At 38.1% G+C, this 65,433-nt stretch overlaps 2 protein-coding genes across 2 annotated transcripts; one reads left to right on the forward strand and one right to left on the reverse strand.

Moving 5' to 3' along the window:
- Positions 1–27,017: 27,017 nt before the first annotated feature.
- METTL4 (methyltransferase 4, N6-adenosine) lies at positions 27,018–43,095 on the reverse strand. The gene is made up of 9 exons (XM_074146729.1): positions 43,028–43,095; positions 42,456–42,894; positions 41,207–41,269; positions 38,414–38,780; positions 37,005–37,074; positions 34,944–35,118; positions 34,673–34,779; positions 33,968–34,056; positions 27,018–27,163 (listed from the first exon to the last, which is right to left on the reverse strand). Exons 2-9 carry the CDS (start codon positions 42,885–42,887, stop codon positions 27,018–27,020), a joined length of 1,449 nt encoding a protein of 482 aa, XP_074002830.1. The 5' UTR covers positions 42,888–42,894; positions 43,028–43,095.
- A 2,596-nt stretch (positions 43,096–45,691) lies between these two features.
- On the forward strand, positions 45,692–60,697 carry NDC80 (NDC80 kinetochore complex component). Its single transcript, XM_074146672.1, has 16 exons — positions 45,692–45,792; positions 46,241–46,327; positions 47,054–47,177; positions 47,309–47,481; positions 49,878–49,980; positions 50,833–50,922; positions 52,184–52,277; positions 53,438–53,544; positions 54,403–54,547; positions 54,830–55,035; positions 56,247–56,399; positions 56,682–56,771; positions 57,890–57,982; positions 59,435–59,565; positions 60,101–60,203; positions 60,575–60,697. The coding sequence occupies exons 1-16, from the start codon at positions 45,692–45,694 to the stop codon at positions 60,695–60,697; spliced, it is 1,923 nt and encodes a 640-aa protein (XP_074002773.1).
- Positions 60,698–65,433: the final 4,736 nt, after the last annotated feature.

Below are 65,433 nucleotides of genomic sequence, written 5' to 3' on the forward strand. Positions count from 1 at the left end.
TGGAATAAAAAACAAATCAGTTGTAACTTTAAATCCTGATAATTTAAATGATGTTGCTCTGTCATTATTACAACTTATAAAAAGGTATTGTTACCATAACAACTGCCTCATCACATGTAAGACTGCCTGAAAAACTCAAGCTTTCTTTAATCAGTGAGATACACAGGCCCAAACCTGAAAATAATCACCAATACATACATGATACTTTCTCTCTTTCTTATAAAATTAACTTTAATGCAAACAATTCCTTTTTAACAGTCATTATTTTTAAAAATCTATAATCAAAAGAATCTAATGTATTCTCTTTTTCCTCCTAGGCAACAGAAAAAGTGTCTGGAAATGACTGCATTTCTTCGGATGGAATAGGGTCGATGGATGCATTCAATGTAGATTCTCTTCACTGCCATTACTTTCCTGAGGCTTTGCCATGTATCATTTGAATAACACTCAACATAAATCCCAGATGGTGGCAGGACTTGCAAATGATCTAGTGTGGCAGCCCCTGCATGCATGCAAGGACTCATTGAAGAGAATTGTGTTTTAATGGCAGGAGAAGGTATGCCACGTGGCTCCATGTGATAAAAAGCTGACAGTAATGCAACCACATTTCCCAGCCCTGAGGGCCTGAGACAGATGGCTGAGTACAGGACCTGCTGCTGAAGTTGTACAGTCCACACAGAAACATATAGCACAGCTGGTCACAGGGAAGGATGGGCATCATGTCCCCATACCCTTTGGCAGGCCACCCCGCACCCTGCTGCAGGGCACAGGGGTCTGGTGAGACAGGGAGCCAGTGCAATCACAGTGCTCTTGGCTGCCCAGAAGTCATCTCTGCAACAGTGACCACTTCATTCCTGTCCCAGACCTCCACAGAAGACTGCTTCCTTGGGCTGCGACACACTTGGGCAGAAGTCCCCAGCCCAGAGAAGGTAGCAGAAGGGAAGGATTTGTACCTGAAGTCCTGTTCCCAGGTAGCCTAGTTGCCAAGTTAGTAGGTATCTGGGGACATCGAGTTTAGCACAAAAATTTCAGCTTTGATGAAGCATGGGTTTAAGTTAACCCCTCCAAATTTTAGTTTTCACAAATGGGCATTTTCCAGCAAACTGTTATTTTCTTGGATTTCAGTCTGCCAGCTCTTCTCTGCAACACAAATGATGTATAATGTGCTCCATTTGATAATAAATGTAATATATCCTTTCTTTCCATATGGATATTTTCTTCAAATTTTGCTCATTTTCAGTCTTAAGTCCTTTGAAGTGACACTCAACAAGTAATTAAATTTTTCTCTATCATATTTTTATTTTATTTAAATATGGTTAAATCTTATTTTCAACAAACATGCTTTGAGTTTTACAGGTTTACCTCAAATCCCATAGTAATGTTACTTTCTCTGCTTCTTTCGCTTTGTATTTCTGAATGACCTTGTGCTCATACACTCACTGGTAGTAAGTGCCCAAACCAGCTTTATAAGTGGAAGGAGTGTTGTGCACTACTCATTATACAATTCAGGCTTCAACAGATATCTCATTTCATGCATTTATTTATGAAGATGGAACAGCCCAGAAATATGTTTCTCCTTCAGCTGAAATCCTGTTGTATTCTGCTACCATATCTTTGTTTGCATACTTTGACAGACTATGCAAAATCAACCTCAAAAAAGGAGGAAAAAACAGGAAACTAGTAAAGAGAATTTATATGGTTCAGATGAATATATATCTGAGGTCGGAGGATGGTGGACTAGAGAAATCACGGGTCTGATTCATTCTGGCAATTCCTCTATTTCCTTTATTATTCTACAGAAATGCACAAGCAATTGGTAAAAAAATGGTCCTTGGCACACAACTGCCTCACTGATAGCTTCCACCCACAGGGGAGGTGGGGGTTAGAAACTACTTTGGGAAAGTTTAATGAAAAAGAGGAATAGGCAAAAAAGGTGAGAGGACAAAACCATGAGTGAATGCAACCCACAGGTTCAGGGAATGGCTAAGGACAGAGTAAGGAAGAAGAATGCTAGTCTAAGCCACCATTGGATCATTTCTGTCACAACTCACTGCTAGAAAACACATGCTGAGTCACGGGCACTATAAGCAGTAATTTTAGGAGAGATGATTGTTTGCTGGTTGAACTGATATGTGAAAGGTTCCTCAAAACGTTAATTTGCTTTTGGAAATGTTTTAGGTCATTCAAGAAATACACAGAAAAGTCTTACCTAAACCTCATCTCCCTGTCCAGTCAGTTCTGGATCACAAAGAGTTAATTGCTTGTTTTCCTCATATTCCTTTTAAAAGATTATATGTTAAACTCAGTATTAATAAGAGGGAAAAAAAATTATGTTCAACCCCCACCCCCAAATGAATCCATCCTAGAAATTTTTCATGTTAAATGTCGAGATCTTTAAACAACTGTATTTCAAATTCACACACAGGCATACAGTGTTTGCATATTTAACTATGTTTTCCTATATAAAACCTGCTTTCTGCCTTACAGTCTGAATCACTAGCTGCTGTCCCTTCTGGCTACATTTAAAATCTTGATTATAATCCTTGATGAAACAGGGAAGTGAACAATTCTTGTATGTAATCAGAATAAATTAAACTAATGAGCTTTCCTGGTAGATTTATTACTTTTCCTATGGATGAAGTTCCAGTGCCCGATCATATGCCAAAAAAGAAAAGTCTTATATAAAGAGTGAGGGCCATAATGTTTTAATTGAAAATAGCATGTTCCTGATATGTTCCTAAGAAAAACCGTGTATGTACTTTTTCTTCACTCTTGTATGAGGACCAGATAAAAAGGGTCAAAGACGAAGTTCAGAGCTGAGACTCAGCAATGAGGTAGAGAGACGCAGGATAGTGCCAAGGGTAATTTTAGCTCATAGCAGTCCTGCCCAGCACTAGGACACAGGCTTTACTTCTTTGCCATTGCATTCACATAGTGCCAGAGGCTGAGTCTTTTGTCATCACTGTAAAATATATATCCCAAAAAAGTTTAATTATGTGTACATATTTAGGACTGTACATGTAAAAAGGTAATATGCTCCACTTAAATCCAAGCAGCTGTTTCCTTTCCTTTTTCACCAGGAGACTAAGCTTAGGACAGAGTTTGGTCTCACTGATGCAGAGCTGTTTCTCTGTGAGAGGGAGGCAAAGCTTGGCTCCCGAGCTGCAAGAAGAATCAGACAGGAGAGGTTTTCTCCTCAAGCTCCCAGCCTCTCTCAAACTGTGTCTGAATAAAAAGCATACCCTCTCTTCATGTTTGCCTCAGGGCTGTGCCAATGTTTGTGAAGGATCTAACTGGAGTGTCCTGTGCTGCTTCTCTTTTTTCCCTGCCTCTACAACCCCAGCAATGTCACTTTCACAATGCTAATGCCCAAGCAGATTCACAAATGCCTGCAGTTTGGGCAATGTTTTCAGTTTAGTTTAATATTCTCTGTAATAATATCAGGAGGATCTTCACGGTTGGGGCAAAGACTCTTTTCCACTGCACACTTGCCACGCTACCTGAGACACTTTTCAATAGCTGTCTGTGTCCTTGATTCCTGAGCTGCAGGTACCACGACATAAAACTGTGGTTTTCTGTGCAAATTGCAAACTGTTCAGAAAGAAACCAATGCTTTCTTCTGAACTTTTGGAAAAGGCACAAAGATGCTGAAGAATGATTTTCAATAACAGTTCAGAGTTGCCTGATAGCAGAACAGGAGAAGGCATTTCCCAGTGTGAGGTGACAGACAGTCCAAGAGAGCTGTGACCATACATGAACTTTGATGGGCAGTAGTCATCAACAGGACTGCAGACACTGTAGCAATAAAGATAAAGAAAGCTAAGGGCATGAAAGGACATGGAAATCTCTATATCTGAGAAATATTAGTTTCCCCTTGCAATTCTTACTCCTTTAGTTTTTCTCCTGACAATCAGATAAAGGGTGGGAGGCCAGTTGTCTGCAATGGGAAGGCAATCACCACACTGCAGTCCCCAGAAGGGGGGACTCATTCACTACTTCAAGAGAATCACAAGTCTGAGCCAATTATTGCAGACTTCGTACACACTACATGCTTCTTTATCCTACTTAGATAGGAATTTTTTTTGAAATCAAATTCTTCAGCTTTGTTTTCAGACTTCTTTCTGGTGTGCTTTTAACAAAGCAGAAGAAGAGATGTGCTTCGTATTTCTACTTCTGAAATTTTGGTCATTCATACTCAGTCACTTTAGACCAAATAATGCAGGTCCAAGGACATGGATAAAGTCTGTAGACATGCCTTTCACTTTCAGTTGTAGGCATCTTGTTAAAAGAAGTGAGTAATTTTGTCATCTTTTGCAAATAGATAGTTCCAGACGCCGTCTGACAGCAAACCCGGGCATCAAAGGGCTTCTGGTCCAGTGGAGCCCTCGCAAGCCTGATGAATAAATGAACTGGATATTGACCAGCAGGGCACTATCTCTGTAATTATTTTCTTCTGACTTTTTTCTCACCTCATGAAATAACAAGTGAGAAAAAACTTCCATCCAAGCAAAGCAAGAGATACATAGCAAAGGAGATGGTAAGAAAGTCGGGCACCTTCTTCATTACAGAGTAACAGGCTACCAACATTTGACTGACATTCCCACAGCAAAGACCAAACAAACTCTGGCTACTAGTATTCATTTTTTCTTCTTCCTGCATACGTCTTTCAGAAATGATAATCCTCTGGTAACTGCTGTTGGATTCTCCCTAGGAAACAGGTAAGATGGGGCTCCAGGCATGATGTGCAAAGGAAAGACCAATAGAAATAGGAGTGATATTAAATTCCATGGAGTTCTTGCTTTCCTTTTGTCTAGGTTTGCTCCTTCTGGGTGACTACAGTTTCAGAGTAGCATACACAGAGAATTTAATTAAGGAGGACCAATGGAAAAAACCTTCCTCTGCCCAGCACACGTACTCTGATTTCAGTTTTAGAAGCTTGCGTGATTACTGCAGGAAGCAGTTATACAGAAAAGCAAATCTTAGTTGTTCTTCATTCTTAAACTCTGTTTGATTCCATCTGGTAAATAGTGTGCCCTTAAGGCATTTAATAACTCAGCTTTTCCACTTTGAAATAATATTACTACTGTATGGAAGGTTACCTGGAGGACCAATTTTAATTACTGAATACATCCTGCATAAAAATATACAAAATTATTTCCAAATATTTACCAACCATATCTTCAATAATATTATTTTACAAGGATAGTTTAATTGCAGTGTACCCATCTAGCTTCATTTATTTTTCTGATTTAAATGCTAGGCTATTCCAGCCGTAGATTTCTGGATTTTTTGGAAACAGGTGGCTATTAAACTAAGTTCTGGTTGAGAGGGTAGTATTAATCAATATACTGCAATTTGCAAGACACTTAAGACTTGAATCTCCCATTAAATCCAAATCTATCCTCACAAGACACTAATTATGGAAATGCATTCATATATTTCAATGATATTAGTTACACGTCCACATCTGCCTCATACAGACAAATGAAAAAATACTGCTGTAAGTTAAACATGGAGCTGTTAGGCACATGAGAAGGTAGATGCAGCATTGCAAACTACCACATATTACAACAGAATTTCATGACTATATAGTTATAATTGTTCCATAGCTGATAAATAATTTTCAAATACAATAATGGAACAGAAACAGATAAAAATCAGAAGTTAGGTCTAACTTTTCAGGATTAAAAACTCTGAATTTTACATTGATTACAGTCCCTGACTGAGCAAGTATTCATTTGGAGTCACTAGACTATACCCTCCATCATTTTACATGCTGTTAATTTGTGTAATAAAAAGTATAACAAGCACAGAAATATCTGTCAATATCTGTCAATAAGACACTCAATTTCAACAATTTTGTTAGTTAAAGTGTAAAAAGTTGTCCTATTGCCATACCTATAATAAATAATAAACTTTGCAAGAATTTAGAAAAAATAACATGACAGTCGTGGATTAATAATTCTTGAGGTATCTAACGGGGGAATAATATCTAAGGCAAGCAAAGCCTTCTGGAGCCTTCCTTTGCAAACTGCAGTCATACACTGAAGACAGTGCAAAGTTCAGCAAAGGCAGCTAGAAGGCTCCTGTGAGCTCCAGGAAGGATTGATCAGACCATGACAAAAGCACTTCAGTCAAACATAAATAGAGCTTACACTCGTTCAATATTGGTACATCACCAGTTTAAAAGATAAAGAGGTTTTCTGTCTTCTAAAAAAGAACATCTGCGTTGAAAGTGTGATGTAAAAACCCTTACAAGTAGACAAATCAAAATGGATTTTCACTAGGCTGTTGGGTCACACACCTCTGACCCAAGCCCCTCGGTTCCCATCAGATTTACAGTGTCTGTTCCAAATCATGAGGCACTTTCCTGTTCAAATTGCTAAGGCTTTACTTTTAGCACTGCAATAATATGGGTGGTTTAGGAGGACGTCATTTCCTTCACACGAAAGATCTGCTGCAGCTCAAACCTCCTGACAAAAACAAAGTGACTTTGACTGACAACGGGCATGCGCTATTTCAAAGTGAAAGACAAATATTTGACAAGGTTATAATAGACTCAAATAGACCTCTCCAAATGAGTACCGTGTCCAGCCTTAACAGCAGCGGGACTCTGCTGTAATGAATGTATCTATCCATTTTCAGGCCCCACGAGCATGGTGGGCCTGGGGCAGGGGGGGCTGGTCTCAAGCTGAGGTCTCACCTGAGGCTGAGGTTTGATTTACAAACAAGGGTGAGCATTTGCACACCCAATGACTGTCCGTGACAAAGATACAGGGTGCTCTAACGCAGACACAAGTATAGAATCTGACAGTTCAACCTTACTTTTGCTTTGGTTACAATTTCTTAACAAAAGAGATTATATGTGAGGACACTGTTGCTTTTTGCTGACCTCAACTGCACCAGTGCAATGAAAGAATCAGTCTCTCTCTGTTAACACATTTTAGACTGCAGAGCCCTTGGTCTTTCAGTCCACTGCGACCAGCAGTTGCAGGTCTTAAAATGTGCTATTAGAAAATACTTAATTTGTTTCCCAAGGCTCACTCTATGATCACCTCACCAGCTGAGGCACATTTAAGCTTTCATCGAAAAGAAATAAAGAGAAACAAATAATAAAAAAAAGAAACCCCACAGAAAAAGGAAATGTCTATATGTTCTGTCCCTGAAGTGAAATTCTCTTAAGTCATTTGGTACTGTTGAGCCTCCTGGTCAAAGAATGGACTTTCCCTGAGGTATCCCTAGTGCCCATTCTGAGCACAAGAGATGCTATGGGGGAGACGGAAGTTCTCTAAATAAATCTTTGCAGAAGCCCCAGGGGACCAGAAAATAATGTCTTCTTCTTGCACATACCTTTTCATACAGTCCCGCTCCAAAGCAGGAGGAGAATCCTCAGCCACCAGGAACTTGTTGGTGGAAAGACCTTCTGATTCTGCAGGCATAAGAGAAGCCAAAATTTGGGCCTTCTGAGGCCAATCATCATTTGAAAACTGCACCCCCAAGTCCTTACTGCTTGAAGACTTCACCCAGGGAAATCAAAAGTAAATACGGAATGAGGGTGAATGGTGCACTTCACTGACTAGGCAGTTTTGGAAGAGATTCCAAGTACTCCTTCATATACTTGAGGGTGCTGCTGGCACCAAAATCTTCTTGTTTTATTCTGATGCTGCTTTGCACATAGGAGGGTGAACATTCAGCTTCAGGACAAATATCATCTGACTTGTGAGGTTCTTTCTCTTCCAAACAAAGCTTTAGCTTTTTGTTCCTGAAGAATTTCAGCCTGATGGATATTGGCAGTGGAAGGCATGTTAAATAATGCATGAAGAGAGGGATGGACACAAGAATTGTCAGTTTTCCTCTTTATACCCTTTTCCCCTGCAGCTTTTGAAACATATTTTATGCAGTTGCTTTATAATTCATACAAATATATAAAGGCTAACCCGGCACATTAGGGCCTGATAAATATACTGTTCAAATTCATATGCAAAACAGATATAACCCTCAGGTCACTGGCACATGCCCAGCTCCAAAAGAGGTACCAACGTGTCATGCAGCATTTTGTTGTTTCTGGCAATCCCCCTGAATTTAAGTCAGGAATGAAACTAAACAGAATAAACTAAGGCCATATATTTTACACTCCTTTACACCAAAAGTACAAGCACAGATCAGCATCCTCTCTCAGCCTTGTGGGATTTTTAGCTGTCTCCAGAGTAAATAAAGCTGCTGTTGCTATTGTTCCTTCTCTCAAAAAAGTGTCCATAGTTCTGTCAATGATCTGAAAGTAATGCTGTAGTAATACATTGTCTCAAAACACTGATTACACATGTACAACACCCTGTATTTCAAAGACATATACATTTGTATTGCTTTCTCAGAGCTATACTGTGACTAAAACAAATGGATGATCACACTGAGGAAATCTTCTTTCTAGTCATACATCTTGGTATCGTATACTTTGACAAAGAAAGTACCTTAGCTCACTAAGAACCTGCCATAACACTAGTGTCAATATGGAACTGAAGAGAAGTATCTTAAAATATTTGCTCTAGCATGATCCAAAGTCAACTGAAATAATTGGGAAGATTTTCACAGTCTTTCCTGAACTTAGTCCTTTAATCCGCTCCAGCCATCACAGTCTGTTGTGTATTGATACACCCACCTAAATAAAGTTGAAATACTTGTGCATTGGAGAACAATTATTCTGAGAAAAGCAAGAACAAAAAAATACTTTCAAAGAACAGATTCTACTAAAAATTTAATATTAATATTTTACCACTAGGCTTAAAACACCAGAGAAAACAGCATATTATAACCCTGAATGGTTATATATATATATATATATTTTCATAAGAAATCCATTAAAATCCTAATTAAAGTGCATTCCACATAACAGGAAGACTTGGCAGTGCGAGTCATCTACCAAGCACTACGAAGTGTATTTGAGATTTGGAAAGGCTATGTGCAATTCTTTTTTTTAAAAAAAGATCAAATTCAGCTCAAGAGACAAGGAAGTTTAATAGTATTCAACTTGCCCAGCATTTTACATTTGCCTGAAAATACACATTCATCATATAACCTGGTCCTTACAAATGTTATTATTTATCACACCCAAAGCTATTAGGCTATTGAGCTTGGGGTCCCAGTAAACTGGTGGTGTACAGACATAGAGAAGCCACAGCTTTTTCCAGAAGGGCTTAACACTTGTAGCTCTGATCCAACAAATGCTGTCTACCATAATCTATTTGGCATTAATAATTTATTATACTTAATGAGACTTCTAACATGCAGAAAATTAGACAAGCCGTTATGTCTTCAAAGGACCTTTTCCTGCCAGGCAAAAGTAAGAAAGCAACAGACACAAGGTAGAGGAACAATTGTTCTGGCTTAGACAAACAGCTTAGTAATTTTTTTTTTGAAGGGTATAAATTAATCACCTCCAGTTATCTCTTACAAAGCCATTGTTACTTATTTTTTACATATAACTGTATGTCTCAAATCTTTTTTTCAAGTGTTGCACATCTGTCAATTAGCATTAATGTGATTCAGGGCTCTGTTAAGGTCTGTTTGTTCGATAGGCTTTTTAAAAGCTTAAAGTAGTTAATTTCCTCTGAAGTTGCTCCTCAGCACCAAGCCTAACTTCAAATCAGTAAAATCACTCTTCCCTCTTAAAACATCCTTCATTCAGCTCTTTTTCAGCTCGTCAGCAGCAATTCAATTTCCTTTACACAAATACTTGTATTTCTTGACACCGTGACAACCAGTTCCCACAGTAGTAAAAATATGGTCCGTCTACTCTTCCATTGCTTCTTTCCTCCCTTCTGATCTCATACGCACTAGACTGGACCTAGACTTAAAGGATCTTCACCAAAAGAGACTACCCCAAACATCTTTCCCGGGTAAGGCTGACTGGTTCAGATTAAAACCTCAGCCAGACATGCTCAGAAAATTGCTCTGGCTTGAGCCAGCTCATCTCAGTCATACGTCATCAGAAAAGGAAATGGTTCTTGCAATGTAAGAAGGGTTATTTCACCCTTGTGAAGAAATTTTAAGAAAAAGGAGACTGAAGCATCCTACCAGAGTTAACACCTGTTCCTAAACCTTGAGCCTCTGTGGATATAAACATGAATATAAATTTTCTGCTGGCTCCAAAAGCAGATGCTGCTAAAGGCTGGCAAAGCAGCAAGCAAGCGCTCTCTTGACTTCAGATCTCTCTTCCTCTGAAAAATAGAAAAGCGGAGACATTCAAACTATTTACAAAGCTGAAACACAAAACCTTCCAGAACATCACTGAAAGGAGCAAATTACCCTTGCAGGAGAGATCTGAAAAAGATGTCAACAAAGGACACTGCGGGTGCTAACTTTAACGGTTTTGTAAATATATTCCCATATTCATCTACACAAAAGCTAAATCAGTCCCTGTGCTCACTGTGTTGTCTGGGTTTGGTTTTATTTTTATTTTAGAATGAAGCATAGTCAATAAACGAGACAATAGGAAGCCATGAGAAAAATGGAAGATGCTAAACCAGAGCTGAGGTCAGCAAAGTACAGATGCCAATGTAAGAGGAGAGGCCAGTCTTGGAAATAACAGGGTAGAGATTTACACTGGGAAAACTGAGTATGGTAGGATTAAATAAAGCAGACGGCTAGAAGACTCAAGAGCATGGATCTTGGATTTTTAGCCCTTTCTTATCTCCAAAAGAGATTAATTTTCAGGGTCTGATCTGCTTTCTACTTTTCCATTCAAATATCACAGATCTAGTTCCCTCCTCTTTATGATGTGGAACCGGTCTATGCAAAAGGAGAAAAATGGGAGAAGAAAATGGTCTCTACCCACAGTGAAGACTAAATACTGGCTCATAACCAGCCACTGTTTCCTTAAGGGACCTTGGAGGAAGAGGCTGAAACCAAGATACAAGATTCAGCTGGTTTGGTTTGGCATCTTACACTGCTCCAAGACAGCACAATTCAGAGCAGAATTAGGGTAGACCTAATCGGTCACCCACTTCTGCCATATTTAGGTTTTTGTGTTGAGTTTTGGGGTTTTTTGGGGGGGGGGTAGGGAGGAAGGAGGGAGGAGGGGGACTAGAATCTGGGATGTTTTTCCTGTATTTTGATTTTTTTTCTTTACTGCATCTGCAATGTACCAGAAAGAATGCAAGTTTCAGTGCTTCCTGTGGTGTCTTCTGCATTCACCTTTTCTCATTAGAATTTGTCTTAATAACCATACATTACTCTGGAGCAGCAAAAAACGTGTCCTTGTTTCTGTCAGAAATATTGCATTTAGTATGCAAAGTTGTTTTTAATCTTCAGATTGGTCTGCATATGTATAGATAGTGCCTTACAGCATTGTTTTTGCAGCCTTAATGGGGAAAATGTACGCACTGGGGCAAAGTAATTGGATTTCGGCTGAGAAGGAGCATTTGAATGAAATCAATAAAGATTCTGTCATCTAATATTTTAAGTTTGGTACAATGTGTATACTGCAGGTCAGTGTAAATTCATTAAAAAGATCAATGCGATGGAATTTGTCTTGGGTGCCTTGAAATATCCTAAGGTGACTTGAGAGGAAGTTGCCAAGGAAACAAGAGATGCAACTCAGAGAAACGTTTAGGTGTTTTAAGTTGATGGCTGAATTCTACTGAGTTTATAAGATACTATAATATAGGAAGTTGTCATGGAAACAAAATTCAGTAAGTGGTTAATGAATAGCCAAGCTGGGCAATTACTGCAGGTGGCTGTGTCAAAATAGTTTGGGCTAGAACATCCTTAAAAAATGTGAACTCTCCACAGGTTCTTGGTTGTTTTTTTACCCCAGATAAAAAAGTATGATGGTGCTTAGGTACCAAAATGGCAGATGCATTAGCAAAATTATTAACAGATAGTCATCTTTATAGGTGAGTTAATTTTGGATATTATAAATCATAACTCCTTAACTAGCATCTACAAGCTCTGCTATAGGTAATAAACCTGCTTCGAATTTCAAATATACTTCTTCTGTATTATTGTTCATATTAAAGGAGACATTTTAATTAGAAATACTTTAAAAACTCAATTTGTGTCTTGATCGGTGCCTTCTCTCTGCCAAAGGCTTTTTGTTTGCAGTGTTTCAGTTTTGCTTTTTTTCTGGGTTTTAGTCCCACATCTACTTTTCTTCAATAATAAATCCCATCTGAAGTTATTTTAATTTCTGTAATGGAACATAACGGTCATAACATCATGCAGGCATCAATGTTTTTCTTCCTTTATCATTCTGTTTCAAGTCCTCAATTTCCTCTCTTATTAGGTATGATGCATTTCTTAGCTTCTGTGCAGTGCTTTAGGGTCTCAACAATAATGTGAAAACTCTTAGAACTTTTTGTCAAATCCCAAGAAAAAATCCAAGAACATATACAATAATATGCAATCCATTTTCTTTTTCAATATATTAGAGGAAACAATGACATTGGCATTCTTGGGGGATTAGCTGATACAGACACTGTAACCAAAGATGTAGAGGGTGTGCTTTCATTCTCTTAGTTACAGACAAACTACATCTGATGCATAGACAAGATAGATAAGGTAACACTTCTGCATGGAAATTGCTTTCCCAAAGCCACTCATAATTTATAATAATTTTACTTCCCCAATGAAATCCCATTTTTAGCCCGCAAATACTCATTCCAGGGAAGTCTTTCCTATCTAACACTCATCCTAAGAATATCGTGCTATTTCATTTGCTTAAGAGCTCATGGCCATTATGTTCTAGGATCGGCCTGTCGTTTGTTAAAAATAACAGCTTTTTGAGATGTTTTACAAACATATTTGTCTTACTGAAATAGAAGGAATTAAGGTGCCAAATACTGTATAACAGCATTTGTAGCTACCTCATCATTTTAAGTTATAGCTACAGTTATAAATTTTACATTATGTCATTTCCCCCAGCTACACACACACACAAATTGTACTTTTCCAAGCGTAGTGTGCTTGCACATTAGAAAGGGGTAAAGAAATGCTGTACGCTTTTAATGAGGTTTAGCTTTTTCCTGAAAGTACAACAACCTTCCCTTTGACCCTTTCACCCCCTCCTCACCCTTGCACCCCAAGAGCACTGGCTGCAGTGTTACAGGAGCATCTCTGAGCAGATGGGCTTTGCTCAGCACTGGATGGGAGGGACTGGATACAGCCACTCACCTGCATTTGTGGCTCTCAAGGCCAGCAGACACAGCTTGGTGGAGCATCCACACACCCTGCGGTCCTGTCTGCCCTCTGCCCAGTTCCCCAGGTTGGTCCTCATCCAGTGCCATGTTGGCTGCCACTGCACTGATGGCTGACAGAAAAAAAAATTGGAAACCCAGTCCAAAAATGCAAAATCTTCTAGCTCTGCAAGACCTATGCAGTGTCGTGTATTTCGACCTTAAAAAGGAAGTGTAAGATGGAGTATTACTTTCACATTCATCTTCACATCAGCCTTGAACAGTCCAGATGGACACTTGGGTAGAAGAAGAAGGAGAATCTCACTCTCATGATTTCATTAAACATCTTGAAATTTCAGCACTTCCCCAGACCTTTGAGTAACGTTTTCCAGGAGAATCTCAGCTTTTATATAAGTTTCTAGACTTCATGGTCACGAAGAAAAGGTGTTTAAAAGGTTTAGAAAGGGAGGAGAAAGAAACTAACTCCTGTACAGGATTTTTTGTGTGCTTTTTTTGACATCTCTGTATTAATCTGGCTTAAATCATAATACATGAATGGTTGGGACTGGTCAAGAATCAGGACTCTAAATGTGAACTATTTTTAGCATGAATGCATGCCCTTGGAAACTACACACAATTTCATTTACTGTCATTCCTCCTAGTAGAAAAACTAAATAGAACGAGGATTTCACTGAGCACCAGATGCTGTCCCTGAGCTATGAAGGGCACAATAAGATGAAACATGCAAAAAAATTCATTGTCATTTGCAACATTGTAGTTAAAACTACCTTGCCCATAAATGTATTTTGCAACCTGTATGATTTTGTAGTTGTACAGCTTTGTGCTAAAGACAATAAAATAACCTTGAATTGTGCTTCATAGCAACACAGTCAATTAACTACTTACATATGGACAAATACTTGAATATATTGTATTGCGTCTGGATGCTACATTATACTTGTCTTGTGTACTGCATTCAATTAACTCAAGGCTGTTGCTAGTTCCTGAGCATGCTGCAGAATAAAGTCCTTTAGAGAAAGGGCATTTGCCTCTTGTGCGTCAACATATTCAAACTTTCAACTTGAATGAATCCTCTGAAAGTTTAATTTCAACACTATTAGTGCTAGAAAGTCTCTTTTTAAGGCCTGCTGCAGTTTGAGGCAGCTGAGGAAACAGATCAGACCCTGGCTCATTGCTCATTGCTCATTGCCCAAGGATGGTGCAGTCAGCTGGATAAAGGCAAAAGTGCTTCTTTTTGTTTTCCATGTTTGCTAAGAAGTCAAATGCCAGATGTTCTCTGTTTTTTTAGAGAATTTATTAGATGTTATTAACTTCTTGTGATCATAATAAAAGGGGCATGGGAATAAGAAACATTAAATTTATTTTTTCTTTGTTTTCTCAACTATTTGTATTAACTAAGTAACAAAAAAAAAAGATTTAAAAAAAAAAGATTAAAAAAAAAAGATAGAAAAGATAAAAAAGCTCTGCTGTAACAGCAGTATTTGCCCAGCAACTGATTTTACTTGATGCTATGCAAATACAAGCTGACGAGATATTGAAGCCCTGGAAATCATAGAATCATAAAGCCATTTTGGTTGGAAAATTAAGATCAATTAATATCATCCAGTCCAACCATTAACCTAGCACGGCCAAGTCCACCACTGAACCACGTCCCTAAGCACCACATCCATATGTCTCTTTAATACCTCCAGGGATGGTGACTCAACCACTTCTCTGAGCAGCCTGTGCCAATGCTTGACAACACTTTTGGTGAAGAAATTTTTCCTGATATCCAATCTAAATGTCCCCTGGCACAACTTGAGGCCATTTCCTCTTGTCCTTTCACTTGTTACTTGGGAGAAGGGACTGACCCCCACCTCGTTACAACCTCCCTTTGGGTAGCTGTAGAGAGCAATAACATCTCCCCTATCCTCCTTATCTCCTGCTTAAACAACCCCAGTTCCCAAATGCTGGGATCCACAAAGTTATGTTTCTTTAATAATTGTCCTTCTTAAATGCTCATATGGGTTAGCACTTATTCATGCAAGAATTACTGGTATCACTGGGGCTTCTTGCATACTTTGTAATCACCAGTGCTACTAGATTCACTCAGGGATAACAAATTGTGCTTTATCTAAGTAATACAACAAGCATTTTAGATTTTGACTACTCACAAAAGGCTATTTACATCCCTCTAAAAATACTCATGCTGAAGTATGCACAAATATTTAATGTATGTACCTGTGAAATTTGCAGCAGGTCTATAAAGGAAAAGGTGAAACTCCTCACATGATTCCTTATGAGTGATCTTTCCAAATGTAAATGTGAAAACCGAACCTTAAAAAAATCAACAGTCCTTTTTTGATTAACGTAACTTTCAAAATGAACAGGTTTGTGAGCTTTTTGTTCTTGAAAAACGCAGCTGAATCAACTAAAGAGTCAAGAGCTGTCTTCCCAGGAGAAGTCTGTTAAATAATAAATATAAAAACCAATAACTTCCAGGCACTTCAAACTAGGCACAAAATACAGAAAACTCACAGTAGTTAGTCAGTATATCAGAACCAGAGATTCAGGCCATTTTTATTCACTGGCGCAACATGAAGCAGTTTGTGTCTCACTGAAGTGCTGTTCACACAAAGCATCCACAGCAGAGAAACACTTTAAATATCTTGTGTATGTAACTTCCCATTAGGAAACACAGTTTGTGACATGGCAATTAAACAAAAAAAAAAAAAAAAAGAAAAAAAGAAAGAAAGAAAAAAAGAAAAAAAAAGAAATTAAAGCTATACATGACCCTCTCAAAGGAAGAGCAAAGACAGGTTTTGTCTTCTAGAGCTTTGGACAAAATCCTGCCATTGCTTCCAGGCTCCTTCAGAAGTTTTCAACTCTCTTCTAATCTGCAGACCTCCCTGCATCTTCCCAGTATGGACTTATGGGCAAATATAAGCCCATGGCCAAAAGACCTAGCAGGGATTGAGCAAGAAAAAGCCCCTAAAAGGGTGCAGGTTGGGACAGAGAATGAAATCAGTCCCTTGGTTAGCATCAAGATGATAGTCTTGCACTGCAGGACGCGAGCACGCACACCCATGAGCTAGATCTGAAGCAAGGTGGGATGGTCTGAACTCGGTGAAGAGCAGTGTGGGGGAATGCAGAGGAAACGCTTTTAAATCCCTATTGACACTTGCTAGGGGGGGCTGCAGTTTCTGGGGTCAACACCTCCAGCAGAGGCACTGGCTTCTCCTCTGGTTGAAAGAACAGAGCACCTGGTCTCAAACCAATCTGATGCAGGGCCTGCCGACCCCCCTGGAGGCATCCTTCTCTCCCAGCACTTTGCAGCCATTCCCTGAGCTGGACTGGGCACGGCATGGCTACATTGCCAAGTCGTATATTCAGAGACCGCCTTTCAGCAGCACCTTGGCTTTGGCCTGTGCCCCTCAAAGGGCCGGCATACATCTGTTCAGAGCTCAGATAAGTCCAGGTGAAAAGTTTAAGTGTGCTGCTGACAGAGAGATTTGTACTAAAATGTGAGTGGCAGCCTGAGTTAAGCCTGCAGTGAAGACATGCTCTCAGTCTAGATGATCCATCACAAGAGTGGCAGATCCAACAAGCATCAATGCGCATTTACTGTCCTAAATCCTGCTACTGTTAGGAAAGAAAAACAAATAAAACAGAGAGGAAATACCAGATAAAGACAGCAGGTGACGAGTGAAAATACATATATACATCCATAAGCACATATGCACACCCCAGACATACACTGTGTAATGTAATTGCATTTCCCCTCATAACACTTTCGGTGAGATGGTTCCATTTCAGTCATAAAATACAGCTCCAGTTTCTTGGGTATGTCAAAGACTTTGAGGGCTGTAGTTTCTAACTACCAGTTGATACTTTGGGGTTGAAAGACTCACCTTTCACTGAGAGTAACCATGGTGTGCGAAGCCGATGATTTAAATGATAACGTAAACCAGGGCCAGAAGTGAGAGAGAACCTCTCCAATCCATCCTGCCTCTAGTTGCTTCCCACTCCCCAGCGCTGGATTCCTTAGCCTTTGCCACAACTTGCTGGTAAATAGTCTGGGCTAAAATTAGTTATATAACAAAGGGTAGGTGTTACCATCTGCTGCATGTTGTTAATTCTTGATGGCCTGATAACATCTATTTTTGATGTTCTTTATTAGCTTTCTGGGGAGGAGAATAGAGGGATAGGCCTCTAGTGCCACCATCAGTGGTTTTCAGTATTTACTTCTTTTCTTCAATTGACAGCCAGCTTTGCCACAACAGAGGGTTTTTAGAAGAACATGCTAGGTAAGACGGGAGCCCATGGATACTCATTTCAAGCACACAGTAGAAGAACTGGCAGTGGCACCTGAATCTTCTTTCACCTCATTTGGTAACCAGTATGTCTTCTTTCATGCAACTGTGGACCATTTTCTCTGCTGTGATCTTTTTGTCATTGTTGTAAGCAATAGTCAGATTAGAACTGAACAGTAATAGACTGTCCATCCCTCTTGGTTGTCTCGCAAAACAAAACCTCTCCCGCATACTGAGCACATTCAAAAACCTATACACACTGCAAATATAAGCTTAGACTGGCTATATTACCTCTTAAGCAAAATAAAGTTGTCAAGCAAAATAATTATTATTCTGTTCTATTAATTGGCTGAGAAAGTACCAACTGTACCTGCTAAGCATTTTTATTGTTTAGACCTAAAGAAATACAACACTCTTGTCTCAGATGGATTTTCAAGGGTCAGATGACCATGTTTTGTGAAATTCAAAATCACATGAAAGCATAAATAAATCTCAAGCAAATCTAGGTCTAGCATGACATGAGACCAATTGCTGTGACTGCTACAATGTACCACAACCTTGTATAATAGAATGCCGTCCCTTTAAATTACATTATTTTAGACATTATCCTTCATTGCAGTGTTTTGAAACCATCACTTCTGCCTTTTCTCATCTTGTTCCGGACCCTTCATTTTCATTCTTCACCTACAATCATGCTCCCAAAGATGAAGTAAACCAGAAAAGTGGCTTAGCGTACATGATTCTGAGCCTCTGACTCAGTAATGAGCGTGTAAAAGGTGGTTCTTTAAGAACAACAGCTGAAGGCCAGAGTTGCCTTTCCCATCTTTTCCATTGTACATGGCTAAGCATTTTGCATCATGCAGGGCTGAGCATACTGCCAACATAAACTGGGAGGAGAAAATAATTCAGAAATGAGCTCAGACCACACAGGCTAAGCAAAATCTTTATCACAGGTAAAATTTTCAAGAAACAAGTGAAAGGTTCATTAAATATTTTAAAGGTTATACTGGAGACTTCTTTTTTTAACACAAGCTTGGCGTGCATTATCATTTTTCTCTGGGAATCCTATCCTTTATACCGACCCTTTATTTTGGAATTCAGACTTTGAGTAGATCTCTTATTTTTCTCTTGGAGGTCCTTATTAAAGCAGCTTCATTGCATGCAACCAGTCATCTCTTCCTAGACTCCTTGTTGGTCATACGCAACAATTCTCTTTCTTCTCCTAGGTGCTAAAGATTCAGTCTGACACCACCCGTGACAGTTAAGTGCTTCCTCCTCTAATGAACCAGATGATGCAGAAGTCCAGCTCTTGCTCCTGTTGAGCTGCTGTCCTGGCTGAGTGCCTCTGACATCCTGACCCATCTGTCCGAAGCCCTTCCTTGAGCAGGCTTCCTTTTGTCCTTCCAACTGCATGAAATAGCCAACCAGCCAAGCCCTGCTATTGGGACTGGCAAGTATATTTGTTTTCAGCATCTCCGCGGTGAGTCAGTCAGACAGATGTACTCTTCAGGGCTAGCAAAGTTGCACTGCCTTTTTATGAATAGCTGAGGTATTCAAAACTGAAAACAGCTTCCCAGAGGAGACAAGTGAGCCTCAGCCTGAGACGGCTCAGGCCCTCCTGGAAGACTCACTGCCTAGAAATGTTAGAAGGTAAGAAATGGCAACAGCAACTGCAAATGTCAAAGAAGAGACTTACTACTCACAAAGGATATACTGAAGATCCCCATCCAGTGGGAGAGTTGTATATGATATTAAGCTCTCCCCAGACATAGAGCTCTGTTGGATAGAGCTGGAATATTTGTAACCAAAGTAGATAAATGCTTTGGCTGCTTTTAGAAAGCCTCCTGAAATATTTAGACTTTTTCAATCTAAACAGATTTATGTCTCAATATGAAGAAGCTATACTAGGACAAGCAGATAAAAGGCAATGTCTGCAGGTGAAAGTGCTACCATAAAAGAGAGCATAGCTCCAGCACACCGAGTGACCTAGAAGTGAGAATTGCTAGATACTTAGCTCAGTATTTCTAAAACTGTGGTCTGTGATGTTTCTAAGGCTCATTAAAAGATATAAAAGATATTAAAAACGTAAGATAGCAGAGGCAGCTGTAGTTCATTTCTACAAGAGGTGGGATACAAATGCAGATTATAAGGTGAACTGCAAATACCCTTAACTGCTAGCAGTAGCTCAGTTCCTTCAAGGCAAAGGATTAAGTACAAACACATGCAGCCCACAATTATGATTTGGTTTGATTTCCCTGCAAGACATGGAAGGAGCTACCGCAGTGAGTAAAAAGGCTGGGGTCACATGGAAAAACATGAGTCAAAAAATAGTCACAGATGGTTTAGAAAATACTATGCCTGCCTTATAGGGAGCTGACTGTTGTTTTCTATGGTCTGAATAAGCTGAGAAATTCGCAGAAGGGATCATCAGTGATGGGAAAAGTGGACAGCAGGAGCTGTCAGGCAAAGGGCTATGGCTTTGCTCGTGTAAACTAGTGCAATTTCATCAACGTCAGTAAAACTTCCCAACTTCATACCATCTGAGGACCATCACTCCAAGAACTGCTATGCAGAAAGGTGAGGAAGAATAAACGTCTTGCAAAAATGAACTCTTCACCTACAGCACCCACTGGGAGAAAGAAAACTAAATACTTGTATCTGTAAATCTTACTCACATACTCCTTTCTCTCACAAACACAAAAATGCATAGAGTGTGCAAAAGGGTAGGGACTACTTGCTAATCCCTGGCTATTGCAAAGGAAGATAAGTAATCCTCTTTAATCAGATCTGTAAGAAGCTTCCATTTTTCCATAATAAAACATTCATGTTACAGATGCCCTGACAGATTTCACCGTCTTGCCATTTTATTGATTCTTAAATAGGAAAGCTATCATACTTCTGACTGCTTCTCATGAGGAGACTAATTAGATTATTTCATCATCTGGTTCATCAAAGCAGGAAATACTTAAGTGTTGCAGCTGGTCTCAGACTAAATATCTACTACCAAGATTTTAAATGAAAACTATTACATCTTCACTGGGCAAGCATTTCATAAATGGCTAGACAGTAAAAAATTATGAAGACAACACATATCATCTCACATCTCCGGGCTGCGAAGGGAGTCTTAACTCTACCAATTTGGACTTATTTTCACTTACTTTTGCTAGTACTGTCATGCAAAGAGGCTTTGCATTATATCAGATCTAGAAAACTCAAAGAGCTATTTAGATTTCCAGCAATGATTTATGACTGAGAATTAAAAACTCAGAGGCAACATCTTTATTTTAAGTGAATCCCCTGTTATTGATGCAACCTTTCCAAGCAGAGTGCTGACCACTACAGAGGGACCAACTGCAAGGAAGCGCATCCCCCATGGAAAGGACCAATCCCACTGTCTGATCACTATTCACTGCCCACCATTCCTCTCCAAATTTGTGGGATACCTTCTTCTTTTGCACACACTGTTTTGTTCAATAATCAAATCCTCCTGTAAAAAAAACATGTGTGACAAAGCCAGATATTAAATTTTATTGGGCTTCACCTTCTCATATGTGTATGCAGAGGGCAAGAATAGACAAGCTGCTCATTTGAAAAAAGAGTTTGTTCATCAGAGTGATTTGGAGTGAAATTGCCCACTATCACCAGCAGACAGCAAAAGGGCTAGGCTTTGGAGGTCTACTTAAGACCTCAAAAAGAGCAGCATGATAATGGTAAATCATTTCCTTTAAATAGTATTCTCATGAAAATCATATGTAACAACAGAGTCTTAGTATAATACCAAAACCTCAGTAACTTTGTTATAGAATAATATAATCCTGTTTCTCTTACAGACCTATAATGTTATTATGTAAATGGTTATACAAAGTCATGATTATATCAACAAAATGAAATTGTTGTGTAAGACAGTTCCCAGTCTCTGTAAATGAGGCTTTTCAGCACTACAAAAACAGAAAGTTTCCTCCTATAATGTTAGGAGGAATATTAACATTGTTGATTCCTGTGGCATTTTTTACTTTGAGGGTTACCACAACTAACCTTGAAGATCACAGGACTGAAGAAATAATATATATGTGTGAGTTGCATCATGCAGTGCAAATTGTAATAATATTTAGATTCGTCTTATGTTCCGCACTTCCTTGACCTTATTAGAAATTTAGAAATCCTTGTAACTTTGCCTGCCTGTTAGTTGGTCAGAAATAGCTCTTTGTAATCTAAACCCTCTTGTTTTTTTTTTTTTTTAATGAGTTAGGCTGTAGGCCTCATAAAATTTTAGATGGAAGTTTTGACTGGGTCACTTTGATGTGGGAAAACATAATTTTTATGTCAGAACTGTCTCTTTGAAGTTATACGAAGCAATAGATGAACCATGAACCTCAGAAAAGGACACATACTTCCTTTCTGAACTCAGCCTAACTTTTGCAGTGCACAGAGTAATGAAAGATACAAAGGTCACAGTTAAAACAACACATTGAACAGTTTGAGGGCAGTAACAGTGTCATAAAAATATCTTCAATAAGCTGTCTCCTGAATTAATAACGTATAACTGTTATGAGACAATACTATTAAATAAAATGGTAAAATTTAGCTACAAACTTCAGTTAATGATCTTGTAAAATCATGACCCGTGTTGCTGATATTTTTAGCCTATCACATTATTAGCTATTCCCTCCATTTCTAACTTATATATAACAATTTCTGCCTCCTTTAGGGAGAGGAGGAAACTATAACATTTTTCTGTTTTCGACCTTCATCTTATAATTTGCATGAATAACACAATTGTTTACCTGGATTTTCCTTTAAGCAAAATATTTTCTAAAAAGAAAAATACGATAGGCCAAAAAAGGTCAGAAATTAAAATCAGATTTTAGTACTTTCTGCAATTGACCTGTAACCAGCAGTGTGCAATGTCTGCTGTGCTAACGATGCTGGTCAGAGGATCTGCACTCACTCTTCCATGTTGAAAAATGTTACCCTCTCCAAAAAGGCTGAGAGATGTATCTTTACAGATTGTAAATTCTCAAACGTCTGTATGAGCTAGTCCACAACGGTGGCTTAGAGAGCCATGAACACTGCAGTGGCACTAGCTGTGGACTAGACTATGAAAGCGTATGATTCTCTTCTCATTATTCCACTGCATTTTGGGCATCAGTTTCCACTTTGTCTGTCATTTCCTCTTTACAGTCCCTTATTGTCTTACACATTAACTGTTAAAGAAATGCTGTTTAAGGGAGGAAACAGAACGGAAAAAAAAGGAGGTCTAAGAGAGGCCAAGGTGAGAAATATCCCACCAGTTCCGGGTGCTTAGGGGACTGTCAACTCCCCAACGTTTAATCTGGGGCAAATAGAGGCAATGGAAGAGACAAAAAACAACAAGATGTTGTTTGGTTTTTACAAAAGAAAAGGAAAACTGAATAAGGGTGCCCAGTATTCCAACTAGCAAAAAGCATTACTGCTATTTTGTTTTAAGACAATTTACTTACTGACAGAGGAAAAAAGAAGACATGCAACTGCATATTGAATGTCAGGGGGAAAATATCTTACTCAAATATTTGCCTTCGTAGCATTTTATTAGTAGTACCTTAACCATGAATACTATCTCCCTAGCTGCTCTGAAAAAAGTCACCTTTATTCAGAGGCAGGGCTACCATTTCCATTTGGGTCATCCAATGAGGCCCCACTTTGTTCTTTTGTTATCAAACATGTAGCATGAGGAACCTGATAAATAAAATTCCAGCTGTGGAAAACAATCTTGCTACTATATTGTTGTTCTGTTTATCTTATCTACTGCTGATTCTTTTCTATCCTTACTCCTACAAATTAGGCAACACAAGGATTAATGGAGAAATCACAGCTTTCTCTCACGTGGCTTGCACATTTTTATGTCCTTGTGACAGCAGCCAGTTTTTCTATTGCCACAGTTCCAAATCCTCGGCTCCAAGAGTGTGGCAATGTGGTACTTCAGCCGCCTCCGTTGCCATGCCCTCCCACATCTGACCACCAGGCCACAAACAGGATTGTACCTCTTCTCAGGTGATCACCATTTAGCTTGGAGTACCCAAGATGCCACAGTGGTATGTTGAGGTTAATGAACACGGTTCTCGGGGCATAGTAGCATTTTCCTCCTGTTATTTTATCATTGTCCATAGAGTTTAGAAATCGATTTTCAAAGCCAACTCTAATGCTGCTGACACCTACCTGAGCTGAATCCTATAAAGAGGTAAGAGCTGCTCACTTACTTCACTTTTTAAATAATGTTTAATCTTGCAAAAGAAACTCCCCTGTTTCCACAGGAGTTCACACCTAGCAATCGCTATTCCAAAAACATATCTTACTGGTATAATTCTTTTTTCTTTATAAAAGTTTAAAAATACAAGTAAAGGTCATATGCTAATTTGACATTTCAAAATCATACTCAAACCTGAAGCTTCATAAAACTAAGTTTGATTATGACACTTGATGTACTCTACATATAGGAATAGCTTAACGTCACTTCTTATTGCTTTATGAACTGAGATCTTTTTGCAATAAAACATAATTTTAAAAGGCCTTAAGTAGTGGAGAACACGTAGTGAAAGAATGTTTTTATCATTGTCCTGCTAAAATGACAGCACATGTACCAAATAAAGTACTTTCTGAAAATTATTGAGCACAGTTCTCACTTCACCAAACCATCAGAGAAAGAATTTAGAACTGAAAAAAACTTTTGTCAATGTTGGTAGTAAAATACACACTTCACTTATTTTTCCTTGGAATGTGTGAAGTTTAACAAACCAAAATAGAAAAGCAGAAAATCTCTTTAAAAATTGGGGAAAAGAACCTATCATTTCTTAGAAGCATCGAAGATGTGCATAATACCGAGGCTGCTACTTACCACATTTGCCTCAACGTCTCATTACTATCCTGCATTCCTCCATCCTTAACTCCTCCCTTGTTCTGTCACTTCTCACCAAGTTTGTAAACTTTTCAGAGCAGGTTTCCTTTTTTATATAGTGTTTGACACAACAGAGGGCATCTTTCCACTGCCATATTACCAAAAGTAACATAGAGCAATTGATACAGATAATATTATTCTTTTATAAAAAGAAATTGGATCTTAAATTGTCCTTTTTATATTAGCTGGCTTCACTCTCCACTGATTTTTCAGTACGCTTTGGATTCTGCCTCAGAGGAATCATCTGACTGACACTGAAAGGTCTGATGGCTGGTGGGGGACAGCTAGAAGAGTGTAAGAGGCGATTTAAACTATGAATTAAGCATAACAGGTGAATAATTAAATTTTAAAAACGACCCTGAAACTATCAATCGCTAATAACACCCTGAGATTTCTGAGTTAGCAACAAACTGAGATATATTGAACCTCCTCCTGAGAAAACTCAATAGTTTCAGGTTGGCTGCAGGTGGAGAACACCACTTCTGTCATATTCACGAGGTTTTCTTCACAGCCAGAGGGCTGGAAAAGCAGCAGAGGAAGCAGCTGTAGCAGGTACAATTTTATAACTATTTATGACAGGATCAGGTATTATTTAGACTCCAATCTCCAATTTTTGATTTCCAGCCTGAGGAGCTTACAGCCTGCCTGCACATGCCATCTACATACAAACCACAATCAGGAGGCTGGATCCCCAGCTGCTGAAATCAGCTGGTCAGGTTCTGAGCACGGCAGCTCAGAAAACAAAGGGCTAGAAGGCTGCAACTTGCAAAGGGACTCCACAGAAAAGATAAATTAAATAGGCCATCAATTCTTAAACAGCTTGAATGTAGTCACTCCCTTAGAAGGGTTCTGCTGCTTAGCTCAAAGGAGGAGAAAGGTGGTTTCCTGCTCTCCAAGACTGTTTGTCCCTTTCCTTTATTTGCAATTAAAAGATAATCTAGAGCCATTCATAGCAGCGGATGTAGAACAGACAGTATCATCATTTCTTGTGCTGTTACAGAGTACAAAGGGAAAACAAGGTATGTACAGCAGTTATAATTTATTCCGTACTTAAATCTCATACACTTATTTAGTACTGGACGAGACCATCTTGGGAGGGGAATTCTGCCTAGGAACTCAGAAGCTTGAGGTAGAGAATATCTTGTAAAACTGGAAGCAAATAAAGAACCTTCTTATCCCCTGTAGTTAAAGTAAGTTATCTTACCCCTTGTAGGTAAAGTTGCTTGTGTACTGACAGTTTAAAATGCAGGCTAAATGAAATCATGCAGCAAGAAGTGTTTTGCCTGGTAACTACTTTCACTGTTACATTATTTCCTTATTTTGAGTATATGTTTAACTGTTAGTAGGGAAGAAAAAGAAAAGAAAAAAAAAAAAAAAGACAAAAAGCATTTTCCTGGTTTTGTTAACTCTACTGCTCCAATAGGCAAAGTGTGAAATTGAATGATGATACAGAAACTGGGTCTGCAAATTAGACACTGACGAGTTTTTCTTTTAATTTTCATTACAAAAGTATTAAAAAGTAATCTGCTAATGTTTAAAGCTTAATGTAAAAACCTTCACAGCTCATCAGACTACCACAAAGGAAATGAATGTAAAGAAGGTATGCAATGCATTTTGTACCCCATTATCAGTCAGTCAGAACTCAGGAGCTTGCCATTGGGAAAATCAGCTTGTCCAGCAGCTCTGCTTCTGCTGCTGCAAGTGAGTAAGTGGCAGGGGTTCATTAAGTCTCCTCCTTTTATTTTTCAAAGCAAATCTAAGGGCAGCAAAAGACAAACAAAGTGTACCATTCTTAAAAAAAATAAAATATTATTTTTATGCTAGCTGAAAAATACAGCTCACTGGCACAGCTTTTTAATGTTCCATGAACGTAAGGAAAGAGAATTTTTAAAATATTTACATTCTGTTACAATTTCAGTTAAATCTAACAGCTGCATATGCAGAATTTATAAGATGTTGAGACCCATCATTTACAATGTATTCAAAGAATGAACACCATACACAGAAAGACGGAATTGCTGACTGTTTCAAAAGTGTAATTTTATGTAGAATGTGGTCAGTCAACAGTTCATTTGCCAATTACCACAAGTACCGCTCCTTTCATTTCCTCTGAGGTAGATAGACAGATACAAACATGCAGGAAGATACACTGGCTCCATAAGTATTTTAGTTCAAAATCCACTGTTTTGCAAAAACAGCCTCCTTTAAGGAAGCATATGTAATTCGGAACTGCTTCCTCCCATTGCCACTCTTTAAAAATAACATATCATTCTTTAAAAATAATATATTACAAGGGTAACACTGTAACATGATGCTCAGATTTGATAGCTGCAGTGAGAATACTTTAAAATATTTTTCTTTTCCTGAGGTTTGGAAAAAAACCTCAAGGATGGACTTTAACATATATCAGTATCATCAAAACAAAGGACGAGCTTGTACAAATGGAGATACCATTAAACAGATATCCTGTCACTTCAAGAATTTTAACTGAAGTGCAATTGGGTTTATTTCTGTTATCTTCTGGGTGCACCATCAGTAATAAAGGCAAGTTCAAGAGCCTGCTGGGAAGATGCAGAATTTCAGAATTAAGCTACAAGACCCAACTCAGTTTTTATTTTGCAGAAGAGTGAAATAATCAATGTGCTGAAACTTCAGAACTTCGTTTCCCCAGCTGGTCCAGCCAGGCTGTAGGTTGCGAGCAAACAACTCCAAGCATTCCACATCTGGCTTGATAAACTCTGCCAGAACCGCTGTGCAAGAGAAAAAAAAAAAAAAAAAAAAAGATCACAACAGTGACAAAGGTACAAATAACAATAGTAAACAAATAAAATCTCCCCTGTGCTGCTAGTAGATGAAAAATGGAATGTTTCATTAAGAAAGGGAGAGGCAGCAAATTAATTTCAAGGGTTTCATCAAACACCTGGACTATTTATAGTGAGAAAGTCATTTTAAATAAGTGCCCTTGAGATTCTGAACAATACTGTCAAGGCCTTCAATAGCCTTGATTTATTGGTTTTCATTTACAGAAAGGGAATGAGGATTTATTTCAGCCTCTACATAAATGAGTTCTGAATTTTTCACTAATATCAACCAAACACCTCTTAAAGACTCACTCCCTATAATACAGGGGCAACATTTCTAAAAATAAATGAATAAATCCTTTCCTTAATTAAGATCACATTCTTTTCCTCCACATTTTTAAGGGGATAAAAGCATTTTTTTCTATGACAACTGTTAAAACGTAAAACAAGAAACAGTTTTAAGAGACAACACAGTTAAATAAGCATAGAGCTAAAAGGACTATAAAAATGCAGGGACTTCGCTTTCCCCAAAACTAACTTGGCAACTGAAGAAATATTTATACAACTGTGGTCTTTTCATTCAGTAACATAAATCTCAAATTTCTTCTACAGTTGGGCATTTTTACTGCTTAAATCCAAATAAATAGATGCCTGTCGTTAACATCAATTGTGTCACCGATTATGACTGGCATTCTTGGAGTGATAGAAAAAGATCTTGCATTTCACCTGTGAAGTATTATTGCAAACAGTTTATTGTTAAGCATATTACTTGTCAGAGAGCAGTTTAGTTTGTGCTTGGGTCAAACAAATTCTTAACTACATTTCAGAAAATAGCTACAAAGATATTACGTATAAAAACATGCATGAAAAAAGCCAACGCTTAAGGAGTACCCAACAGAAAAGAGGCAGAAAGACTAAAAAACATATCCATCTAACTAAAAATTACATGTTAAGTTTTTATTTTTGTGACTGAGAACAAAAGAAAGCCAACTGTGAAATCATTTCCTTTTCCAAAGGATATCTTGGTCATTTTTGTTCAGATCTCCCAGTGGTTTTTGAATTTCTGTAGCTTAAAAACACAGGTCATAAATCCAACATTATGCTGTTTGACTCAGTCTCTTCAGATAGGATCATTGCAGAAAGCAAAAATAAATCTAATCAGCATACATCAAAGTATGAGAGCGAATGGTTTTGTTTTGGGTTTTTTTGGTACAATCTAAGTTCTGACTTTTTGCATCAAGTTTCCCCGTCACAGACTGCCGGTGAGATCCCAGCTGAGCTTGTCATGGATTGCTCCTGTTGCAGAAACATGAGCATTCCCTTCACTTTCTACTGAGGTTAACCAGCCCCAGACGCATTTCCTACCTACATGATGGCCTCTTCCAGAGCTCAAATCCATTCAAAACTTTTTCATAAGTATTTTGTAATAGGTGTTTCCAGACTTTCTTGTATTTTGGCATGGCATATAAATCTATTCTCCTTTCACCAATCTTTAACATGTCAAATGAACGTCTCAGATGGGTTATGATCAAGGCAGCTTTTAATCTAAAAAATCCTGCTACCAGCAGGAATCTTATTCTAAAAACCTGCTTCTTTCAGAGGCAAGCTAAAATGTTTAAACAAATCTAACATTTGCAGAGAAGAGTCTGGGAGGTTTAGAGGAAAAATGTACATTCTGACAGAAAACTTGCTGCGCTGAACATTGCTATTGGGTGTCACGGGAGTTCATCTAATTAGACACCACTTATGAGTAGCTGCTATTATACCATTTTGCAAACCCACCATATTAAAAAGAAAAGTGGTAAAATTTATTGTTCTTTTTCCACTCTTTATTGAGCTAAGGATTTCTTGTGCACAATTTGCTGCCAACACAGAGGAGTGGAGCACCCCTCCTATGAAGACAGGCTGAGAGAGTTGGGGTTGTTCAGCCTGGAGAAGAGAAGGCTCTGGAAAAACCTTATTGTGGCCTTTCAGTACTTAAAGGGGGCCTACGGGAAAGATGGGGAGGGACTTTTTAGCAAGGCCTGTTGCAACAGAAGTGGCAATGGTTTTAAACTAAAAGAGGGTAGATTCAGACAACATAAGGAAGAAGATTTTTTACAATGAGGGTGGTGAAACACTGGGACAGGTTGCCATGAGATGTGTTAAATGCTCCATCCCTGGAGACATTCAAGGTCAGGCTGGACAGGGCTCTGAGCAACCTGATCAAGTTGAAGATGTCCCTGCTCATTGCAGGGGGGGTTGGACTAGATGACCTTTAAAGGTCCCCTCCAACTCAAACCATTCTATGATTTTATGACTTTAACAAAAGTCTTCCAAAAATCTATTCTCTTGATCGTCTAAGAAAACCCATGTTACAGGAGGTTGTACTTTCTCCACAGAAGAGAAGGAAGAGACCACTGAAAGCAAAGCTCCAAAGCTTTCAATAAGCTCTCTGTGAGCAGATCCCCACATCTGTAGGATATCTTTTTGACCCTAATGAGCATGAGATCATGCAGAGCTTACTGCAGAGTCAGGCTTTATATGACTTTTTTCTACCCTCCATGTAAAACCAAAAGAGAACTATTTTGTGCTTTATACAGGCTTCTAAATAGAGGAAGCAATTATTTGGGTAACAAAATTTCATTAAAAGCACATTAGTAATGTTGACATTTGTTCTTAAAATGTATAGATTAAAAACATCATCACAGCACGAAGTCCAGTAATCAAAAGCAGTTTTACTAAGCACCAAATACATCCATGCCTAACAGAACAAATTTTAAAAGCAGACTTAGGAGATTCGACCAACCTCAAAGACTGGTTCCCCAAAAAGCAAAAAAGAGGTAGCCAAAAAACGGATCAGTTCAGCAAAGGCAGGAAGGTTGTGCCAATCTTTCAATCGATTTGGTTAAAGAATTTAAAAAGGAAGTCCCAGGAATGTTCCCCTCTCCTGTTGCCAGAGGGGGGGGGGGGGTGTCTTTTTTAAGTCAGAGCTTTTTTTTAAAAAGCAGAGACATTACATATAATTCAAGATCACATTATAGTATGATTTTTCATTGCTAGATTGTAGGTATTTACATAATCACATCAGGCAGCAACTTCCACTGCAATCAAAATTACCATATCAAGAGGGCAATAATGTGGCTGTATTTTGTTGGCATAAAATCTCATTACACTGGTTTCCTTAAAATAGGAAAAGTCAGTGTTCAAGCTGTAATTTATAGCTTCTTTGTTAGGCTTTTATATCACCAGAAGGCTATCTTAACACACATAGATCTGAGTTGCAGCCCTTAAGCAAACTCTGGAGATTTTTCCTCTGACAACAAGTTAGAGGATCTTCATCAGTAGAAAGATCAAATATAAAGTTTTTCTACAATAGGAATAGATTTAAAAAAAAAAAAAAAAACATCAACAACAAAGAAACCCACCAACAACATTTACTTACATCTGCTTACAGATACCACTGACAATAAATAGCTTAAATACACGATAAATAGATTATTCTTTATCACTTGCAGGTATAGTAAATACTATGAGAGCAACACAGGCACCTATACTTGGGCATTTAGTGCCCTAGGACACACAAAGTCAGCACAAAGTCGGCTGGTAGATATAAAACTGGTCTTCTGGAAAACCCACTTCCTTCTCAAGTACAATCCAGTAGTCAGGCAGGATACCTGCCACACCTGCTTACTCTTAATCCCAAACATGTATTGAAGATGCACGCTGCTAAAAATGTTTAGATAAGCAAAAAGAGGAATCGCTTTTGAAACAAGCAACAGCTTCCCCTTATCTTTTGAACTTCCGTTACCTAAAAAGCAAGCTCTGCCTGCCAAATAGGATACAAAAAGTGAAAATTACTTTGTTGGCTTTTTACTGTTTGATTTGTGAGCCATACAACGCACAAAGCATAGGACTGAACTCATTTCATAGTAACCCTTCAAAAGGGTTTGCAATTATGGCCCAGTTTGCCTAATCCTTGAACAGAGTAGGACCAGAAAAAGACATGAAACTCAGCACAAAGATGGCTTCACATATCTGCATCTGAGCTTAACGTTCAACCTAGATGTTGATGGACCTATCAATTAGTCTAAAAGTAATACCCCACAAGGTGCACAGAAGGCATTTACTTCTTTTTACTTCCAAGAACACTTTTATAACACAGCCTAACAAGCCAGGGTTGCTACAGGTGAAGGGAGTTCCAAAGATTTACCATCACACTCTTCTACTGGAGATATACAAATTGTCTAGAACACAGCCAAGAATCAATTCCAATGTTTTTAGGCACACTCTATATTATTTTCTAGCCATAGATGTACATACTTAAAAATTGAAGGAGAAATGGCTATAACAAGAAGAATCTATAAAACAGGAAAAGGAAAAAAGATGTCTGAAGTTCTCCATTACTTCACATCGTCTGTATAACAGAGTACCTTCTACGTCTTCTAAGAGCAATATTGAATTGAATTAGGAAGAAAACCTGCTGTTATGTGAACCAGAACCAGAAGTAATAAGCTTCTTTATGCAAATGTGTTAAAATGAAATTTTAAGTACATTTACAATGACATATTAAAGCTCTAAGCATTGAACACAGCACATGCATCACCAAAAACCCCTACAGTTGCAATTTCATGGTTAAATGCACTGTAGGAACCCAAATATCTCTTTTTGATGGCTTACTTTAATTTACATCTTTCTCTTCCCCCAGAGAGATAAACTGTTATAATCAGTCATTAAGTGGCTACATATGTACCAACATACAGCCTTTACAATAGTAACAAGAAATAAAAGTGCCAGACAGCATCAGTAAATACTAATATTTTTGGCTTTGTTACTACTTAAACAAAGCATAAAGAATGTGCGTGACTCATCAAGTGTCCTTCTCCCCCATTGCCAAATCTCTGCTTCTGTTCCAATTTCTTTTGAACCACTCTAGGATGCAGCTCAGCTGCTCTCTCTACTGGCCGCTTGAGAACACTGTCCGATCATGAAAGCGATACCCTTTTACAACACTGAAGTCAAAGCATCAGCAATTAGCTTTTCGTCTACCTTTTCACGCCATAATCATGTTCTGAATGGAGCTGCTGAAACTGTAGGATACACATGGAATTTTGTAAAAACCTTCTAAGTTGCTGACGTTGCTCAACAGCAAATTAATTTTTCAAATAGAAACATAAATGCTGCACAATGGTATCAAATCTCAGCATTCAAGTAAAGACTCAAGAAATATGTAAATTAGCAGAGGCAATTTCTTTCAAAACCCATTCAGGATCATAACTTATAAAGATTTCCCCATAATGGTGCCTAGATTCTGCCCTATGAAAGAATTGTTCTGAGGCCCATTCTGGCACTAGAATTCTCTGTAATACATACAAGCTGCTGTTTTGTACCCTTCGATAGCTCACAAGTTTCCTGTTTGTGTCCGAGTGTGCTGCTAACTATTGGTTTTCTGAAGAGGCCCTAGGTGGCTGCCTCACAAATCATTATCCCACCATTCATCAGCTTAAATAAATACATATACTTCCTGCTGTAACCCTAATTCTTAAAGATGTGGCTTCAGAACTGCAAAAAGATCCTCCTAGAATTGCCTATTATTTTAAACTTATTTTAGTTAACCAAAGTATGTCTTCTCTAGTTTTTGAAGAGGCGTATGTACATGTACATTAATTTAATAAATACAAGCCCAAAATACAAATTTTAAAGCATCCCTGAATGTGTAACAACTGTCCAGATCAGCTTCCTAACTGAAATTTTTCTGAAGAAATTTCTTCCTAGCTGAAATTTTGGAAGAGAAAAAGGAAAGCGTGAAGCAAACTGTGATGTCTTTCCTCTCCACCATTATGCTTCTCCTCTACTTGCCTTTTCTGATGTGAGTACATAGCACCACGTGCACCAGGAATATCTGCAGATTCTTCATGAGTTTTCCCCTTGGAGGAGGATGAAACTGTTTTTGTGAGAGGTATTTAATTCTTACATAGCATTGTAAGGCACTCAGGTGCTATAATGATGGAGGAAATATGAATTTCTATTGATGAAATTAGTCAAAGTAAGCTTGCCCCAGAACAATGTGTAAAAGGTAAGGTATCACACAGAAGTCTTCAAATCCTTTGGACAAAACTCTGAAAAGTTGAATTCATACCCACAGTAACTGGCTGGTTGGAGTTACTGCATCGATTTCAGTAAATCAAACACAGCTCCTCAGAACCAAGCAGGGCATGCCTTATTTGTTGCCTGTTGTTAATAATTTTAAAATAATTAAGATTTTGGATTTAAAAACACAACTGTACTGCAAACGTATAAGCAGGTCATGCAGAAATAAAAACATTTCTTTCAGGATGACATAATAAAGAAAGAGGTTTCAGCTTTTATTAACCAGGTAGAACATATCCTATTTTATATATTCCCAAAGCTCCCCCCCCCCTCCCCAGGCACTTTAGGTCATTTAGCATAACTTCATAGATACAGTATCTGCAAACTGTTCCTGCAGCATTTAAAACACAAATTTAAAAAAAAGCAACTTTTGTTTACGTGTCTACCCAAAACATGCACACAATGCTTGAAGCTGTACTTTTCATATCCATTTTTAGAGACAAAAACTTAGGGGCCTGACATTTTTAGAAATGTTGAGGAATCACAAGTCCTGTTGAGCAAAATTGCTTGGCATATGGGAAATTTAGGCACTTCATATATAAAGGTATCACATTCTAGGTACATCATTTCAGACATCCAAGTCCAACGCCCTACAGAAATATTACACAACAAAACAAAACGTACCAGTAAGAGGGGGTTTATGTGAATGCAGACTGCAAGGTATGCTGACAATTAACTTATGTTCTGGAATTGGAAGTACATCTTCAGATTTCCTGTTGCATAAATCAGAACAAGAAAAGGCATATGAGAATGAATACCACCAAATGTGATGCTGCAGGTCTCACAGAGCTACATCAGATAGGAGGTAACACACAGAATGCTCATTCACAGCCAAACTTCAGGTAAGTTGAAGGGAAGTTAGGTGTTGCTTAGCCATAATACATAAAAGGACAGTTTATGAAATCACTAAGACTATAGAAAATGTGGTTAACAATAGCCATACAAAGCCATTGAGAACAAACAACATAGGCCTGTATGTTTTCATGTGTAGAAAAATATCAGCATCCCCAAAAGGGCACCAGCCTGTGCCAAGGACTCATGGTCCAAGAGAACCTGTCAGCAAACTAAGTCCCATCCACAAGGCTTTACGTAAGCCTGTTCCCCAACACAGACAGATACAAGGAACAGACAAGGATTTCCACCCTTCAATCTCACTAAAGCACTCCCTCATCCCAAAGTTAGTAAAGCTATTTTTGGGTCCAAAAATCAGCCAAAAGATGACACCAAGAGAAGATTTTGGGACATTATATTATATAATGAACAAGTGATGTATACAAAGAGAATCCTAGCAGCCTCAAAAAGACATTTACCATAAATATCCTGGCATACCTTAAGGCTTCCTCTACATCTCCTTGTACTCTCCCCAATATAAGAACTTCATAGGGCTTTTTGTGTAAAGAATCCAAAGGCAATACAAATTCTCCAGCTCTAGTAATCTGACATAAAGGAGTTAAAAATACACAGTGGAAGATTTTCATTCACAATTTTTTGAGACATTTTCTTTGACATGATAATAAATAGACAAATTATAAGAATATAAAGTGTATAGTGCAAGCCCTCTCAGTCTTCAAGAAAGCAACAAAACAAATTGAGAACTTACTTTTACCCAGTGCCACTCAGCAAGTGTCTTCACAGACCAATGAGGATACAGTTCATCCTTAACAAACCGTAAGTGTTTCTGTCTATTAGTAACCCATGTGACTACAAGGCAATTTGGAGCAGCGAGTGCTGGTACAGGAATCTGCTTGATTTGCCATGAAGACAAGTAGCTGTATCTATATGCCGGTACAGTGAGAAACCAAGTTAGCGTATACCAAATACAAAAACTGCAAAGCAACACAAATGGATAAAGAAACTACACAGCCAAGGTATTTAAAGAATTATCTCCTGACCAGTCATAAAAATGGGTCAAGGCTGACACCCAGTGGCCATATCTGATAGATTCTGATATAAAATCATTAGCGTATGTACTTAAGTTTTACTGAGCAGAACCTTTAACTGCATATTTCTACTATTCCCCCAAATAAAGTATTATGAGTTGTGATTCTGAAGAAGTCTAAAAGCCCACATTTAATTTAAAAGCTCGTGTTTAATTTAAGAACTATCATATGTAATTCAATACTCTCATCTTCAGGCCAGAACAAAGCTATTTAGTGAAAAGTAGCTCTTCAGTCATTGTAACATTATTCACTTTTCATAATAACCAATCTCTCTTCTGAATGAAAATGACAAGTGAGTCATTTAAAAGTGCAAGGGAAACACTAACTTGACTGACAAGTTAAAAGGTCATAAAAGAGTAATCAGTTCTCCAATTATTTGCAGAAGTTACTCATTGTTTTTAAATTACCATTCATGGCAAAAGTTCTCTAGGTTACTCAGAAGAGTTTTGCACATTTTTGAGCTAACTATACGCTACATCGATGAATACAGATTGTGTCCCGTTCTACCATTTTTCTCACGATGCTATTCTACACACTTAATCAGTTGCAATTTGTGGAACCTACACCTTGCAGCATCAAAAACATTGGCATACCACCTACTGGAACAGAAAGCCAGTCCAGGTGGCTGAGATCCCTATACAGTGCAACAGTGAGAACAACTGTGGGAAACAGGTAACAAGGATAAAATCCAAAATACCTCCTGGATCAGACTGCCTAGAGAAAACAAGATTCACAACCCAGATGTGAAATGCTTAACAAAGATTAGCCGTTAACAAGGTAAGTAACAGCAGCAATAGCTCTTCCACCTATTCCCTTTATTTTGTAAGGGAAAGAGGGTCTTACTGCCTAATTCATGCCTGTGAATAACCACAGTTTTTCTTTGAGTAACTTACATAGTTAAGAAAAACACTTGAATGAGTTTAACTATGGATTTCTAGAGGTTTCTGTAGGGCTTTCAAAGTAAAGCCTACTAATCAGTCCCTGCATCTTCAAATTATGTCTTCTTAACAAGCTTCAAAGCTACAATAGACATTATTCTAGAAAGTTGTAAGGATATAATTCCTGCCCACCCTTCTTTCACATGGATACAATTCTATGGTAATCAAAAGAGCTCTACTGGCATAAGCTTGATGTTACTCAGTGGAGAAGGAAGCCCATAAAATTTTAAGTTAATGACTTCATAAACTACAGTACTCAGAAAGTTCCTATTGCACTTGAGGATTTTACTGCTGCATCATCACTTCCTCTCTTCTACCCATCAGACCGAAGCTCAAACTACAACTCAAATTTAAAAAAAAAAAATTAAAAAACTAAAACTTCTAAATTGGACCTCAGTCCTAGAAATACACATTTATCTAGGTTTATGCCCACTAAAGTAAACCTATTAATTTCAAATTAATATCTGCATGATCTGGGCCTTACAAAACAGTTGATTCCAGGCTTTCCTTTTAAGTGTCAAGAACTAACATTCTCTCACCAGTTTGGTAATTTAAGATCTACTCTTGCAAACATTTTGTAGGCAAAGTATCCAAGCCATTTCAGTGAAATCCCCAAGACATTTCATAGACTTGAAGGTAGGCACATGCCAGAACATTTGCTAGTTTAAGATACAGTCTCACAGTTATATCGGTCTTGGATTGCATCAGTATATCAAAATGTTAATTTATAATAAAATGTAAGCTAGAACAAAAACGTTTGTTTGATTTTAAAATAAGATTTACCTGTTACTTCTTTTAATGGACTTGTTCTCCCATGGTGGATCAATCACAATTACATCATATTTTTTCTTGTCTGGGAAGTGAAATTACAAAAAAAAGCCTGTAAATTAGTCTTAAAATAAGTCTACTAGTTAAAACTTATAAAGGCTTAGCTACTCACATTCAGACAACACTTAAAGAGCCAATTATGCAGCAAACCCACAACTTTCTTCTGTTCTTTCCAAATAAGAAGGTAAAAGGCTTCTAGCATGCTTGTTTTAATCCAGATAATCATATACTTCAGATATTTTTAGGCTGATTAACCTAAGGAAAAGACGTTTATGTGATCTGTGCCCAAGAAATTTTGAACATCTTGGGGACTTTCAGAAAAAAACTGATAGCAGAGCACAAGTCTCAAACATGAAAATTTGTTTTAGCTTCCTACCAGCGGCTATTTAATAAGGCAGCCAGCTGAAAGAAAGGCTGCAGCCCTGAACACAAGATTCCTGTCTTGTTTGATCTTCCATCAGGCCGACTAGAACACACAGAGCTCCAAACCAGCGCTGGAAAACTGTGTTTTGCAATACTGGAGGTGAAGAGAAACAGAGAGCTAGACCCAGAGTGTGAAATGGAAATTAAGGGACAAGAGAAAGAGAACTGAAAGAGTTTTCATGGGAGAAGCCGGATTTACTTTAGTTGGAGGATAGAATATACATGAAAGAACAGGACTCTTCAATTTTATATTTCCCAATAACTCTCAGCTATGAGGTGTAGCAGCTAAGAAGTCAACTCATGTTCACTACTCATGTTCTTGCTAAAGTGGTGTTCACGTCCAGCTGGGTGCAGCAGCTTCTCTGAGGGACACTGGGGTTGGTTTCACAATCAGTTCATGCCTATCTAAATTGACTCTGCCACTGAACAGGATGAGTCTGTAAGGGATATCCTTGCTTTAAGGTACATAATCTCATCTCTCTCCCATGGTCTAATCTAGCTAAAAGTCAAGACAGAAGGAACACTGCCCCAGCAGCATAGATTTACCTATGTTAAAGCCTTGTCCTGCAAAACAGGGACTAAGCAGCACAGCTAATACCAATTTAGTGCATTTATGTGACTTCCATACTCACAGTGGCTCAGAACATGCCCACAAAATGCCGTATTTTGGGCTTCATGTAAAATGCTGTGGCTGAGATTTTTAAAGGAGCCTCTGGAGACAGATAATCCCCTCATGACATGAGCTCCTAACCATTCAAGATTCCTTTGAAAACCCATTTGCACAAAGTTAAGAAATGTTGCTGCAAGCTTTCAAAGTGATATTTCTATCAGTGTGATACTGTATATTAAAATCTATTCATCGAGCCCTTAGTTATCTTGATGTTAATTGCCCTTCTGAGGCAGGACAGAAGTGCTAAATTCTAATGCCTAGAGATACTTACAGTTCAGCAGGGGCTGTAAACATGAAATATCAGATAAAAGGAAACTGCTTTTTGGTGGCACCAAGTACTTCTGCCCCATTAACACAACTATCTTTGCACTGCTTGAGCTGTTTTCCGTAACGCATGAAAGCAAGTCCTGCTCTGGAACGGAGATTTCATCATCTAGCAAATGTACAGCTTGATGGTCGCTTTCATTCACAGCTGGAAGCTGCTTTGCCATTTCACATAATTCAGCCAACCCACAGCCAATGTGTCCAGGAACAACATTCTTCCTGCAACTGAGTTCTGCAGTAGCACGGTGAAGAAAACCACTTTTGAGTCCTTCTTGGACTAAATGCAAAGTGCCTTCCCAAATGAGCTTCCTGACCTGTATGGTCATAAGGAATCATGAGAAAAAGAAATGATCTTTCAAGCATCTACTTGATCAGGCAATGAGACAGAAATCAAAACATTTTCACCTTGCAGAGTGGGAAAACGATCCTTCCCAAATACTGAGAACATTGACTCAAAAACTACAAGGGCACGCTAATGAGGCCATCCTAACTTTTGTTGGTTTTTTTGGTAAAGTGGCAATAATTAGAAGCCGGGATAAAGAAAGAGTGAGAAATTAGTGAATAAAACATTTCACAGACAATAGAGGTGGAATATTATTGTTCCAAACAAAAAAATTCAAAGCAATAATTTGAAGTATAAATTCAAACTTTAGTCTAATTTTGGGTTACTGTGCCCATAAACATATTTTTAATTGGGATGTATACTGGGATCTAAAAATCAGTATTTTTCTATATTACAATTCAATTCAAAAAACAATAGTTTATGCATTTTAAAAGTAACATTGAAGTACAATAAGTTAATCAAACTAAGTTATTAGAATTTGATTTTGCAACTTTTCTAAGTGACATGCCTCTCAAACAATCTGCCAGTGAGTCCAGGAAGACAAGATTCTTGGATCTATATACAGTCTCATTCACTTCGGCACCCTCTCTTAGCAAAGTTGAGAGACCTAGTTTATTCCCAAATCATTGAATCTTTATGAGTTTTAATTACCAATGAAGCATTTTTGTTCATTTAGAATAGTGATATTGCCAGTTACAGTAGTTTTATCAAAGGTTTCAAATACTTATGAGTTCTAAAGCTCCCAATTATGGAATCCTCAACTTTACAAGATGCTTTTACAAAATATTCCTTATTACAATTTCCAAATAAATGGGGGGGAGGAATTTATAATTTTTTCATGTTTTCTTTAATAGCACCACCATCAAGATATCTGAGGGGACAGAGTCATAATTTTTTAGTACCTAGGTTTGTCATAGTAAAAGTTGATACTGCTTTAACAGAATTAATAACTATGTTTTTAGCAATACTGCAAGTTGTACAGCTGAATTACTGAAGATGGCTTTTCTTCTTACACCCATGTGTTAATTAGCAGGTGGACAAAGCCTCTTGACTATCAAGCAATTTAAACAGTAGTTTTAACAAATGGCTGCTGAAGGAATTTAGCATATTTTGTACTGTTCCCTATGTTGACTCCAACTGAAATTGATAAATGGATTCAATGCCTACTTTCACTGGCAGAGACAAATATGCAGTTGTTGGGGGTTTTTTTGAAAATTATTCTAAATATATGAATAAGTACCAAAATAATCTGAATTGACTAGCCAACTTTTAACACTACAAATACATTAAAAACCAATACATTCTAATCTGTGAATGGTATCAGAGGCCAACTGGGATCACAAATTTTTCAAAACTGTGTCTTTTTTGCATATTCGCCAAAAAATCATTTGAAGTTACACAGGCCTCCAGACATCAAACATCTTCTCTTCATTTCTTCCCTTATTCCTACTGTTGAATGACTTTATTTTAGCTTAAAGGCTTTCATGCTCATAAGCCTATGTTGGATGCTGAACTCCAAAGTTCTCTCCTTTAAGGTGATTCTGCACAGGCATGGCGTATTCACAACAATAATTACAGGACCTTTACACTGTGTCATAGCAACCTGTACATGTTTACTACAAAATTGTTGCTATGTAAAAGAAGAAAAATTTAGTCATTTAAATACAGTCCAAGAGGAACAGAATTAAACAAAAAAGTTCAATACAATTAAGATCTTCATCAAAGGAAAGCAAGCATAGGTCCTAGTTCAGGTTCACATCACTATTTAGGAAATCAGTAAGAATACATCAAACATAATCCACAGATCACATTTCTAGGATTTATTAACAATGTAATTCAGTTGTAACTTCACCAGTACTTCACTGACATGAGCCTAAATAGAGACCTGAATTCCAATTAATTCATCATCCTTTAGTATGACAATGTAAAATGTTAGAGGGAACAATCCCTTCTCATTAGCAGAAGTGATAAATCTTGGAGCACTTTTCTCAGAGAAGCTTTGAATATCAGCATACTGTCCCGATATGCTAAAGATGAGTTGATTTTCAGAACAGGCTACGCTGTCTATTTCACATCAGTCACATCCTGTTCAACTAACATTCAGCTCATCACTATATAATGCTCAGTTAACCATAACAGTAAAAGATATTTTGTGAATGCAGCTTCCAGCTCTTCAAAGTGTCTCAGCTGCAGTCTGACGTCTAGTTTGTTTTGCATAGATCTACACAGAAGATGCTCTCTGTATGCACTCACTCATGTAAGAGCTGGAGAGATGACCTTCCCATTAGTGGTACAAGCTACAAGAACAGAACTTGTCTGCAACCATGTCTTGCACTCCACGCATGGCCCAAAGTCAGGTATCATTTACTTGCAAAATATACTTTTGTTCAGACTTACCTTTGAATGGTATTCTAAAGCATCCAGTTCACCTTGGTTGAATACACATTTCCTTTTACGTTTCTGCAGAATGAGCAAATGGGGAGGATGGGGAAGACACACACCATATTACTGCATGACGAAAGGAAAAAATAAGTAATTAAATATACCTGAATTGCAAAATAACTCTTTTTAAAGCAGAGGAAACTTTCCATCTCCTTCTTTTCCTATCACAGCTAAAAGTCCAATAAGCAAAAAGACAATCTCAAAATACCTAGGCTGCTGTAGGCATTCTCAAGGTACATAGGCTTAGAGTTGTGTTATGTTACTCATGGCACTAGGCTCTGAAAATACCTAGTACATGTCACAGCTCATGTTCATGCCTCCTTTGAGTCCATGCTAGAAGGCATCTGTTCAGCTGCCAAGTGCAGTTTACCAATAATAGGAGAAAATTACCTAGACATTCACTATTACAATTGTTGGTTTAGACCTGTGACTCTTATTTTAATTTTGGTCCATAATGAAGAGTACAGAACAACCTACGTATTGAAAGTAAATTCATACTGTGCTTCCCTCCTTGTTAATTTCCACAATCCAGACAGCTACCACAGTTTCAGCTCAAGTGCCTGATCACAAACAAAATCAGTATTTTGTGAGCAACCCACTGCTTTTGAGTCACAGGATGCACGTTACTGACACAAGGGACAGAAGCATATCCTCACAAGTGCTTACATTTTCCATGCATCTTGGAATCATTGTGGAAAAGTTCCTGCTCACCTACATAACCTCAAGAAACTGAAATGTGCAAGACAATGTTAGTGGCTAACAAGCTGAGAGAGTTGAGGTTGGTTTATCTGGAGAAAAGAAAGCTCTAGGGAGACCTTATAGTAGCCTTCCAGTATCTGAAGGGGGCCTACAAGAAAGCTGAAGGGCTTTTTGCATGGGCATGTAGTGATAGGATGAGGGGTAACAGCTTCAAAATGGAAGAGGGGTGATTTAGGTTAGACATCTGGAAGAAATTCTTTACTGTGACGGTGGTGAGACACTGGAACAGTTTGTCCAGAGAAGTTGTGGATGCCCCATCCCTGGAAGTGTTCAACATCAGGCTGGATGGGGCTTTGAGCAACCTGGTCTAGTGGGTGGTGCCCCTGCCCATAGTAGAGGGGGGTGTTGGAACTAGATGATCTTTAAGGTCCCTTCCAACCCAAACCATTCTATGGTATATTATTTACCAGGGGATTACCGTAGTTTACTGTTATGGAGAACATACCTTCCTAGCACTGGCAACAGAATCTCCGATGCCACTCTTGGTTTCTTCACAGTGTTCCTCTCTCTTGCTGTTGGCCGTTACTTCTGTGAGACTCACCTCAGGGCATCCCTGCCGTAGCTGCTCCTCAGGAGCTGCAGCTATATGAGGTTTAGAAATGTCAAAGAACTCCTCCCGAAACACATATCTCTTTCTTGCTGTTTTACCTTTTGTTTCTATCGTATCTCCAGGACCAGGAGTAGTACCATCTCTCGATGAGGAGGTGGCAGCAAAGGTACAAGTAGCATGACAATCTCCAATAGAAGTGACAGAAGTACCAAGAGTGACACCACCAGGGTATGCAAAGGAGTCACAGACCTCATAGCCACACTGGTTGATGAAAGAGAGATGATCCACGAGCCATCCCGCTGTCAGCTGATGTACCACAGACATCATAGCTCCTCTTTTCAGGAAGGAAAATCAACTCTCTGAAAACGTAGCTGGAAATTATGCGCACTTCCTCGAGCAAACTCCTCCTGCGGGAATTTTTTTTTAAGAGCTCACTTTTCAGACTTACCACCGTTTATTAAAGTAGCACCTATCTTCTGACAGACATTGCCATGCCCGCACAGGACACACCACAGAAACTTCTGACTTCAGCTGGTTTCCCTCCTATGACTTCTGTTGCATCCCCGTTTCACCTTTTTATATTAAGAAAATTTTAAATAAGTTTTTATAATTTTACACTGTACAAGCTTACTCTAAGAGGATTCTTCTAACAAGTTCGAAAATAGCACCGTGACACAGCAATTATACAAACCCTCAGAAGGAGCAACACAAGCAGAGGGGCAGCTGCAGCACCAGAGCCGCAGAGGCCAGGCCCCGGGGGTACCCCGCAGGTACACAGGGCCTGGAAGCCCGGTTTTTGTCCCCAGACCCCACTCCCCAGCCACGTCCCACCACCGCTCGGCGGCAAGAGCGGCCTGCGGGAAAAGCAGCCCCCTCCTCACCGCCACGGCGGACACAAGCCCCATGGAGCCGGAGGGGAGGAGCTGCGCGGCGGTTCGAAGCCGTTACGGGGTGGGTAGGGAGGCGGCCGCCCTCTGCCTCCGCCCCTTGCAGCGGCCGGAGAGAAGCCTCGGGGCTCGGCATAGCACGGTAGCACCTCACGCACCTACCGCCGCTTCTGCGGCCCATGTGGACACCGCCATATTGTTGTACGGACACGACCTTTGCTCCTAAGAACTTCCGGGAGAATCAAGGGGCTCAGTAGGTTAGCAGCCAGGCCAGCGGAAGTGACGGCAACCCCTTCTCCCCCGCGTCGCCGTCACTCCTTATGCTGCCGCTTTGTCGCGACGTGGCGCGCTGCGTGACGTAAGTCGGCGGGCGGATTTGAAATTCGGAGACGGGCGTCGGCGTCGTTAACGGTAACGACTGGGCTGTTGGGATGGGTCTCTCCGGGGCGCGGGCCCTCCCCGCTGAGGGAGAGAGGAAGGGAGGGGGGCGGTGGCGACAACGCTGGCGTCGGCGCCTGTGAGACGGGTGGTGGCCGGCAGGTACTGCCCCGCCGGCCCCTGGGAGGGCCGTTGGCTGCGCACCGGGGGAAAGCCTTGTTTATGGTGGCGTGTCGGCTCCAGCTGACTCTGCTCTTTAAACTAGTCATTTGGTGCGTTTACGAAAATAATTTGTTTCGTCTGCGGTGGATTCCTGGTCAAGTGATGGAAGAATACAGCTTCTTTCTCCAGAGAAAATGAGGTCATGGATAAACCGCCCTGAATCCTGGCCTGTATCAGGAACAGCGTGGCCAGCAGGACTAGGGAAGTGATCGTCCCCCTGTACTCGGCACTGGTGAGGCCCCACCTCGAGTACTGTGTCCAGTTCTGGGCCCCTCACTACAAGAAAGACATTGAGGTGTTGGAGTGTGTCCAGAGAAGGGCAGCAAAGCTGGTGAAGGGTCTGGAGAATAAATCTTATGAGGAGCAGCTGAGGAAACTGGGGTTGTTTAGCCTGGAGAAAAGGAGGCTAAGGGGAGACCTTATCGCTCTCTACAGCTGCCTGAAAGGAGGTTGTAGAGAGGTGGGTGTTGATCTCTTTTCCCAAGTAACAAGTGATAGGACAAGAGGAAACTACCTTAAGTTGTGCCAGGGAGGTTTACACAATTACAGACTGATATGGTATTGGAAGGGATCTCTGGAGATAATCTAGATTGGATGTTAGGAAAAATTTCTTCACAGAAAGGCTTATCAAACAGTGGAACAGGCTGCCCAGGGAAGTGGTTGAATTGCTATAGCTAGAGGTGTTTAAAAGATGGGTAGGTGTGGTGCTGAGGGACATGATTTACTGGTGGTTTTGGCAGTGTTAGGTTGATGTTTGGACTCAATGTTCTTAAAAGTCCTTTCTAACCTAGATGATTCTATGAAGTGGGTCTAAGCTAAACTTCTGTCATGGTTTGTGAGAAGTAGAACTAGAAGTGTGATTGTGAAACACAATTTATATTGATAACGTGTTTTGGTAATGTTTGTAATGAAGGTTTTTCATTTAGTTAGAATTCAGTCATTCGAATCCACCCTACAAATAAAATAGGTCGTCTATGGAGCACAAAAGTTGGCATTTTTTGCATAGTTAATTCTATTTACCTCAAAATCCCTTTTAATACCACTGAAACCTCCAGTTTCGTTTATATTTTGTGTGTGTAGTCTGAAGATAGCCATAATGTTATCTTAGAATAAGCTTTCCAGTTGTTGTGCTATGATATGTTGTGCTATGATTTTACAAATGTGAGATCATTTGTAAAATCAATAAGTGGTCTCAGAATTAATGAATAAGGAATAGATGGATGGCTGAAGTGCTAGAAACAGTAGCCATGTTCGGGTGGCCTTCCTCCCAGCTGATTGGACTGAAAAACTTCTTAAGCCGTTTTACTTCTGGAACCTGTAGATTAGAAATGATCAGATATAAATAAAGGCAAAATAGTAGGTTTGGAACAAGCACTGGCACTTTCATCAATAAAATAGTTAATTTGAAAGGCTGTGGCTGTTGCTATGTAGATCTGGAGTCTGGCATACACCACTTTTTTTTTTTTTTTTCTTTTTTTAAAGAGAACCCAGTATTTCCAGAAACTGTTGCAGCTTTTGGTCCAAAGTACAGTTCCTTTTGCTTATTCTGACCTTTTAGAAAGTCATTATGGTGTTTAAAAAAGCAAATCCTCTTATATCCTGAATTTCCAATACTGACCAATTGTGATTTACAGTTTAGTCACAATGAGGCGAAGCTCAAGTATTGCCGGAAGCAGTGGTCGGCAATCTATGATGGCACTGAGAGTGCAGGACAACAACAAGATGGGTCTTCAAACACCTCAGATGTAAGTATTGCCGATCATCTTGCTAAGAATGGGTATACAAAAGTAACTCTGAAGAGATTTAGTGTAGTGTATTTGAGTGTGTGAGTAGCAACTGAAAAAAAAAAAAAAAATAGGAGCAGTCCAAAGAAAGCTCCCTGCAGCCAAGGATATTTGCAAAAGTGCTCCAGTTCTGCAAAAATCTTTCTTTAACCTATTTGTGTATCTATGACACATTTCAAATTGTAACACTTTTTTTTATATATTTCTTAGAAGGTGGCTGGGTGCGTGTGTGTATAAAATGTATACTTATAAATCTTATTGCAGAAGTAGTTTTGAGAATGGACACAAAAGGCATTAAAATCAGTTGATGCTGCTATGCTGAAGATGCTTAGGCTTATATGTGTGTGTTACATGAGCAAGAGATGAAATGGTAGAAATAATTGCTTTAATCCTTCTCCCTATCCCTCAGGAAAGACAGAGGTACATTTGGGAAGCTGAGCATGAGCAAACCTACACCTGGAACTTCAGAAAGAAAAGTCAGCTTTTTTGGGAAGAGGTACTAATAGCTTTAGATCGCTGTACTTGTTTTGTAATTTTTTTCTCTTGACAGATTTTCGTTATAGGAAATAATGGATCTGAGGCCAGCAGACCTTCAGGTCTGCCTTCCTCCATTTTTTTATCACTAAACAATAATGCTATGGAGTAGGAATTGCTTTGAGAGCTCTTCTTCCTCTTGGGAACGATATGCACTGCAGACCTTAATTGCTCCTCAATCACATTTGCCTGTTTAAGGAAGAATGGTATCTCCAGCACACTCTGCCTTCTAAGGTGCAAACCTTCCAAAATTCTATAATATTTCAACTTAGTTCATGGCTTTCTGTGTTCTAATGTCTTGCGGGCATCTTCTTTCATAGGACCCCACTGTTGCAGGGATCTGTTCCTTTTGAATATTCCTTAAACACTTTAGTCTTTATTGGCAATTACCTACCTCATTTTGTCTCTTCATCTTTGTGATGTTTTTCTGTTCTACAAAACTTTCTTTCAATGAACTGAAGAAAATATTCATCTAGGATGCGGTATTCCCTCTGTCGTATGTGTGCGTCATAGCTTACAGGTTTTTGTTGGTTTTCCAAGCATGCTAAACAAAGACAAACCTTCAGGCATCCCTTTGCATAACAAATGCAAGAGAAACATTAAAATAGCAATTGTACTGACTTCACACATATAAAGAAGAACTCTCTTAATGTTTGTCACAAGAACTGTATTTATTTTTTGTTCTTAGAGCTAGTGGGGCTGGAGGTTCACGCAACAGTCAGTATGGTGTGTTCGGGACAGAAAAGATCAAGGATCCCAGGCCGCTTCATGACAAGGCATTCATCCAACAATGTATCAAGCAGCTTTGTGAGGTAACTTATTAACTTATTCTAAATGTTTGTTATTAGGCATAACAGATACCAAAAAAAAATTATTTTTCATTATTTCAACTTTAGATTTTATTTATTATCTTATTATAATATGCCATGTTTCTTTTTCTCAGTTTCTTGTTCAGAATGGTTACGCCCATAATGTTTCCATGAAGTCACTACAGTCTCCATCGGTTAAGGACTTTTTAAAAATCTTCACTTTTATCTATGGATTTCTCTGCCCTTCTTACGAACTGCCTGACTCAAAATTTGAAGAGGAAATTCCCAGAGTTTTCAAAGAACTTGGGTAAGATCATTATTGTTAGTCTTTTCTGCTAAATAGATATGATACAGCTAGAAATTTAAAAGCTAAGAATTCTGCATGATAGCTGGGAAGAATGGACAGGCTTCTTTATTCCGATAAGACTCTGAAACTACAATGCTGTGATTATTTTGTTTCACTTCTGTTTAGCTCTAAGTTTACTCGTTGATGCGCATACTCTGCTATACATTTTATATTCTAACTTGCAGAACTATAGGCTCATGGAAGCTTGCTTGTAATGTAAAATTTAATTATCTTTACTTGTGTAAAACTTTGAAAGATAGACACAGATTTTTTTTGACCAACTCTTCTGGTTCATTCTGCTAAAATCCAAGAACAAACAATTTCAGAATGTTGGATCAGTTCATTTAGTTAAAAATATTTTTTCCTGTAATTTCTGTCATTCTGCTTTCAAAACAGCAGGTGGAAATAACAAAAATGACCACTGAGGTGAAAAAAAAAAAACACTAAGTAGCTGGGAGTTTTATTTCTAATCTTGCTCAGTTAGTGTTTGGAATCATTAATGCACCGGCACTTTCCACGAAAGAAAATCCTTTGCCTCTTGACAACAGTGAATTTTCAGTTTCATTTAAAAAAAAAAAAAAGTGAAGTGCATTTTACTTCTGTGGATTTGAGTCCATGATGGTGTCAAAGTGCTAGAGCTCCTTAGATGTAGGTATAAGTCTCTTCTGTTCAGTCCTCAGTATTTTAATAAAATTTTGTTTTACCCTATAACACTTGAAACTGCTTCCCTAGCTGAAATCTTGAAAATGAAGTTGCTTTCAAGAGACTATACTCTGCTGCACCAAGAGTGTAATCCTGGATAAAAAGACTTACTTTGAGAAATCACTTTAAGCCTTTTGAGAGTTAGAAAATGGACTTTAAAATGCTCAGGCTAGAAGGCTCATGAGTGCTTATTTAGAACTGTCAGTTTCAGTAGCTTCTTGTCCTATATTTTTAAAATAACCTTGGGCAGCTGTAGGTCTAAAGATGGAATAAAATCTACATTCCTGTGTTCCTTGATCTGTAGGAGATCTTGAGAGAATGTCTGTAATTAGCAGTATAGCCTTTGTGTGTTCTGTTTTTATAGGTAATATTAATACTTTGATATGTAGCTGTTCTGAAATTCTTTTCTGTTATTGCATGACATTAAGCTGATTGTCAGTTGCTTTTCTGTTTTCAAAATGCACTTGTCCCAGGAAGCAAGAATCCTGCCCTCTAAGAAGTGGACTCCTGTGTATCAGTTTGTTTTCATACGTTAGGAAATCCTTCAGGCTTGCACACTCCGTTTTGAAGTCTAAACATTGTCCATTGGACTATTACTCCTTCCTTTGTTTGTTGCTTTTCCTTTGAGGTCTTTGTCTCATGAATCACCTCATGTTCACAGGGCACGCCACTCCTTTTTCCTTAGTACTGCAGTGCCCACCTCTTCTCCCATAGTAGGTTCAGAAGGAGAAAGACAGATCCGGGTGCTACCAAGACAACATACTAAGCTGAATAAGAAGAGGCTAAGGACTATATGAAAGAATAGTCTACACTGTCTTGTATGAGGCCTTAATTGTTCCTAATCTTTCGATATGCAAAAAAAAAAAGTCCATTTCTTCAATCATTTTTTCAATAGCTACCCTGCTGAGGGAGGCTACTCTACACCGCCCTGGTGCAGCCCCACCTTGAGTACTGTGTGCCATTTTGGGCGCCTCAGTATAAGGAGGACATTGAACTCTTCGAGTGTGTCCAGAGGAAGGCGACATATGGTGAAAGGTCTCAAGGGCAAGGCTTAGGAGGGGCATTTGAGGTCACTTGGTTTGTTCAGCTTGGGGAGGAGAAGGCTGAGGGGTGACTTCATCGCAGTCTACAACTTTCTCAAAGCGGGCAGCAGAGCGGGAGGTGCTGATCTCCTCTCTCTCATGACCAGTAATAGGATGTGAGGAAATGGAATGAAGCTGCATCAGGGGAAGTTCTGACTGGACGTTAGGAAAAGGTTCTTCACTGACAGGGTGGTCAGTCACTGGAACAGGCTCCCCAGGGAAGTGGTCATGGTCACCAAACCCCTCAGAGTTCAAGGAGTGTCTAGATGATGCTCTTAATCATATGGTTTAGTTTTAGGTAGTCCTGTGAGGAGCAGGGAGTTGGACTCAATCCTTATGGGTCCCTTCCAACTTGAGATATTCTATGATTTTATGAATCACAAAATTATAAGCTCATGATAATTGAATAAAATAGTCCTGTAAGAGCACAGCTTATCTCCCTTGATATAGAGTATAAAATACAATTGAGTTTGTTCTTCCTTCTGTGCATTGATCTACCTGTAAAAATGTGCTGGTTTGTTTTCATCACTGCTTGCCACAGCTATTAAAAATGTATTTTCTTTTGCCTTGTAGGTACCCCTTTGCTTTGTCAAAAAGCTCGATGTACACAGTGGGAGCACCACACACGTGGCCTCAGATCGTGACAGCTTTGGTTTGGTTAATTGATTGTGTCAAGGTAGAATTTGCCTTCTTTAAGCCAAATATTTCCACTCTTCAGACTGGCATGTTAGTTTTAATAAAGATCTCTTAAACGCTAAAAATCTTTGTTTGCTATGATTCTATGTAAAGAGAAAGGTAGGTGTTCTTAGCTGCCATCTGGGAGCTAGCCCTTGGCCTTACTTTAAGTAACTTTTAAACTGAGTTTTTAATGTTATCTTATGATAATTTTTTTTTTTTTTTTACTGTGTGCACTTGTTAAATTTCTGTATGAGTAAGGGGGGGGAAAAATGACAACTTAAACATACATAAAAATGTGAAAAGTTAATGGGTATAATCATGTATCTTCAGGGCAGATCTTGTTGTGACATCTGCCATCTTCTCCTGAATTTGAAGTCTAAGGATGGAATTTTCAATAGCAATAATTCAAGTGTCCTGCGATTGTTATATAAAGTGGGGGGGCTTGTGTTTGGGTGGGGTTTTTTTGTGGTGTGTGTTTGTTGGGTTTTTTTAATAGTGGTAATTCTCTTGTCTGAGCAAAATTTGGAATCTGTGACAGAAGTTTGCCACTGCTGAACTGGACACACGTGAAAATCCCATCCTTTATGCTGAAAAGACACATTTGGCTTAGGAAGGCAATTTGGCAATGTTGAATGTCCAGTTAATGCCTCTTCATCTGTGCTTTTAGTCAACGTAACACAGGCTCATTACCCTGATGTGATTGGTCACATGCCAAAACAGCACCATTACAATTTGCTTGTTGAAATCTTAATCCAGTATTACTCTGCTTCTTATTATAAACATGAATCTAATATGAATACTAATGGGAATCTTGACACTTGCTCTTTGTATGTACACCTGTGCCTTTCAGTTATATGCCGCCATGAGGGAAAATGCACCATCATTTGACGATGGACAGAGCTGGGGAGGAGAGACGGATGATGGAATTGTACATAATAAGGTACCATAAAAAGTAAATTATTATCAGAATTATTCAACTGAATTTTGCCATACACTGTGACAACACAATTTAAATATATGACACAACAATTTTAAATGTACTTATGTATTCTGCTTAGTTATATAAAGTTGAATTTTCTGGGAAGTATAGTAGCATTATATAAAAAGCCTGAGCAGCCAGTTCCCTTAGCAGGCATCATGGCCAGTCTATTGGTGAAGACCGGGTATTAATTTGAAGTTCCTTATTCTCCAAGTTGCTACTGTTTCTGTTCTCCTTTGTGGAGAAAGGGAGTCATTATGCTGTTTGTTTATTCTCTTAGTAGGGTCTCAGGTATATTTCTCTTTAGTCTTCTAAGGTTAACAGCAGTACAGTATAAAGACAGTGACTTATTTATAAGTGTGGTGGCTCCTGCCAATATCTACTCTGTTTACCATTTAAAAATTGGTTTAATTTAAAAAATGTTTAACTTCCTAGTCACAAAATAGGGTGGCAATGTAATTGAGGCACTTAAAAATCTAGATGCTTGCTTTCTTTCTAATTTATCATAGGTTATTAGTATGATTCAAATTTAACTCAGTGTTAACTCACAGCAGATGTTTGAAAGGGGTTGTATGATGTGCCAGAAAATTTAATTAGAAAATTGCAAAAATCAAATCAGAATTTTGAACTAAGGTTACAAACCTGACAGTTGACAAGTAAAAATGCTTTTAAAATAAATGTGTGCTTATACACTGATGCTTATACATATATGTTGAAACAAAATTCACAATACTGGTGTAATTGCTTCTGAAAGATCTGTAATTTAAAGTGTTCAGTATATTCTTTTGGGTAACCTTTCTTTAATTCTAGATCAGGTCTCTGACATCTCCACATCTGAAGTATAGTGGTGATATTTACCAAAGAGTTCTGTTAAACAGACCTACAGTTTCCATAAGCTAGCCTGAGAGGATCATATGATTCCAAAGAATAAATTCTTAAATATTGTATCTACTATCCTTATTAGGTATCTCAGAAAAAATATATCAAGTATTTCCAGACCTTTCTTAATGTGAATTCTATATGCCGCCTCCCGCCTAGATATAATCTGTTGACGTTCCATGTTTAAAGGCAGAAAAATGTTGATTTTTACAGAAGTGCAGTCAAACTAGTGAAAGATATTTTTGGTGTTTGTTTAATTTCATTGGTTGAGTAGATCTACACCATCTAGATATTTTACAGCCCTTTGAATTGTCAGAATTAAAACTTTTTAAATTGTTTTCAGCTTTTCCTGGACTACACTGTGAAGTGCTATGAGCACTTCATGAAAGGGGGTGATACTTTTGAAGAACTGGATGCAGAAGTGCGGTCAAAATTAAGTAAGTTTTCATGTTTTAATAAAATATTTAATGGTGTTGCTGGTTTCTTTTCTCCTACCATCAGTTTTGCTCATTTTACAAGTGAAAGTGGTCTGAGGTAAGGGAACCTGAAATTCCCAAGTACCTCTTGGTTACATTGACTAAATTCTCTTTTTTTATGCATTGTTACTAGTACAGACAAGACAGGTCATGCTTTGCTATTAGCTGTCGCTGTGTAACCCTATTGTTTTTAACGACTTTGTGACAGAAAAGCAATATACAGTTCTTCAGGTGCAAATTTTATCTAAGCAGATGACTCCTGTTTCTGTCTGACAAAGTTAACAATTAAAAAAAGAAAAATATTACCAGAGGATGCACATCTGATGAGGAAGAAAGTTCAGCTTCTAAAAGCTCTGAAAGCTATCTGCTAGAGTTCCAAACCGTTGTGAAGGTTCCCGTGTATGACAGCATCCACCTGTGTTTGTCTTCAAGGAGATGGAAAATGTTGGGGTTTTTTTGACTCATTCATTTCATTACCTACAGAAATACAAAAAGACTATGAGAACAAGGAGGAAAAATAGTTCTTTCTTTCTGTGCCCTCCTATGGAAAGTCAGACTAAGGACGCTTCTGTTGCAAGCTGGCGCCATCAGCTGGAGAGGAAGCATAAGCTACCAGACTTATAAATGTTACTTTTATCCCCTAACATCTGGTAATCCTGCCATTGTTTGGCAAAGGCTGAGGGAAGTAAGGGAAAAGATGTCTCAAGAAGCAAGGAAGTATGTGGATGAGAAAGGAATATACAGATAAGACTACCTTGTGAAGGTGGAACAGATGAAACTTCTCTAACAACTACTACCTTATAGTGTGGGCTGTATGAGAGTTTGGAAACTGACCTCACAGGAGTAATTTTGAACTCTTATGATATGAGGACTGAAAAACTAATTTCTATTCTTGTTTGTTTTGGGCTTTTGTCTATTTGCTTTGTAACGAAGGTTTTTTTAGATGGGGTTTGTTGGTGGTTTTTTTGTTGGGGTGAGTTTTTTTTCAGTTTAAAATAATTGTCCAGATAATGAGTATTTACAGTGCTGAAGCTAAAGCACAGATATTTAGATTAGGTGATGATATTCAGTGAGATTAATTTGTAACCCCCACCATTCCCCCTCCTTTTTTTTCCCCACAGAGGATTTATTTAATATAGATGAATTCCAGATAGAAGGTTTAGCAGCTGACAACAAAAGACTTCATGAAGAGATTGCAAGACTAGAAAAAGAAAAGGAAAGTGAGCCGGTTAGTAAATTGTGTCTATGCTTGTTTATACGGTAGAGTTGAATTTTCTATTATTGACCATTATTGTCATTATTAAACTAAGATACTGATGATAGATTACAAGAAATGAAAAATTATTTTCAGTGCTCTATTAGACCAGCTTATTACAGACTCCTGTATCATTTTAGTGCAAGGCATTTACTGTGGAGTTTTCAGTCACTTTTTGTTTGATATTGTGTAGATATTTTCAGGTAACAAGACCTCACATTGACTGAAATATTATTAAAATACTTGAACCACTTTTTTTTTTTTTTTTTTTTTTGAACTCCAACATTACCTTTTCCAAAAGTGCTGAGAACTTCTTAGGGGATGACAGCATGGGATTCAGTGGTAACAATATATTTTAGTGAAGATATTTTGTTATAGAAAAGATGGATTCTGGTTTTAATACATCATGAGTTTAAAAATGCTTTAGTGGCCATGCAGCTGGCAAATTCAGACTCCTGCCTGCTGTGTGAAATGTCCTGTTTGTATTACCAGCTTTCCTTGCCCTTAGTTTTATCTGCCCTTTGTGTACTATTTTACTTAAGTTATGAATAACCTGTAGCAAGAACTTTCTTAATACAATGCCTAATGCAAATCAGAGACTAAATGCTGAAATACAAGAATTAAGGCATAAACCATCTTTTCAGCCTTTTTTGTTATTATTTTAAAGATGCTTAACTTGATTTGGCTATCACAAGGATAAACATTTATTAAAGTTCTTTAATTTTACATTTATACTATTGAAGTTGTCCAATTATTCTATTGTCGTCTGGAAAATAAGATAATTATTTTAGATTAATATAATAGTGGTTGTTCTTTCCACCCATCTACTAGGATCGTAGAGTAACACTACGAAACCTGAAATCATCTATTCAAGCAGATGTCCAGAAATACCAGGCTTTTTTGACTAATCTGGAATCTCATATAGCCATCCTTGATCAAAAAATGGAAGGTGTTAATGAGGAAGTTGAGACAGCAGGTAAGAAGGCCTTGGTCACAAATGGGATAGTGAAACTAGAAATAGGTTTAAAAGAACTGTATTTCTCAGCTTCAGGACAGGGTGAGATATTTAGTGTATGGTGATGCTACAAATAAACTTTACAAAATGGATTGCTAATAAAGAGGTTTTTTGGCTGATAGCTGTTAGTGCACTAGAGTAATGAAATACAGATATTTTTTACTTATAAAAATACTGAGAGATTAAGTTTAACAATGTAGGCTGGTATTTTACATCCATTTCACAAATGTTTTGTGAACTTAGTAATGGAAGCAGAAGCAATGAAGCAGGAGAATGCCCGGCTCCAGCACATCTTTGATAACCAAAAGTACTCAGTTGCGGACATTGAGAGAATAAATCATGAGAGAAATGAGTTGCAGCAAACCATTAACAAGCTGACTAAGGAAGTGGAAGCAGAAGAACATCAGCTGTGGAATGAAGAGCTAAAATATGCTAGGAATAAAGAGGCGGTATGTGAAAACCGTACTGTGCTGAGAGGTGGCTATCTGTTTTCATCCTGCAAACTTAAACTTGGGACTTGGACTATTGATAACTTCTTTCCTAAATAATCTAACAACAATGTAGATCTTGTCACTTTAGCCTGTTAAGACATAACGGCTTCTGTTTACAATTTCTGAAAAAATGTTTCTTTCTTTTTCCCCCCTTTTCTAAGCATAATAGAAATGTATTGTTTTCAATTTTTTTTCTGCATCAAAAGGGACATAGCTAGAATATGCACCACTGTCAGCTCTCACTGTCACGGCATCAAGAGCTTTGATAACATTAGCTTGAAATAGCTTTGCTAACACAAGCAATTTCAGGCTAGTGTTAACATTTCATAGCAAGGAAGTAATGCAAAACTAGTGCTTTGAATCAATCTCTCTGCATGGATTTAGGGCCAGATTCATCCCTTATGTTGAAGTTCTAACAGATTTTAAGGGCCAAATTCAATTCCCTCCCTCAAACTGAATGAAAAGATGTGGTCCTGTAAGTAATGGGCTTTAAAAGTTTTCCTAGATGGAGAACTAAAAAAAAGTTTCAAATATGTTGTGCGTTTCACAGTTAGACTTTATCAAGGACTTGGTATTAAATTCCTCATACTGTGCAAGTATGAAGCTCATAAAACTGGAAAAAACACTTACATTGTTTGCTGTTTGCGTATAAGCGGCACTCATTAATCAGAAAATAGAGCATTTAATAAGCTTTGTCTAGAGGTATACTCAAGTTAAAGTTTGGTATTAGATGCGTGGCTATGTGGCATTTCTTGTCAAAACCAATGAAAGAAGGCATATCAACATGACTGATCACTGTGTTAGTTATTTGTAATATTTCCAAGCATGCTTTATTTTCCCTATCAAATAATCCTCCAAAAATTGAGGCAAGAAAAAAAATATGGCAGATGAGTAGGGAAAACCACAGGTGAAACCATTCTGTCCCACTTGTACACACTGAGAAACCTTGCAGAGCAAATTCTGAAAGAATCATAAAACAGCACTTAATCCAAACAGTGCAAACTGCTGGACTGTCAATACATACAGCTCTTGCATTCTGTGGCATGACTTGGAATTGTGTTTGTACAGAGCAACTCAGAAATCTGTTTAAAGTACTATATGAATACTTTTTGCCAAGATTTTTCACTTGTATTTCTTCTACAATTTTTGCCCTTTTCTCCTCTGAACAGATCGAAATGCAACTGGCAGAGTATCATAAACTGGCTCGAAAGCTGAAATTAATTCCAGTAAGTGCTGAGAATTCCAAAGGCCACGACTTTGAGATTCAGTTTAATCCTGAGGCAGGACCAAATTGCCTAGTCAAATACAGAACTCAGATCAAGGTAAGTAGAGTCAATACTGAATGTTTCTGTTACCACTCACAAAAAAAAAAAAAGTGTTTCTTTGGTAATGTTGAAACAGTCTCTCTTAACCTCTCCATGAAACTTCATTGAAAAGCTTGTGTAATGTATTGCTATAACTACATTATAGTATAGGAAGGAAATTTGGTATTGGAGAGTACAGCAGCCTAAATAAAAATAGGACAGAGAGAAGATGTACTGAGGTACATCTTGGTTCAAACTCCGAAATTGCATTAGCCAGATCCTCTTTTATGTGTTTTACAGGCTCCCCTTATGGAGATCATAAACCAGACTGAGGAAGAAATTAGGAATGCTACTCAACGGAAAATGACTTTGGAAGATACTTTGGAACAGGTGTGTTGATTAATGAAGATTAGATCTAAGAATGTTATCTACTGGTCTCATTTGAAGTGTGGTGTGGGTTGTTTTTTGTTTGGGTTGATTTTGTTGTTGCTTTTTTTTTTATTGTGAGAATTGGGGTCTCCTTCTGTTGGTTGAAGTTTTGTGTATTCGCTGCATTGAAGATTATGCAGCTGACATACATTTGACCATAAACATTGGAAAGGTTTGGTGTCGGAGTGGGAGACGGACCCGGAGTAACGATGAGTCTCAATATGAGTATGGTCATTCTCACTTTATTCAAGTTCACACAGAGTATATAAAGACAGACAAGCAGAGCACGCGCTAGCAACAATTATACGATTGGCTTACAGTCTCTGTTCACGCGCCTAGAGCGCTCACACAATTAGTGCAGACCTCTTGTCCACGTGCAGCAGATGTTTCTCTATCTCCCGGAGGCAGTACCACTTATCACTTACTTATCATGTAGCTACTTCTTCATACTTCTGTTTCTCAAGGAGAGTTCACAGCCTCCTCCGGGCTTTCATCCCTATCAATGACTGGGTTGCTCATTGTAATCAAGTCGTGCCCTTTTTCACTCAGCCATTCCTCCACAGTTTGGTTTTAATACGTTGCCCATTCCAGTCTGTTGTGTGGCTTACCATCACTGACAAGTTGTCATCAGGAAGATTTTTAGCAATATTGGGCTCAGGATGGGTTGGAAGGAGGAGAATTTTATTTCCCCATTCTTCTTCCCCTACCTCAGTTCTTATTGCTAAGCATGACACTATATGGTATGGAATATCCTTTTGGCCTATTTTGGTCAGCTTTCCTGGGTATGCACCTTCCCAACCTCTTGCCCTACTCAGTAAGAGGCCACAGGAGAAAGGGAAAGCCTTGATGCTGTGCAAGCTCTATTCAGCAATAGCCAAAACATCGGTGCATTATGAACACTGTTTTAGCTACTTATCCAAGACAAAGCACCATACAGGCTGCTATGAAGGAAGTTAACACCATCCCAGCCTGGCCCAATTTAAATATTTCTAGGCTACCATATGTTGTTTGCGATGGCATGGATTTATATGTTGGAATTCTTTTTGAATTATATTTTCTTGGTCATGTTTTCATTCTAGGTTAATGTAATGGTAGTGGACAAGAAAAGCAGTGTGAAAACGCTGAAAGAAGAAGCTGAAAAGCTGGATGATCTTTACCATCAGAAGCTTAAGGTAGAACTTGTTATAGGTTGTTGACAGCTTATCCTTAAAGATATCCTTATCCTTAATCCATGTATTTATACCTAAGTTTTTTGGTTTGTATTTTTGTTTGTTTGGACCTCTGCCCTGGCCTCCTTCCATTCCTCTTGCAGGACTTTCTCATTTTTTCCAGAAATATTTGAGTGCTACCTTAAGTGAGTCAGTTTTCACTTTCTCGTAAGAGAATCTGGCATCACACTTTGGCAGATCCTGTAAATCACAAGCTACTACATCCAGGAATAAAAGCAGAGTTAACAGTATCTGCCTTGTCTATTCAGTTTGTATATAATAAATACACTTACAGTTTTTAGTAAATCCCATTAAAAACTAAGGAAAACATTATTTGACTAAAAGCACATTGAATATTTTAATGGTATGAAATTGTTTCTTTGTTGTTCTTCCCCAGTGGGAGAGCAGTCCCTATCCTTTTCCTCACTTGTAGTTTAGCAACAAAACAGAGCCCTCTTGGTTAACAACTAAGTGGCTGCTTCAGTACCTCCCAACAGCATGGCTTTGGTGGGGCTACGGTGCCCAGGAGAAAAATGCTTTTTGAACTAAGCTAGTGTTTAACATACCTGCTCTTTCAAATCCAAATTTCTGTGCTATAACCACAAAACTGGGTTATTTCATTGCTAATACCTGCTTAGGTGACTGAAGGCAATTAATTTAGTTTATTACTTTCAAAAACACCTGAAATCTAGCTTTTCATCTATGCTGTTGCATATGCTTTTTTCTTAAAGTGAGTTCATGAAACACTCAGTTGCATCTGGATGGTTATGATAAGAAATATTCGTGTAATTCCTTGTGTAATTTTTAAAATGCTATCCGCAACACCTAAATTATTAAGTATTAAAATTATTTTTGAAGGATGATGTTTCTGTAATTCACCAAAATTGCATGTTTAGCTGATGGTGGAATTTAGTTTGGTTTTGTGCATTTAATCATGCCAAATATCATGTCAACAGTGCCACTGGAGAGATGATTACATACATTTTGTATTCATCTTTCAGACACAAAAGGGAAAAGCGGTTTTCTTACTCAAATGTGACTTTATTTTTTTAACGTAGAAACAGTTGTTCATGATGTTCCATTTCTAAGCTATTTCGAGTATGTATGTAAATAACACTTTTTGAGATGAAATTTGAAGGAAAAATACCTGCAACACAGACCTTGAAATACTGTTAGAGCAATGATGGGAAGGTTAGGTTGGTTTTGGGTGAAAGACGATACAGAAAATACCTGAAACTTTAGGTTTGGGAGGATGTCCTTGGCATTTTTAGTTTTGAGTTTGGAGTTACTTGTGTGAATTCTGAATTCAAGTATCAGGATGTAATCAGGTAATATAAAGGAGAAAAAAAACCCTAATTATTCCTGAGTTATGCAATTTATTTTTATTTATTTTTTCCTCTTTCCTTATGTTTACAGGAGGCAGAAGAGGAAGAGCAAAAATGTGCAAATGAACTGGAATTGTTAGAGAAGCATAAACAATTACTTGAGAGTGGTGTCAATGAAGGTCTCAGTGAAGCCACAAATGAATTACATGATCTTCAACGACAGTAAGGCCCATAATTTCAAGTTCTTTGTATAGTTTATTTTGTTTTTTCTGTGTTTTAAGGATAAAGACATTTTCTTGAATCCTAATGTAAAATTCCTTGGCGAGCAGGTATCCATCTCGGTATATTAATTCCACAAATTCACAATTGAAAAATGTTTCTCCTCGAAACTTAATATTTTGCTAGAATATTTCTCTACTGTATCAGAACTCCCATTTTCCGTGTAATTTTTTTGATATATATGGTTTTAGTAAGGAAATTAGTTTGTTTCCAAACTTATGTGACAACTACATTTTCTAAAGTCTGGAAAGACTATTCTGACTCTAAGGTACTTTGTTTATTACCGGTTAGCATAATACTGTCCTTTTTTTCTTCTAAGTTGAGTATTAATATAGAAATCTAAGGTGGTTCAAGTTGATATTAATAGAAAAAATTATGGCTAAACATGATGATATATCAGACTTGGTAAAGTGATTGTTTTAGATGTCAGGAATTTTATCATTATGGATGTGACTTTCTGAGTGTCTTTATTTTTTAGATACCAAGTTGTTATGCAAACAACAACAGAAGAGAGCAGGAAAGCTGGCGATAACTTGAATCGTCTTTTAGAAGTGATTGCTACTCATGTAGTATCTATAGAGGTAAACTGAAATTTGATATTCAGAATTAAATCTTTCTAGAGACATTTGCAACTGCAGTTAAACACTGGAAATGGAAATTAGAACTTACTCTTTCCAATAAAGTATTGGTTATTTAGGGTTGCTGCACTGAGTCTGTAGATCCTAGTAAAACAAATTTATTGACAAATCCTTTGGTATAAATAATCAGAATTTATTATTAAATTTCAGCAATAGCATCCTGTCAGGTTTAATCTGCTTCTGGTAGATGTCTTTCAGAGAAGTGTTTAACTGAAACTGTTTAACCTGTGCAATGACTGCTTCAAATGCTTTAGCAGAACCAGTACAACAGAGACCCTGATAGTTCTAATAAACTTGCTATAACTTTTTTCCAGAAATATCTTGATGAACAGAATGTGAAAATTGACAGAGACTATGAAGAATTCATGTCTGAAGACCTATTGTCAATCTTGACCGGAATTCTAGACAGTTATAAAAAGAAGGCTGAAAGTCTGTAATTACCAAAAAGGTGAAGTTGAAAATTTTGCCTTTCTGAAGCTCTGGTATGGTGCCTTCTAAAAGGATGGGTAATTCCTGTGTTTAGCACTGAAACTGGTTTTAAGTGTAAGGAAACGTTTATGAAACTCTTTTATTGATACAAGTACATTAAAGAATTAAACAATATATTTTCATTTTCTTAAAAAAGGCTTTGCTTACACTTCCTCCTTGCAATTTATTATGCATGATTACAAACAAGATAACTTTGGAGCAACTTAATTTCATTTTTTTCTTTATAATTAAATCATTTGTGCTATTCTAGGAACATTAGTAAGACAAGAGTACAGTTAAACCTGTTAAAATAACAAGTCAGAGCGGACTTAAAGATGAAACTGGAAGTGACAGCACAAATGCGGAGGGTGCTGACGACATGAAATACTGATGCTTAAAAATAACTAGTGATTTTTGTAAACTTGTAAGATTGAGAAGAGAGTTACGCTTTCCTGGAGTATTGTTTGTGCGTTTCATAATATATGTATGTACTTAGCACACACGTATGACTGCGCATCCTTCCTTCCTCAAGCCTTTCTTTTAGTAGCAAGCCAACTGTAAACATCTTTCAGTCTCCTGCTTGTTTTATCTACCAAACTGCCCAGAGACTCCTATTACATGCATATTATTTTTTTTTTAACAAAAGCCTCTTTGTAAAGATCAGTAGTCAGTAGAAGTTATACAGTAGTCTTGTAAATAATCTAGAGAAATAAACATAGTCAGTTTGAAAACAAAGTTCTGTCCCTCAATTGCTCATAGTCCCAGATGAAACCTCGCTGTACTTCTTGAATATGTGTACCAGAGAGAGTTCCAAGTAGGACAACATATGAATTCTGGCAATATAGCTAATGAGTTGTAGTTTTGGCTAATGTTGGATACATTGAAGTGGTCTAAAATGAGTTTGCATTCTTCTTGTTAGACCAGTAGGACAGACTCTATTTGATTCATTTCTTCCTTAGGAAAGTAGCAGTAAAATTATTGTATGGGGAGATCCAGTCCAAATACATTGAAGAAGATGTTACATCTCTTTGTTCAGTGCTATGTGGAAGTAGTATCTTATCTACTCTGTATATACTTTTGTGTTTAAAAAAAAAAAAATAAAATCAGCATTTATGTCTTTAATAGTTTAGTTTATGATGGTATTTCCTAAGAAAAGTTTTGGAAGTATTTGAGTGTTTTTAAAGAGTTCAGTGATAAATATCACTGATTCAAATATACAATGATAAAAACAACTTTGCAGTCTGTTCAAAAGCTTTTAGCAGCTGATGGCTAAATGAAGTTGCTCCTTCATTCTATAATTACACACAATTCTTGAATGAAACACAAATCCCTAGGATATACAGCAAAACTTAAATTTGACCATCTGAACACAGACTGCAAATAAAAACTGAATTGTTCTAGGCTATTTTTGCAGTGCATAGATAAAACTCAGTTGTCTGTATGAATCTTCTGGCTCTGGTATTAGTATTTTGTTTCAGATATTATGATAATGATGGTGTTATTTAAGCTTATAACTTTTTGTTCTTTTGTTGTACTCCAAAAGTTTGACAGTTATAAAAGTTTTCTGACAGGTGGGTAGTATTTATGCTTTCTTCTGTTGTCCTCTTTCATTTTACCTTTGCAAACTCTTTTATTTCCTATATTTTTACACCTAATCCTTATCAAATCTCTGTTCCTTCTCTCTAGAAACTCTTTTCCTTTGTGATCTTTCTAGTATTTTTGTTATATAAAGCAATGTTCTTCTAATAAAGTAAAACTGTGAATCATACAGAATAATCAGGTTCCTTTAAAATATGTGCTTATTTAGGGGTTGTGCTCTCTTGGCTGCCTGATACCCATTTGTCTCTGCTTCTGTAACTGACTGTTTCTGTGTTTATTAGTATCTGCAGGTTCTTTGCCACGTGGACTGGTCAGTTGGCTTGAGTAAATGCAAGCAAAATAAATGTCACTTCCAAGGACTAATATTAACACAATGATACTGGGTTAAAGAATCAAGGTCACAACGACTTTCCTCCATGTACTGGCAAATGTATTATTCTGAAATTAAAGTAGCCTGAGTAGTAAAAAGTCCACATATGTAATGTTGGCAACAAGTTATTGGGACTGTATGTCAGTTAAACCAAATTGACATTAGAACCAGCCCAGGCTTTGACCTAGGTTCTGTAAAATGCTATGGGGATTTTCATGTTGTAATATAACAATAGATTAATATCAGCCAATGTTTACTAGGTAATATGTCTTCACATCTTAAAATGGAGGTAATTTTTCAGTGCTTCTTGAACATGGCTCCTGTGTGATATTTGAATTGGTCAGTTTTTTTTTTTTTATTTGTATTCTGGAATATTGCTTCTGAAGTTAGACAATAGACACTCAAATATAATTAGTGCTCTTGATTTTGGTTTTGTTTCTTTTTTACCAGAATGTAAAGTCTTAACCAGAATGTACCACTGGCACCTGCACATTTCAGTAGTATGAGTCACTTGTAAATTTTTTTGGCTTTTGTATGGATACAGTTCCCTCATTTATTGCTAGTGTATCTTTTGTACAGTTTAGTTAATATGCCTTAAGTTTATGTATTTTTATACTCAATAAAATTTATTAAATCTGTTTCTCTGAAGGGTAAATTCTTACTGCAAGTGTAGAAACATGACATAAAAAGCACAATTATTTTGATTTTCCTGGAGGAGCTAGGTAATTATCTTAGCAGCAGATACTAATTCTGTGACTGTCCTTGCTGTTAAATGTGCATTGTGTAGAGGAAAAACATCTATTTCCTATAAACTGCAAAGGAATAAAAATTGTCTTAACCTTTTTAAAAATAGATGGCTTTTTAAAAACTCTAAGGAATGCTACTTTGAGAACTGATTTATGCACATAGGTATCCCTTTGGCATTAATCTTCCCAGCCAACCTTTTGCTGCCTTAAGTATTAAAGGACTCTTTCCTTTACATGACCATTCTTCCATCTGATGTGTTTTTTTTTTATACCTAGTTATAAAAAAAAAAAAAAAAAAAAAAAAAAAAAAAAAACACTTGATGCTGTAGAAGCATGGTAGAACTCTGTGTATAGCTTTGTTCTCTTCCCTGGAGTATGTTATTTTTCAAATTTTGTTGTCGGAAGCTCACCTCACTGTCAAGAACTGGGTAGTTCTTTTCGGAGTACTTCTTGAATGCACCATGAGCGTGATAAGGCTTTTTTACCTTTGCAGTGTTCATTCAGCTCACGTGTATGAGGCTACTTGGACCCTTCTCGTTGGCTTTGCCAATGCGTAGTAGCGCATGTCTGCGCAAGTCTTTAGTTCCAAGCTGGATAACAATATGTTGTTCTCTGTTGGTTCTGTGATACTTCTAATATTTTGTGTACTTTGGCCTTTAATGGGAATCCTCATCCCTTCTCCACCTTTTGTGGTAGAATTAAAAAACCATGTATATATTTTTATCTTCTGATTTCTGGAAAGAATACCAAAAAAAAAGAGCAACAGCTGAAGAAATTGCCTTTTCAGTCAGAAGAGGGGAAACTCCCTGCAGCAATGCTCTGTAGCAAAAAAGTAAGTCTATGGTCTTTCATGCCAAATGACTCTATGCAAAGCAATGGAGATCTCGTAGACAATGGTACTGACTGCTACTCGCCTATGTCTACTCCATAGATTATTTGGTACGTAAGTATTTTGAGCTCTGCAAAGAATCTGAAGAGACTAAATGTATTATCTTTTCACTCTTTTTCAGGGAGAATTGTTTTGTTTTAATACTGGAAACCTTAACGTCTCCTTTCCAGTCAGCTAACCTTCCTCTTTTGGCGGTAGTATAGAACAGGGAATTGACCTGGTTTTGCAACACTTGCTCTCTCCAGATTTCTGGCTGTGAAAGAGTCCTGGCGTGATGAAATCATCTATTGTTGAGGTCTTTTCCTTTGCAAAGATCTCCACCATAGAGACTATTGTATCTTCATTGGAGTTCTAGATTTTGGGTGCTTGTGGAAAGTTTTTGATGGTAATCCATTAGTTTTTAAGGAATGGAAGGAGCACAGAAAACTCATAGAGCCCTTAGTCTCCTCATTGGATGAGGGACTATTGATGCCTTAGCCAATGTCATATCTCAAGAAAGTGCACTGACATCTTCAGTCTTGTATCAGGAGGTTGACAGAGACTGCTCAGTCAGCCTGAGAAAACTCTTAAATAATTTTGTAGGCTTTTTCTATAGAACTTGATTTCTTCACAGGATTTTTCTAGCAGATGTCAGTTTGCATCAGTGCAACAGCAAGATCTGGTAGAAGAGCATCTACCTGCCCTTTTGCAGTCTGTTTTTCGGATTTGGAGATTAAAAATTTATTAGAGGAATAAAAGGCACTTGCTACTTACCACAAGTCAGGCATCAGTAAAGATTGCCAAGCAGAGAAAATGCTCTAGATCATTGCTCATGCTTGAGACTGGCCATGTCCCTGGCCTGACCGTAAGTACTACATAAAACATTACAGATGCTAGGTCTGTTGTGGTCTGCTCCCCCCTGGAAAGAGGACCTTTTGTGAACCCCAGTTCATTAGGGCCTCCCAGTTCCAGCATTTGCTCAGAGTCGATAGGATCACAGGTCTGTCTAGCAGATTATTGAGTGTGCTGGTCCCTCCATTCCAGAAATCCTTATCAACAGGTTTGCAATAACAAGGAGTCTTTGTGATGTGTCATCTGTACAGTGTTTTCCCTAGCACCTCA

Source organism: Numenius arquata, chromosome 4 (assembly GCF_964106895.1).
Source record: "Numenius arquata chromosome 4, bNumArq3.hap1.1, whole genome shotgun sequence".
Lineage (NCBI taxonomy): Eukaryota > Metazoa > Chordata > Aves > Charadriiformes > Scolopacidae > Numenius > Numenius arquata.

What these genes read in the sequence shown, in the direction of transcription:
- METTL4 (XM_074146729.1), bottom strand. Translation starts at nt 42,887, where the DNA reads ATGATGTCTGTGGTACATCAGCTGACAGCGGGATGGCTCGTGGATCAT. An exon ending in CTGTTGCCAGTGCTAGGAAG is followed by an intron (nt 41,270 to 42,455) that starts GTATGTTCTCCA and finishes CTCATTCTGCAG; the next exon opens with AAACGTAAAAGGAAATGTGT. An exon ending in CTTTAGAATACCATTCAAAG is followed by an intron (nt 38,781 to 41,206) that starts GTAAGTCTGAAC and finishes ATGACCATACAG; the next exon opens with GTCAGGAAGCTCATTTGGGA.
- NDC80 (XM_074146672.1), top strand. Translation starts at nt 45,692, where the DNA reads ATGAGGCGAAGCTCAAGTATTGCCGGAAGCAGTGGTCGGCAATCTATG. An exon ending in GTATCAAGCAGCTTTGTGAG is followed by an intron (nt 47,178 to 47,308) that starts GTAACTTATTAA and finishes TCTTTTTCTCAG; the next exon opens with TTTCTTGTTCAGAATGGTTA. An exon ending in ATGCTAGGAATAAAGAGGCG is followed by an intron (nt 55,036 to 56,246) that starts GTATGTGAAAAC and finishes TCCTCTGAACAG; the next exon opens with ATCGAAATGCAACTGGCAGA.